At 34.3% G+C, this 69,180-nt stretch overlaps 7 protein-coding genes and 1 pseudogene across 17 annotated transcripts; 5 read left to right on the top strand and 3 right to left on the bottom strand.

Annotated features, from left to right (window-relative positions):
- The first annotated feature begins 191 nt into the window (after positions 1-191).
- Positions 192-4,575, top strand: LOC7496538 (uncharacterized). Of its 6 annotated transcripts, XM_024596784.2 has the most exons (15): positions 192-232; positions 376-472; positions 573-675; positions 741-860; positions 962-1,059; positions 1,452-1,535; positions 1,735-1,868; positions 2,036-2,108; positions 2,202-2,247; positions 2,404-2,513; positions 2,591-2,698; positions 2,773-2,832; positions 3,111-3,172; positions 3,508-3,823; positions 4,283-4,575. In XM_024596784.2, the coding sequence occupies exons 2-15, from the start codon at positions 413-415 to the stop codon at positions 4,511-4,513; spliced, it is 1,605 nt and encodes a 534-aa protein (XP_024452552.1). In that variant the 5' UTR covers positions 192-232; positions 376-412; the 3' UTR covers positions 4,514-4,575. The 6 variants fall into 6 exon arrangements, with proteins under 6 accessions (XP_024452552.1, XP_024452553.1, XP_052307741.1 ...); XM_024596785.2 differs by lacking the exon at positions 192-232 and having other exon boundaries at positions 271-472; positions 744-860; XM_052451780.1 differs by lacking the exons at positions 192-232; positions 962-1,059 and having other exon boundaries at positions 427-472; positions 744-860.
- Positions 4,576-12,100: 7,525 nt separating this feature from the next.
- Positions 12,101-18,815, top strand: LOC7478289 (RNA polymerase II C-terminal domain phosphatase-like 3). Its single transcript, XM_002304678.4, has 12 exons — positions 12,101-13,093; positions 13,214-13,352; positions 13,502-13,557; positions 13,650-13,710; positions 13,840-15,342; positions 15,745-16,332; positions 16,437-16,583; positions 16,665-16,933; positions 17,041-17,152; positions 17,235-17,492; positions 17,750-17,796; positions 17,903-18,815. Exons 1-12 carry the CDS (start codon positions 12,507-12,509, stop codon positions 17,964-17,966), a joined length of 3,831 nt encoding a protein of 1,276 aa, XP_002304714.3. The 5' UTR covers positions 12,101-12,506; the 3' UTR covers positions 17,967-18,815.
- A 1,368-nt stretch (positions 18,816-20,183) lies between these two features.
- Positions 20,184-21,898, top strand: LOC7496536 (protein NETWORKED 3C). Its single transcript, XM_002304611.4, has 2 exons — positions 20,184-20,465; positions 20,817-21,898. Exons 1-2 carry the CDS (start codon positions 20,363-20,365, stop codon positions 21,578-21,580), a joined length of 867 nt encoding a protein of 288 aa, XP_002304647.1. The 5' UTR covers positions 20,184-20,362; the 3' UTR covers positions 21,581-21,898.
- Positions 21,899-24,852: 2,954 nt separating this feature from the next.
- On the top strand, positions 24,853-30,983 carry LOC7496535 (coiled-coil domain-containing protein SCD2). Of its 2 annotated transcripts, none has more exons than XM_024596396.2 (17): positions 24,853-25,423; positions 25,788-25,966; positions 26,552-26,627; positions 26,767-26,808; positions 26,892-26,954; positions 27,562-27,611; positions 27,691-27,718; positions 27,992-28,063; positions 28,170-28,280; positions 28,355-28,415; positions 28,678-28,794; positions 28,938-29,059; positions 29,264-29,333; positions 29,453-29,494; positions 29,693-29,733; positions 30,267-30,393; positions 30,613-30,983. In XM_024596396.2, the coding sequence occupies exons 1-17, from the start codon at positions 25,034-25,036 to the stop codon at positions 30,699-30,701; spliced, it is 1,680 nt and encodes a 559-aa protein (XP_024452164.2). In that variant the 5' UTR covers positions 24,853-25,033; the 3' UTR covers positions 30,702-30,983. The 2 variants fall into 2 exon arrangements, with proteins under 2 accessions (XP_024452164.2, XP_052307611.1); XM_052451651.1 differs by lacking the exon at positions 24,853-25,423 and adding an exon at positions 25,561-25,664.
- Positions 30,984-40,627: 9,644 nt separating this feature from the next.
- Positions 40,628-43,484, top strand: LOC7481187 (serine carboxypeptidase-like 45). The gene is made up of 10 exons (XM_052451094.1): positions 40,628-40,985; positions 41,081-41,182; positions 41,290-41,385; positions 41,608-41,700; positions 41,803-41,882; positions 42,059-42,340; positions 42,431-42,558; positions 42,719-42,811; positions 42,924-43,041; positions 43,132-43,484. Exons 1-10 carry the CDS (start codon positions 40,736-40,738, stop codon positions 43,279-43,281), a joined length of 1,392 nt encoding a protein of 463 aa, XP_052307054.1. The 5' UTR covers positions 40,628-40,735; the 3' UTR covers positions 43,282-43,484.
- A 2,908-nt stretch (positions 43,485-46,392) lies between these two features.
- On the bottom strand, positions 46,393-53,371 carry LOC7481186 (protein NEOXANTHIN-DEFICIENT 1). 3 transcript variants are annotated; one of them, XM_024598336.2, is made up of 12 exons: positions 53,126-53,371; positions 52,489-52,612; positions 52,286-52,369; positions 52,121-52,184; positions 51,883-51,929; positions 51,308-51,362; positions 48,831-48,869; positions 48,217-48,385; positions 47,396-47,459; positions 47,252-47,308; positions 46,669-46,869; positions 46,393-46,547 (listed from the first exon to the last, which is right to left on the bottom strand). In XM_024598336.2, exons 2-12 carry the CDS (start codon positions 52,551-52,553, stop codon positions 46,544-46,546), a joined length of 849 nt encoding a protein of 282 aa, XP_024454104.2. In that variant the 5' UTR covers positions 52,554-52,612; positions 53,126-53,371; the 3' UTR covers positions 46,393-46,543. The 3 variants fall into 3 exon arrangements, with proteins under 3 accessions (XP_024454104.2, XP_024454102.2, XP_024454103.2); XM_024598334.2 differs by having other exon boundaries at positions 46,393-46,869; positions 53,126-53,370; XM_024598335.2 differs by having other exon boundaries at positions 46,393-46,869; positions 47,396-47,453; positions 53,126-53,370.
- Positions 53,372-54,062: 691 nt separating this feature from the next.
- LOC112327011 (pentatricopeptide repeat-containing protein At5g13270, chloroplastic-like) lies at positions 54,063-58,211 on the bottom strand (annotated as a pseudogene).
- Positions 58,212-59,254: 1,043 nt separating this feature from the next.
- On the bottom strand, positions 59,255-64,728 carry LOC7496534 (auxin response factor 2). Of its 3 annotated transcripts, none has more exons than XM_002303717.4 (16): positions 64,217-64,727; positions 64,010-64,122; positions 63,793-63,891; positions 63,661-63,717; positions 63,412-63,567; positions 63,242-63,326; positions 62,622-62,712; positions 62,269-62,433; positions 61,956-62,075; positions 61,745-61,820; positions 61,491-61,659; positions 61,293-61,406; positions 60,598-61,196; positions 60,294-60,484; positions 59,940-60,144; positions 59,255-59,642 (listed from the first exon to the last, which is right to left on the bottom strand). In XM_002303717.4, the coding sequence occupies exons 1-16, from the start codon at positions 64,296-64,298 to the stop codon at positions 59,622-59,624; spliced, it is 2,343 nt and encodes a 780-aa protein (XP_002303753.3). In that variant the 5' UTR covers positions 64,299-64,727; the 3' UTR covers positions 59,255-59,621. The 3 variants fall into 3 exon arrangements, with proteins under 3 accessions (XP_002303753.3, XP_024453973.1, XP_052307541.1); XM_024598205.2 differs by having other exon boundaries at positions 60,598-61,103; XM_052451581.1 differs by lacking the exon at positions 59,255-59,642 and having other exon boundaries at positions 59,649-60,144; positions 64,010-64,728.
- Between the last annotated feature and the right edge of the window lie 4,452 nt (positions 64,729-69,180).

Raw genomic sequence — 69,180 nt, 5'->3', positions numbered from 1 at the left:
CATGATTTTTTAAAAAAAAGTATTTTTTATTTTAAAATAATATTTTTTATTTTTAATATTTTTTTTAACATAATTATATCAAAAAATATAAAAATTTAAATAAAAAATTTAAATTTTTTTAAAATATTTTTTAAATACAAAAATAAACTTCATCGAAGCGATAGGAAGCCCCAAACTGCTATGGCCTGAACCAACGAGGGACCAAGAAGCAGAAAATCAAAAGATCGAGGATGTAGGTTTCGATTGTTCAGGGTGTTATACCGAGTAGCCTTAAATTTAACCAAGAGAACTTTATCAAGTACATGTACTTTTTTTATTTTGGTCATCATCTCTTCTCAAAATCCTAATTATCACATTCAATCTTCCTTGATTGAGGCTATCATTATCGAACAACTCTTGAAAATTCTGTGAAATGACAGTTGTAGTTGCATGGACGACCCATTTATGCTTTCACCATCCTCTCTTATACCATGTTTGAAATCTTTCTTTCACTCAAATAGTTATAATTATAATGAAAGATTCGATCTTGTATTTTTTTTCCTTTTATTTTCACTTCTTGAAATGTTTTGCAGATTCGGCATTGCAGCAACTCTGTTGTAGCAGTTGCATCAACCACTGAACATAAAGAAGAGGGTCATCTTCCAGTAATTAATTCTGCCTCCAAAAAAGAAAAGGGTGTGTTTTGTGCTTCTTTTTGTTGTTTTAAATATTGGGTTGTGTTTAATTTTTCGTTTTTGGAGTAGTAAATGGTGAAAGAAAGGCACCTGAATGGAAGAAGCTGGACGCTGAAGAACTTGGAATCAGTAATTCAATTATATCAAGACCTACAAGAGTCGTGCTTAATGGGCTCAAGAAGAAAGGTTGGATCATCTATATGTGCTATTATTCTTGTTTTTGTGGTTTTTATTTGAAATGCATTACTTGTATTGTTAGATATGAAAATGATCCTTGCTTGGTGTAGGATATGAGGTCTACCTTGTTGGAGGTTGTGTAAGGGATCTTATCTTAAAGAGAATCCCAAAAGACTTTGATGTTATAACTTCAGCTGAACTTAAGCAGGTTTTCTCTACCTAAATTCTTTGTTTTTTTTTTCCTTTTCCCAGTGTATTGACAATTGGTTTCGTTGGAAATTGGAAAGGCATCACATAATTAAACCATTACACTGTACCTTTTGCATACAAGCACATTACCCTCTACAACTTTAAATTCCCTCCAATCTCCTTTAATCTCTAACAAATATGTTATGGATACCTGTATGCATTGATCTCACTGATGAAATTCATCAATGTGAAATCGATCAGTATTCATAAATCTTATACGAAATCTATCTCAGATTACATTCTTCTGGCTTGATCAATATTCTTGCCAATTCTGGGCCTTCATGCTTACTTTCATTTCATTTTTTTTGTGGAGATGCTAATTATGCACATTAAACATTCTTGCCATCGCAGGTAAGAAAAGCCTTTCATCGATGTGAAATTGTTGGGAAACGGTTTCCTATATGCCACGTGCATGTGGATGATGCCATTGTGGAGGTTTGTCCATAACCTTCTATTCCATATTCAAATACTTGGCCAATAAAGTCCCCCCGCCCCAGTCAGTTTATTTCCTACGTTAAAAAAAAGTGATCATGGTCAGGTCTTATTCTGTGATATTTCCAGTCTACTTGTACATTTTTAATTTCCTTTAGTCTACCTACATGTTTAGGTTTAATGGAGTCCATTTATTTAATAGGTTTCAAGTTTTAGCACTTCTCAATTGAAGTCTGATGGGAAATTCAATGGTAATGTCAGAAAACCTCGAGGTTGCAGTGAGCGCGATTTTATTCGATGGAGGAACTGCTTGCAGCGGGACTTTACAATCAACGGGTACATCTTTGATACTTGCATTTTTTCAAGTTGGGATTAACTGATATCTGGCATTGGTTGTCTTCCTTTTAGCAAATTATGTTAGATAAGTTGTCTGAGAACTTTGCATAATTACTTGAAGGCAATTTTGTAACTTTGATTTTGTGATTACCGTATGCTTTTGGCAGGTTGATGCTTGATCCATATGCGAACATAGTGTATGACTATATGGGAGGAATTACAGACATTAAGAAAACCAAAGTATGCACGCATCTGATAAAATATCTGGTTCACTAGTTGATCGAGGCATGTTGAAATTGCCAATGACATTCATCTTTTAATGGTTATCTGTAGGTCCGTACAGTAATACCTGCAAATCTTTCTTTCGTGGAGGATAGTGGTGAGTTTCTACCTCCTTATTAAGTGGTTAGTTTTTCCAGTTTACTGTTTGATATACTGTGCTTTTGCCGAACATGATGCTCAATAGTACCATTTTAAAGTGCTTGTACTCATTTTTTAGATAAATCATCTAATCCTGCCACTAATTAATCCCCAGGTCGCATTTTACGTGCAATCAGAATTGCTGCCCGTTTACATTTTGGTTTTACTAGAGATCTTGCTCTTTCTCTAAAAGAGCTTTCTCATTCTGTGCTTAGGCTGGACAAGGTATTAATTTCCTCTACCGAGTCTGTTAATGTCATTGGTAATTTCACTTCAGTTTTTTTTCTTCCATGTGCTTGTAGGGTAGGATACTCTTGGAACTGAATTATATGTTCGCATATGGATCTGCAGAAGCTTCTTTGAGATTAATGTGGAGATTTGGACTTCTAGAGATCCTTCTACCCATCCAAGTATCATGTTTCCCTTCTTGATATACAATGTAAAATTGGTGTCCATGAAATATTTAACTAGCTTCATGATGCAGGCGTCTTATTTTGTTTCCCAAGGCTTTCGAAGACGGGATGAGAGATCAAATATGCTTCTGGTATGTGAAGATGCATGTTGTTATAATTGTGTTCTACTTACACCTGTCCTTGTTTTACTGCCACTGTTTGCTGTCAAATATGTTGCATCATAGATGTTGTAGGTTGATTTTTTGCACATGCTGCATTCCATCTGTCTTCTTCTAGCAAACAACACCATCATCTTATTCTTATCTCCTGCACTCTCATTGTCTTCAATAATACTGTTTTGTCCTTGTAAGACATCCCCCCTCTGTAGCATCTATACTAACATAATTGCCTCTTCTTTGTGCTTTTTCAGTCTTTGTTTTCCAATCTTGATAGACTAGTAGCACCTGATCGGCCATGCCACTCTAGCTTATGGTGAGATGTAGCTGGTACTGCTGCAATCATATGGTCAAGTTTTTTTTACAAGTTTTAATCGTTTATACGAAGATTCTGTTTTCTGGTTTGCATAATTAGTCACATTTAAAAAGGAGTCTGTTGTTTGATAATCAATATAGTGTCGTGCAATCTGCATCCTGAGCTGTGATAAGGATTGTACCGAGTTGAAGTAAAGAAGGTGGACTGTTTCATGATTATGGATTTATACTTCCAATCCTTCAGGATAACTGTTGCAGTGTGTATTCTAGTGATTGATATGTTATGCATGCATGTCTGGAATAGTTACAAGATAATTACTAGATGACATTGCACAGGTTAGGCATTTTCGCTTTCCATAAGGCTCTGGTTGATCAGCCTCAAGATCCATTGGTAGTTACTGCATTTAGCCTTGCTGTCCACAGTGGTGGATCTTTACTGGAATCCGTGGAAATTGCAAGGAGGATATCCCAGCCATATCAATCCAGTTTCCCCGAATTATTGGAAGCACAGAATCCAGATTCAAATAATGCATTGGTGCATAAAACCATCAATTTTGCTGCATTGGTCAAAACTGCGTTATGCAATATGACTGATGGATGTTATGTCTCTAAAGCAATGGCTAAATACCCCAAAGCACCGTCCTCAGATTTGGTGAGGATTTATTTCTACAATTCATCTCTCTTGTCTTATTACACCAGCTCTGCTTTTGTTTAGCAACATAAATGAATCAGTTATCTATGTCATACTAATGTGAATGAGACCTAAACATCTGTACATAATCAATGTACCTTTGTGCATCTATAAATAAACGAGAACAACCAAAACCATCAATATATTATCCATTTAACTACCATTTTGTTTATTTGATTTGATTTGGACTAGTCTTCAATGCACCAACTATATGTAGATGAAGCCTAAGCATAAATGAGATGAACTGTTCCTCGTCCTTGCAAGAAGTTTAATCAGATATGTAACATGCACTATATTGATTCATCATTCTGAACCGATGGACTGTTTTAAGGGTATTATTAATTTATTATTATTATTATTATTATTAGCCACTTGATGGTTTTATTTTAATGTATGCTGGTGCGGCGTCTTAATTTTCAGGTTTTTATCCCCATGGCCTTGTTTCTAAGAGTGAGCAAGATTTTTGAATGCGTTAGAAGAAGGGGCATGGAGACAAGATTTGTGCGCCGACAGGGGAGGAAGATTGACTATGAGTCTTTGGCAATGGGTAGCTTGGAGGAGGTTAGACATGTATTTGCAAGGATAGTTTTCGACACTGTTTACCCTCCAAACCAAAGCAATGAGAACAATGTTGCTAATCAAAGACCTTGACCGTACATTATTACCATTTGATTAATGACTTATTTTCCATCCAATCTATCAGAGTTTTTTTATGACCTCTGCATCATATACCATCTGGGGAGACGAGCTAGGTTTTATGCGATATTGAAGTTAACACAGGCACCTCGAGAAATGATAATTCGATCAAAAGTTTTTTAAATGCTATGATTGCTTGGTTTTTCCGTAGTGGTTTTTTAGTACACCATTCCTGATTCTGTCAGCTTTATAACCCTCTGTTTGAACTTTGAAGCAAGCTGCTTGGTTTTTCCCTAGTGGTTTTTTAGTACACCATTCCTGATTCTGTCAGCTTTATAACCCTCTGTTTGAACTTTGAAGCAAGCTCTCGACAGTGGTTTTTGTTCAAATCCAAGCTCCCAGTCACCTGAAACCAATCCAAAGGTAGTGCAATAGTCACCATAGGGTATGCGAAGGGCAGAGTTGCTTCTGTGAAGATGGTGGTTTGGAAAAATGTCCTTAAACCTTCTAAGGGTTCGGTTGATCCTGGTAACACTTTCCCTCTTATATTTAAAAAAATTATATTTACATATCGTGAAATAATTTTCCTCTTTTTTACTAAAAGGGTATGCGAAGGGCAGAGTTGCTAAAAGAATAAAATATTCCTAATCTGATTATATTTTTTTTTACTTTTTCTTTTTTTTTCCTCTCTCTCCTTTCTTCCTTTTCCGATGTCTCAAGACTGAATTATATTCTGTTTCACTGGTTATAGTTTAAAAAATAGAATAAATTTTATTTCGCTTAAAATTTTTATTGAGTTTTATAATTCATATCATATGTTTGAGAAGTTAATATAGCTGATTTAAGATTTTTTATTAATTTTTTTTTTTTAATTTTATCATTAAATATTTTTATTATTTGATTGATTATGAATTATGATTTATTGTTTATTTTAATTTGTTTTCTATAAAATTATTTTAATCTTATAATTTTGGTATATCTTAAATTATTTTGAGTCCAACTATATTTTTACCAGATATCCAAGTTTTTTTTGGACTCGTCAAGTTGATCGGGTAATATCAGGTCAACTTTTATATTTTTATTTGCATTTGAAATTTAAAATTTAAAATATATAATTTTAAGTAAATTTGTTTTTGAATTTGAATTGAATTTACATTGTGGAGTTAATATTTTAAATTATATATATAATGACGAGAGAGAGGAAGTGTTACGTTGCAGTGCTTTACGTTCCAAGAGAAGAGGGTGACTGGGCCTTTAAATTTGTGACATCTTGGTGTATTCATGGGGTTCATGAGTCATTGGCGTATTATCGGTGTTAAAAAAGCTCCAGTTATTGCATGCCATGTATGCATAGACCAAGTTTCAACCTACTCTACAACTTGTCGTGACTCGTGAAGGGAAGGAATAAGTAGAAAACTTCTTGTTGAGTAGTGAGGTGGGCCTATTGTGCTGGCCTGTTGCTCTTGAACAATTCAACAAAATTTTGTTTCTCAACTTTTTATATTTTATATTGTTTTTTAAAAGTAATTTTTAAAAAATATATATATTTAAATATATTTTTTGGATTTTATTTTTCTTTTTAATATTAATATATCAAAATCATGAAAAAATACTAAAAAACTTAATTTAATAATTTTTTCAAGTGAAACATGTTTTTTAAATACATTTAAAAACAAAAGATATCATTTTTCTAGACATTGGCTTTATAAAGAACAAAGCAAGATTGTGGACTTCCCATTGGAGTAACATCTCATTAACATATACAAAAAAACACCTTGTTATCTCACTGTAACAATAAACATTGAAATGTTAAGGGTTTTTTTACTTTGTTCCTCGAAAGTTTTAAGGATTTTTTTATTTAAAACTTAGTTTTTTTAATTTTATTTTTTAATATTAGATTTATTGGGTGTTGAACTTTATAATTTATTTTAATTTGTTTTCTATAGAGTTATCCTGATATCATGACCTGGATTATGAGTTTTGCGGATTAATTGTATTGACTCAAGTTATTTTTTCTCTCGACATCATCCTTCAACATTAGATTGATTGAGAATTAAGTTTCATGATTTTTTTTAGATTTATTTTTTATATGGTTAACATGATCCCGTGACCCGGGTCGTGAGTTTTGCAAGTTAACCAGGTTGAGTTGAGTTTTTTTTTTATTTTTTTAATTAAATAGTTTTTATTCAGTTTCATCCTTCAACATTGAGTTGATTTGGAATTGAACTTTATAATTTTGTTTGATTTGCTTTATATTGATTTATCTCAATTTTTTGATCTGTGTTTAACAAGTTAACTTGGGGTGACTCGGATCGTTTTTTTGTTTTTTTTTTTTAATTTAATCCTTCAACATTGTATTGACCGAGTTTTGGGTTTCATGTTTTTTTTTATTTGCTTTCTATTAGAATATCACAGTCTTATGAATTGGGTCGTGGGTTAGACCGATAACTTGAGTTCTTTAAACTTTTTCCGGTTGATTTTTTAAAAAAAATTCTTTAATATTAGGTTGATTGAGGGTTAGATTTCATAATCTATTTCAATTTATATTTTATGAGGTTATTGTGGTCTCATGATTTAGATTATAAGTTTAGTCGGTTGACTCGGTTTTTTTAAAAAAAATTTCATACTTTAACATTGGATTGATTGAGATCTGAGTTTTATAATTTGTTTTGATTTTTCTTTTATGGGGTTATCTCAGTTTTATAACCCATGTTCCCTGGTTGACTTGACTCATTTTTTAGTTAAATTTTATTTTTAATTTTTAATATTGGATTGATTGAGAATTGAGTTTAATATTTTTTTTTTGTTATTAGCTTTCTATGGGATTATAAGAGTCTAATGACCTGGGTAACGGATTTGGCAAGCCAACTTAAGTTGATTCGTGTCAATCTAATAAGTTGTCATTTTAATATTTTAAAAATAATATCATCTTAATTTTTTTAAGTCAAACTATATTTTTATAAGTTATCCGAGTTGTTTTTAGATTTGTCAAGCCAATCAAGTCATATCATATTAAATTTTATATAGTTTCTTTTTCTCTACTAAAACAATACATTAACAACACTTAAATATTTTTTTACATAAAAAACCAATCTAACCTATATTATAACTCCAGAAATGATCTAGGAAAATGTTGAACCTCTTGACTTCATCCAAAGTAGGTTCTATCTAATTAGAGCTTGTTTGCTAATCCATTTATCATGATAAAAATATGAATTTGATTTTTATTTTAGTATTTTGTGATAATTTTAATGTGTTTGTATTAAAAAAAAATAAAAAAATTATTTTATTATATTTTAAAATAAAAAAAATAAAAAAATACATTACTTCGTATTATCAAACATGCAAAAACACTAAAGCAATTAATTGAATTGACTTCGTGGGACTTCAATTGGATGCTTGCAATTTGCAAATCTAGTTGTGGTCGTGAAGACAAGTTCTCTAACAACTATTTTTTTTTCTTTCCTTTCCTGTTTAATTTTTGACAAATATATCATCTTGTCCCTTCCTTACGTGTACATATTAGAATAACTTGGCAATCTTCTTCTTTTATCATGGTCAGCGGAAGGGTAATTGGACTTGGAATGTCATCTTCTGCTCGACCCATGATCCACGAAAGAAAGAAACGAACCCTATGTTTAGGATTGTGTTTCAAATGGAATTTGGATAAATTTGATTTTTTTATTTAATTTTTTTATATTTTTAATAATGTGTTGATATTAAAAATAATAATTTAAAAAATAAAAAATATATTATTTTAATATATTTCTAAACAAAAAATATTTTAAAAAATAATAATTCTTATATTCTTATACGTTATTAAAAAGTCAATAATAAAAATAAGGGATAACTAATAAAGGCCATACACAGTACTAGTTTGAGATCCCTTTCTTCAAATGGAAACTCTTTCATGGAGAAGAAGAACGTGGTGTCTTCTTTTTATCAAAAGAGCTTCTAAATATCCTTGTACTGTCAGATATTGCTTTTATTTTTTAGATTAACGTGTTTACTTGCAACTCAATTAATTTTAAAATTTTTAAAATTAACGATCATATAAACCTCTATTAATTTTGAGATTTGTGAGACTTGAACTAGTGATTTTTAAGGAGCAAATTTAAAGTCTAACCAGTTAAACTAAACTCTCAAGATTAAAAACTTCTTACTCCATGTTATGGGTTTCTTTTATTGGTTACAATGTTGTCCATACATTTGTAATCATCTTAAATTCTTTTAATTTTCTATACATAATGTTCTTTTTGGGTTAAGTTCCTATATTTCCAAGCTTGGGTTAGAGTGTAACAAGCAGTTTTTTTTGTGATTTTTTAACTAAAAATGAAGGTCTGTCTTGATGAAAAAATTTACAGTGATGAAAAAATAAATATAAGAAGTTATTTTTAAAATTTATTCTGAAAAGAAATATATAAATAACGATAAAGAAAATCAAATATAGAATTCACTTAAAATAATAATAATATTTACATGTAATCTAATTTTTTTTTAATTATTTATTTTGTTTCTCTAAACACCATGAAATTCGTTTATATTAACTAAATTTAAAAAGCAAAATTACACATGCGAAAAAAATTTACGTAGTTGTACCAACCACTTTTCTGCTATTTTGCGTTATTAGCGCATAAAACTTAAAATTTTAGTATAACACAATAACAAAATATATTAGCCATTCATACTTGCCATAGTTTCAAAAAATAACATATAAAGAAATCATGAATAAAAAACACAACATTACAACACACGGATTCTTTCCATCTTATGTTTTGAAAACGCAACAACTACTAGCACAAAAACAACCCTTAAATTTAATTGCTTTATTTAAGGGAATTGCTTATTGTGTTTGTCTTGCTTTATTTCCAGTAAATTAGGGCAGTTGGGCTATTATTGTTAGGGCAATAAGGTGATTTATCCTAATACTATACCATGCATTTCTTATTTCAATGTTCTAAACATTAAACTTTCTTATCAAGTTTATTTTTAACTAAAAACTTTCATCTCCAAATAATGTTTAAACACTTACGAGATTTAAACCAAGTGAAAGTTATTCATGAGCTTCGTCCATTCTTGATTAATCTTTATAACAGTGGCATGATACTAACACCGTTTAGAATATTGTGCTTTTTTTCTTACAAAATTAAACATTTCATATTTGTTTTTCAATGTTTCTTTTCTTGTAATTTATGTGGTTTTAAATTAGGCTGTAGTCAAGATTTCTTTTGGATTTATGATGAATTACATGATAAGTACAGTTTTTGCTATGTTTTCATTTCTTGTAATTGTTTTTTTTATCAAGCATTTTATGATTAAGTTTTCATTTGAATTTAAGGTGAATTGCATAATAACTCCAATTCTTTGGTTAATGACACTTGTTTAACTATTATTTGGATTGCTAATCTTACAATTATTTGGTTAAATTAGGGGTGGGGCAAAACAAGAAAATAAGTTAAATTACATAATTTATCATTATTTTAAAAGTTGATATCTAATATATGTTGTGATTTGAAATCATAATAACTTAATATATTATAATTTAAAATTACGACACGTATAAACTATACTATTTCATTAATGTTTTTAATATATCATGCTATTTTTATTAAAAAAATCCTAATTTTCCTGTAGTTGAAATTACAATGAATCAATCCTACATGTATATCTCATCATCGAGGCGGCATTGACTAGTGCAAGGTTTCGCATTCAAACAAGGAAGCTACTTTTTTTTTTTTTTTTTTTTAGTTTAACGTGGGTGTCCGGGCCAGCTTGCGCGCACCTCGACTAATCCCACGGGCCCTGAAGTTAACGACCATGTAAGCCTCCAGTGGCCATCATATGAGCAACCACAGGGCTCGAACTTGAGACCACAGAGGGAGCAGACCTCTTGGTCCCAAACTCTTACCACTGGGCCACCACCTAGATGGTTAACAAGGAAGCTACTTTTGTTTGTGCTATAGCAGAAACCAAAAAAGAAGACAAAAATTCCTCATCTCTCTGATAATTTTTTCGGGCACTCGAGTTTTTGGAGTTTTTAATGTTGATATTTGGAATTTTGAATTTTTTTTTTCAAATTTCAGAATTTCTATCGCGTAGAAATTGAATATTCCTTTCTTTCACCGGTAAAAAGGTGGATTGGGCGTCTTAACTCTTTATCGAATAGGGATTTTAAAGGATCAATGCCATCCATCCATGTATGTTCTCATGATTAAAAATTGAACTCCATCCGCCACCACCGCCGACCACTGTTACTGGTCAGTGGCACCATCCATTACGCTCTAATTTTCTCACTTTATGTGTAATTAACTACAAATTAATCCCTCCTTGCAAATTAATTTTCTCACCGTGCATAGGTTTTTACTAATATAACCATTGACTACGTTAGTTAAGACTATAGTCAATGGTTAAATTAGTAAAAACCTTTGCAGGCATGAGTGAGTGAGAGCTAGTCACGAGTACAATAAATTTATTGGTATCTAAACTAGAGTGGTAACAAGAAATTTATTATCATCAATATATATCTAGAAGAGAGTGTTACATTCCATGTAACTGATATTTAGTAAGAAGAAAAATAATACACTTTGGTCCCTTGAGTTTTTTATTTTTACATATTTTGTTTCTGTAATTTTAATTGCTTACATGTCAGTTTTAAAACTTCACTTTTATCATGTGTTAGGCTATGCACGTCTAGAGATGAGAGAAAAAATTGTCTAAGAGAAAAGGAAGATTAAAAAATTTTAGTCGGCCACAAAAATGCTAATTTTACAGCAATAATTAACACTCCCATCAATTTTCATTAAATTTAGACTATCTAACATAAATATTCTACAACAATAATCAAGAAGTTTAAATTATTGCTGTAGAATATTTATGTTAGATAGGTTGAGAGTTTGATTTAATATACAAGGTATTAAGCTTAATTACCCATGTGTTGTTAAACTTTTATCTTATAGTTGAGTTCAAATGAGTTTTTATGGATGTATAGTTGAATTGATTTTTTTTTTATTAATAAGTTTGTTGAATATGATTTGTTATATATATATATAGTTGAATTGATCTTATCTTATTAAATAAGTTTATTAAATATGATTTGTTGAGTTGATTATTTTTTTAGTAGAGAGTTGAGAGGTTGAAAAAATTACCTTGGCTATATTTTTTTAAATAAGTCTTAAGTGATTTTCTAAATAAATTTTTTAATATGCTATTTCTCAAAAAAAAAAAAAAATGTATACTATGCCACTTTGAATTTTATTTATAGGAAAAAAACTTAATTAAAATTTTAGAGTCTAATTTGATATAAAATTAAGATCAAGAGGGGAGTTTTTAGAAATGTTACAGTGATTATATTTTAAAATATTTTTTACTTAAAAATATATTAAAATTATTTTTAAATTATTTTTGATATTAATATATAAATGTTTTTTTTTAATAAATTTAAAAAATAAAATTTTAATTTTAATAAAAAACAAGTTTAAACTTCATCCCGGACTTACTTTTGTACTTAAAAGATGACCTCCCTTTTCCAGATCGATGACGTGTAGGGTCCAGATCTAAAACCCATGATTCGCATTGCATTTCCTCCTTACAATAAACCCTCTCCTCGTTCATCTGTCTTCCAATATCGTCGTCACCTATTCTACATTAATCCAAGTCATTGTTTTCTCTCCCTCTCCCTCTGCCCTCCTCGCTCTCTAAAAATAAAAAAGAACAGAAAAAATAAAACTTTTAACTTCACATCTCTATTTTTATTTACAACAACAAACAGATCTGAAATCTAAGATAAGAATTTTGAAAAGTTAGAAAGTTTGAACTGAAATTTGTTGATCTGCAGATCTTTGAAAAAAAGAAAAGAAAACGAAATCGAACCATTCTGTTTGTCTTTGTATTCAAGATTCATGAAATCTGTTAGATTCATATCGATTATTTTTTCTTGATTGTGGAGTAGATGTTTAGATCCTGTTGAATTTTAGTATACTGAAAAGAAGAAAACCCTAGATAGGTAGCGATGGGTAAAAATGAGACCGCCTCCGCCGCCGCCAACGGCAGTGGTAAAATGGAAGACGTGGAAGAAGGGGAAATATCGGATACAGCATCAGTGGAAGAGATCAGTGAAGATGATTTTAATAAGCAAGAAGTTGTTGTAGTGAAAGAAACACCATCATCCACTACCAACAACAACAGCAGCAGCAAACAGAAAGTTTGGACGGTGAGAGATCTATACAAGTATCAAGTTGGAGGTGGATACATGTCTGGCTTGTATAATCTTGCTTGGGCACAAGCTGTTCAAAATAAGCCATTAAATGAGCTGTTTGTTGAGGTGGAAGTTGATGATAGTTCCCAGAAATCATCGGTGTCTTCTGTGAATAGCAGTAAAGAAGATAAGAGAACTGTTGTGATCGATGATAGTGGTGATGAGATGGACGTGGTTAAAGTTATTGATATCGAGAAAGAGGAAGGGGAGTTAGAGGAAGGGGAGATTGATTTGGATTCGGAGGGGAAGAGTGAGGGAGGAATGGTGAGTGTTGATACTGAGAAGAGGGTGAAGTCCATTCGTGAAGATTTGGAGAGTGTTAGTGTGATTAAAGATGACAAGTAAGTGTGTGATTTTGTGACTGAAAGTATGTGAATTTTTGTAGAAATGAAGACTGTGAAATACTTGGTGAATGTAATTGCTATAATGGGATTGATTGTTTTGTTGGGATCTTTTTGTAGGTCATTTGAGGCAGTTTGTTTGAAACTGCATAACGCATTGGAGAGCTTGAAGGAATTGGTTAGGGTAAATGAAAATGGTTTTCCCTCAAAAGATAGTCTTGTTCGGTTGCTGTTCACTGCAATTGGAGCTGTTAATTCGGTGAGGCACTTAAAGAATATTTTTTCTACTCAATTTCATTCTTTAAGGAGTATCTATCGTTATATACATTTTGGTAAAGCTGTTCTATTTAATGTTAATTTGTGATGCTGTTGGAAACTTTTTGGAAACTGAATTTTTGTTCATCGCAGTTTTTTAGCTCGATGAACCAAAAATTAAAGGAGCAGAATAAGGGCGTGTTCATGAGGTTTGGACTTTGTCATGTCCGTTATTTTGTTTCATCAGATTTTTCGTACGTCAATTTTTTAGATGTCTCATCATTGGATCTTCTGGTTACAGGTTTCTGTCCCTTGTAAATAGCCATGATCCTTCATTTTTCTCTCCTGAGCATACCAAAGAGGTGTGTGATTTCTGTAACTTCGACTTTAGGATTGTTAGTCTTTGTTTTCCTTCAAAGTGGCATGCTGCTAATTATGGGGGGATTGTTTGTATCTCCAAGGAAACATAAATAATATGTCTGTTTTCACAGATTGAGCTCATGGTTTCCTCACTGGATTCTCATGATATTTTGTCAAGTTCAAGAGCTGGTGAAGAGAGAGAAACACAGGTTTCTGGTAAAGTGAATGAGAGGGATAATGATTCCTTATCGAAAACTGCAGGTTACGATTTGACTACTATGAATAGATTACCTTCTGCTGCTGAATCTTTTGTTCATAATAAGCCCAACTTTTCAATAGAACCTCCTAAACCAGGTGTACCTAGTTTTAAGAGTAGAGGAGTTTTGCTTCCTTTGCTCGACCTCAAAAAATTTCATGATGAAGACAGTCTTCCTTCACCAACACGGGAAACAGCACCTTCTTTTCCTGTTCAAAGATTATTGCCTATTGGGGATGGAATGATTAGTTCTGGGTTGCCAGTGCCTAAGGTGGCCTCTATCACAGAAGAGCCTAGAGTGCATCCCTATGAAACTGATGCACTCAAAGCTGTTTCCAGCTATCAAAAAAAATTCAATCTTAATTCTTTTTTCACAAATGAACTTCCAAGCCCAACACCTTCGGAAGAATCTGGCAATGGGGATGGTGATACTGCTGGGGAAGTTTCTAGTTCATCAACTGTTAACTACAGAACTGTAAATCCACCTGTTTCAGATAGAAAAAGTGCTTCTCCTTCTCCTTCTCCACCACCACCACCTCCTCCTCCTCCTCCTCCTCCTCCCCACCTCAACAATTCGAGCATTCGTGTTGTTATCCCCACTAGGAATTCTGCACCAGTGAGTTCTGGGACTAGTTCAACCGTGAAAGCATCAGCAAAGAGCAGGGACCCTAGGCTTCGATATGTTAATACTGATGCCAGTGCTTTGGACCAGAACCAGCGCACCTTGCTGATGGTGAATAACCCACCTAGAGCGGAACCTTCTGGAGCAATAGCAGGTTCAAGGAAGCAGAAGATAGAGGAGGATGTTTTGGATGGTACTTCGTTGAAAAGGCAAAGAAATTCATTTGATAATTTTGGTGTTGTTAGGGATATTAGAAGTATGACTGGAACTGGTGGCTGGTTAGAGGACACTGATATGGCTGAACCTCAAACTGTGAACAAAAATCAGTGGGCAGAGAATGCAGAACCCGGTCAAAGAATAAATAATGGAGTTGTTTGTCCTAGTACTGGTAGTGTTATGTCCAGTGTGAGTTGTAGTGGCAATGTGCAGGTGCCAGTTATGGGAATTAACACCATTGCTGGAAGTGAACAGGCACCAGTGACAAGCACTACTACAGCATCCCTACCCGATTTATTGAAGGACATCACTGTGAATCCGACAATGTTGATAAATATACTTAAGATGGGACAACAACAGAGATTAGCATTAGATGGGCAGCAGAAACTTGCTGATCCTGCAAAAAGTACATCACATCCTCCAAGTTCAAACACGGTACTTGGAGCAATTCCTGAGGTGAATGCTGTTTCCTCACTGCCCTCAGGGATTTTGCCAAGATCTGCAGGAAAGGCCCAGGGTCCTTCTCAAATAGCTACAACGGTATGTACTTAATTGTATGCTTGAGCATCGTGAAATGATAATTATTTTTTCCAAGAATGTGCTTAGTTGGGAATGGAGCTAAGTTGAGTGGAACCACGTGCCTCTTTGGAGTGCCTATGCAGTTGGATTTTGTTTGATCTTGAAATTAGTTTCATATTATATATATATATATATATATATATATATTTTGTGTGTGTGTGCTGGAACAAGATCTTTACAAGTACAAAAAATTTGTTAAATTTTATTGACGTGGTCTTGATTGCTTTTCTTTCTCTGGTATAATACAATAAGTAAATAAAATAAAACCTGTTGTGATTAATATTAAACAGTTAAAAGATTTTCAAAATTACTTTCCTAGTATGTTGAAGACTTCTTAATGATATCTGGACTTGGACCCTGCAGGATGAGTCAGGAAAAATTCGAATGAAACCACGAGATCCTCGTCGTGTTCTCCATAATAATGCACTCCAGAGGGCTGGGAGCTTGGGATCCGAACAATTCAAAACAACAACCCTTACATCCACCACCCAAGGGACTAAAGATAATCAAAACTTGCAAAAACAAGAGGGGCTAGCAGAATTGAAGCCAGTTGTGCCACCTGATATTTCCTCGCCATTTACAAAGAGCTTGAAAAATATAGCTGATATTGTATCTGTTTCTCAAACATGTACAACTCCACCTTTTGTTTCTCAGAATGTTGCATCCCAACCTGTTCAAATTAAGTCAGACAGAGTGGATGGCAAAACTGGAATTTCAAATTCTGACCAGAAAATGGGACCTGCTTCATCTCCTGAAGTGGTTGCAGCAAGTTCTCTTTCACAGAACACTTGGGAAGATGTTGAGCATCTTTTTGAAGGGTATGATGACCAGCAAAAAGCTGCTATACAGAGAGAGAGAGCAAGAAGGATAGAAGAACAGAAGAAACTATTTGCTGCACGCAAGCTCTGCCTTGTTTTGGATCTGGATCATACACTTCTCAATTCAGCCAAGGCAATTCTCCTTTTGTTGTGTAAATATGGCCCCTTTTTCCCTTCAGGATAACAGCTGACAAACAAGTTCTTTTGTATTAATTCAGCAATTTTTCACCCTTTCAGTTTGTCGAAGTAGACCCTGTGCATGATGAGATTTTGAGGAAAAAAGAAGAACAAGATCGTGAAAAGCCATACAGACATCTCTTTCGCTTTCCTCATATGGGGATGTGGACGAAATTGCGTCCTGGGATCTGGAATTTCTTAGAAAAGGTAACTTCAGTCAGGTTCAAGAACTGATTTGGGGCTTGATGTATTTTATGCAAACTAATGCAATTCTTGTCCTGCAATTAGGCTAGTAAACTGTATGAGCTACATCTTTACACAATGGGAAACAAGTTATATGCTACAGAGATGGCTAAAGTGCTTGATCCAAAAGGGGTTTTGTTTGCTGGACGAGTTGTCTCCAGGGGTGATGATGGAGATCTGTTAGATGGTGATGAAAGGGTTCCCAAGAGCAAGGATCTTGAAGGGGTGTTGGGTATGGAGTCGGGTGTCGTTATCATAGATGATTCGTTGAGAGTGTGGCCCCATAACAAATTGAACTTGATAGTTGTAGAAAGGCAAGTATCATGAATCTCATTGGAGACCATCATTTCTATGAAAGCATTTATTTCTATTGGTTGCATCATTTTTTCTCCCTTTACCCATTTACCCATCGGTGCTGCAGGTATATTTATTTCCCTTGCAGTAGACGGCAGTTTGGGCTTCCTGGTCCTTCTCTTTTGGAGATTGACCATGACGAGAGACCAGAAGATGGAACTTTGGCATGCTCTTTAGCGGTGAGGCAAATCTTGTACTTGACCTGAGATTCTTGCTACTGAACTTACAAACCCTATATCTTTTGTTTTTTGTTTGAAATAGGTTATTGAGAGAATACATCAAAACTTTTTCACCCATCATTCATTAGATGAAGCAGATGTAAGAAATATCCTTGCCTCAGAGCAGAGAAAAATTTTGGCTGGCTGTCGTATAGTTTTTAGTAGGGTGTTTCCAGTTGGTGAAGTCAACCCCCACCTTCATCCACTGTGGCAGTCAGCTGAACAGTTTGGTGCTGTCTGCACGAACCAGATAGATGAACAGGTTACTCATGTAGTTGCCAATTCCCTTGGGACTGATAAGGTAACGCAACTGATTTTGCTCCGCTTTTCAGCAAGGATTGAAATCTAAATCAGAATTACTTCTAACCAGTTTAAAATTTTGAAAAATGCAAGATACTGCAGGCCCTTCTCAGGGAAAAAAAAAAGAAATGAAAATAAACTGGGTGATTTAAATCAGCCTTGTGCATTGTTTCTCCTTGACATGTGAAATGTCTTTTGGAAGGGTAAATGTTTAGTTGTGTTTTAAGTCAGAGGCATGATTTCTGTTGTTTTGAACAGGTGAATTGGGCTCTTTCCACGGGAAGATTCGTTGTCCATCCTGGCTGGTGAGAGTGTTCTCTATTGTTGAATTTGGTTATGCAGCTTTGTACTGTTTTTCACATTTGACCAATGCCTTCACTTTTTCACCCTCGACCCTCTTAATTATCACAGGGTGGAAGCATCAGCTTTGCTTTATCGAAGAGCAAATGAGCAAGATTTTGCCATTAAACCATAACAATCACCAACATGACCCCCCAATCTGTTAAAAACTAAACCTGATTAACATGAAATCAAGATTTCATTAAGTGGAGATGCATTATCGGGATGTGAAGGTGAAGTTTCGGGCCAGACAGTTTGACATAGTTTTGACTTTGGGAATCCGCCCATTTTGATGCCAATAATCTGAAGAGTTCAAATGGGAAATGACCGAGTGTCGTTGACCCTTGCGAACTGTGGTGGCGACGTTGAAGGAAATTTACCTCGGGGCAAGTCATGAAATTTGCCCTGGCAGGTGCTCATGATGGCTTAAAAGTCTTGTGCGGTAATGGGAAATTGCTGGCAAGCCATCAATATACTATGGGAGAGTGATTTAAGGTCAGGAGACCAAAATCTAAAATTAACAAAGAAAATGACAGCTAAAGAGCGAGAAGTCATTTACAGTGAGGAGTGGGGTGAGGGGGCGGGGGAAATGGAGCTGCGAGGGATAAATGATAAACGGGCTGGAAACGCACGCTGCTCGTGCTATGTATAGGAATGAGATTTTTTTTTTATTTTTTTTTTGAAGTTGCAGATACGAAATTCCGAGTGGGTAGTGGTTGTCACTTGTCAGTTCCATTTAGCGTATGTGGCCCGTATGCTTTCCGTATTTGGAGGTGGCAAAGTGTGTGAATCGCCTAAGCTTTACCTTGTGGCAGTAGCCTCTATACGTTATCCTTTTTGTTGCTTTAATTTCTTTTCAAATGCCTGGGGTAAAAATAAAAATAAAAATAGGTAAAGATAGTGGAGATTGATGTATCTTGAATTGTAAATGGTTGATGGTAGTTCGCTGATATCAATTTAAGGTAAAGGGTGTAAAATAGCTTCATCACGGTATTGTAAAACGAGTGCTACTGCCAACTGGTACTTTGCTTCTGGTGAAGCCATGGCCTTTCTTCCTTGTCTTCATGGCACAATCTATCAGGAGGTGCTGTAAATAGGTTGGTTGCCGAAACTGGCAAGAGGACCACGGGAACTTGAATCAGTCGATGTTCCATATCTGGCCGCTGTTACTGTAGATGTTGGTCTCCCAAGCATCCACGGGCTTCAATTTCCCTTGCTTCCTCTGATGGTGGAGATATTTAGAGCAAGCTGCCTGCAGTTTTTCGTTTTGTTGGGAGAATTGACTCCCTTCTCCTCCGAGGCATACGATCTGGTTCTGTAAGAACTTGCTTTTCATGGCAAATTGGAATCTGCTTGCAATGGCTTTCACATTGTCAATCAGCCAATTAGGCAGACTTTTTAACATTAAAAGGCTAGAAAATGAATTTTATGTTACAAAAACGATATAAATGCTCCAAGATATCGCAATCTGCATGCCGCCCTGCACACAATCTACCAGACATCTTACATGATATCAACTCCAGCTAGAGACTTTAAAATGAAAGCATGATAATTCTAAGAGAAATGTGGATTAAACATGGTATCAGGAAACTTTCATGGTCTCACGTACCTTGTGTTCTCCAAGGAAAGTATTATCTATGAGAATTGTGACGTTTGTTAGTAAGTAAATGCCATAAAAGTTGTCACTAATAAATCTTCAGTTCATGATAAATTTCTTTTTTAGATGACTAAAAAATCGATCCGAAAGGCTGTAAAATTCTCTCTTCTGTATTCTGTCTTGTAGGAGAGAAATATGACCATCCATCAGTGTGCCCTAAAATATTGCTTATACAATAGGTAAAAGGGATTGAAGTAGAAGAAGAGCCCCCGTCAATGGACCTACTCGTGAATGAAAAAGCAGTGTTCTATTGGGTTTTTTTTTAATCGAAGCTTTTCTTCTCCCAAACTATTTCACATATAAAAAAAAAACATCTGATATGGGCTAAACCCACACACAAGGCTTCCAGTCTAATCAAGCATAAGCAGGCTCCAACTCCAAGGCTTCAGAGTGAAAAAAAAACAGAGAGAAAATACTTCAAACATATTGGGCGAGGATTTTCGTATCCCTGCCACTTAGGAATTCTCTCTTAAGGCGTGTTTTCCGTGGTTCAAACGGAGTTTTCAAAAGATTTTGATTTTAAATTATTTTTTTAATATTTTAGATTGTTTTAATATACTAATATTAAAAATAAATTTTACAAAATAAAAAAAATTATATTATTTTAATACATTTTCAAATAAAAAAACACTTTAAAAAATTATTACTTTGCTATTTTCCAAAACATCCCAGGAGGGTTATTAGTCAAGTTGAAATTTAAAGAAATGGGGGTCCCTTGTTGTTGGAGTGTGAAAGAGTTCTAGAGGAGGTTGGTGTCCTTGAAGGTTTAACGCTCGTTATCAAATCTACCAATCTGCTTGCTTTGGTCTTATATCCAAGCTTTCACTTGACGAGGTTTCTTGGGACGGACCTTTCTCTGAGAAACAACTGTATCAATGGAGGAGCAGGACAAAGATGACAATTCTGCTTCTTTTTCATGGTGGTCTGATAGCCATAAGCGTCCTCAACAATCCCAATGGCTTCAAGCTACCCTCTCAGGTTTTTCTCCCTGTTTCTCTAGGCTTTCATTCCTGATTCTTGAATAAATGTTTTATTCATTATAATGGGTATTTTTCATGCTTTTTCTTTATGCAAATATTATTGCCATCTTCTCTCTGGATTACTAGCAATTCTTCACTTCTTTGCCAAGCTAAGATTAAAACAATTCCGCCTCTGCTTTTAATGACCCGTCTTGCTGCAAATTATATCCTTCAATGCACAAAAGCATTGCTATTAGCTAGGAGATACATCTCTTACCTCTCTGATGCTATCTTTATGGCTTCATTGGCTGGGATCACTTATTTTTAGGACAGTAGGCTAATCAATTGTGAAGTTTGTGACAAAATGCAGATTTGGATAACAAGACTAAAACGATCCTAAATATTATACAAGACGATGGGGATTCATTTGCAAAGAGAGCTGAGATGTTTTATCAGAGAAGACCGGAGCTTATAAACCTGGTGCACGACTTGCACAAATCCTACCGTTCTTTAGCAGAAAAGTACGATCAAATTAGATCTGAATGCGTTTATGTTTCCCATTTGAGATCAATATCATCCTCTTCGTCATTAAACTCCTCCAAACAAGTTCAACTCTTCCAGGCACGCAACGAAGAAAATGCTGGAAGCACCAAATCGGAAGCACCAACTTCCCTTCCTGACTCGGTTGCAGAAGAAAAATATAGCATTAGACGGGAAAATGAGTCCATGTCAAGTGAACAATACAAGATCCTGAAGACCGATCGTGATGATGACAGGAACGTTAATGGAAGTGGGCTGGAAAAGATCATTAATGGTATTGGATTGAATGGAAACATTGATGGCGGTGATTTCCAAATGAAGAGCCTCGAAAAGGAGAAACTGCGGAATGAATTAAGGCTACAGGTCTCAGAACTTATAGATGATAGTTTGCAGCAGCAGAGTGAGCTAATAAAGAGAAATGACGAGAAGAGAGAAGTGATCAAGCATCTTCGTGCCCAAATCAGCAGGCTAATGGAAGAGAACAGGGTCCTGAAGAGTTATCTACCAAGCTACAAGGCGGATATGAAGCGGAACACCAAATCTCATGTATCAAAGCTGAAGGGGCTAAATTGCATTGGCAATTTTAAGGGCTAAATGGCATTTCGCACGAGTTTCGGTTCATAACCTAATAATGCAATCAAATATCAGTTTAAAACGCCACCATTTCCTTAAGCTGTTTCGAACTGGCAGCCCTTCATTGCATTTCATTCCATTCCATTATAAAATGCCGAACTTCCTCTTCATCTTTTGTCTCTTGTTTTCCTATTTTGTTGCAAAGTGATGCAACTTCCATGGTGTTCATTGGCTTTCATTTTTTTTTTTTTGAGATAACAATAATAGTTGTATGCAAGAAAGGATGTGCAAATAATTTCTTATCAATCATTTATCAATTGGAATGGAGCTTTTATGCTATATATTGATCCGAATTTCTTGCTGGTTGCAAGTCTAGTTTGCGAGATGCACATTAACACAGCTGACACCAATAGATAATAGGGTTTGTTAAATTTCAAAATCCTTAATATTTAAAGGTAGACTCTAAAAATATTTCATTTTATTCGTCCATCTCTTCGTAAGATAATTACAATCTTTTATATATAAAAAAACTAGAAAATTCTAATAATATTGAATAAAAAAATAAATTAGACAATCTATTCCCTCTAAATAAAAAAAGAAATTGAAATGCATAATAATATAAAAAAATAAAAAATATATAAAATTAACTAAGAAAAATATTTATTTTTTCTAAAAAGCTTTTTTATTAATCTTTATAAGTTGGAAGGAACTCGTATATAAGTTCAGATGTCAAGCAAATGTTATCCACTATGAACATTTGTTTATATATGATCTATTTTATTGTGGGTCTTTAATAGTTTTGTGTAGGTCACTTTATCATGGATCCCTAATACAATATATTTGTACGGCCCGTTCCATCGTGAATTCCTTAACACAACATGATCTCATCACTAAAATTTTCAATAACATTAAACAACATCAAACAACGCAAACAAAAATAATACAATTAGCTTTTGGATGTTTTTTTTTTCGAGAAGGAACCTCATCATCCCCTTCTACCCAAGCACATCTTTTTAAGTGTTTTTTTCAGCCACGACTATTCAACATCACACACTAACTAATCACCAGGAATCAATGTGCTCTGATACACGTCTTCCAACCAAAACCACCATGAATTTTTGGGCTTTAATACCAACTGATGTAGCTGAGAGTGAGGGATAATAAAGTTTGTTACAGGTCTAACACCCTTAAACATCATAATTACAAGGAGACTTTCAAAATATTTAATTTTATTCACTCATGTCTCTATTTGCCAAAAGACAGTTACAATCATTTATACTAAATAAGAAAAATAAACTAGAAAAAATATTCCCTTTAAATAATTAAATAAAATATGCATAATAATATTAAATTAAATTTTTTTAAAACCATAAAATTAACTAAACAAATATTTATTTTCTAAAAAAAATCTTACATTAAAAATAGAAATAAAAAAATGAAGGTCAAATATGATAGGGAAAAAAACTTAAAGATGATGAAATTGTAAACAAAAATCAATTTTAAAAATTATCTCAAGTGAAATAAATAATAATAAAAAAATAGACCACAATTGAAAGATAAAAAAATTAAAGAGGGATGAAATAATTTTTTTCTTCTAATTTTATAAATTATTTTAAATAAAATAAATAGTAATCAAAATAACATGGATCAAATTTAAAGAAAAAATAAATTGAAGGGTTGTTTTAAAATTTTAAAGGTTTAAACATGAAAATCAAAGAGTAAGAAAAGAAAAAAAAAAGAAACTATTGGTGCTAAATCAGAGAGCTATTGGCCACACACGCCGCACACGTATTGAAGGGGTTGGCAAAACAATTTAAATGTTGACATGTAATGAGATGTTTGGTTACAAAACAGTGACAACAAGTTTTTAAATAATATTTATTTTTTTATTAAAATATCCTGAGTCAACTTAATAATAATAAAAAAACCATGATAAAGATGAAAAATCACATGAAATATCATTGAATAGATTTTGCTTTTAATGTTAATTAACTCATTTTACCAGGTAAAAAAATATTGAAAAGACTAAAAAATCTTGTTTGTAAGTTTAAATTTTGTGATTTAAAAGATAATTAAATTACTTTATTGGATAAAAAAACAAAAAAACTAATCTATCCTCGTGTAATTTGAAAATAACAATTATATCATAGTAAAAATAAGAATTATGAACAAATTTATCATTACAAATCTGTCATCCATGAGTAGATGCAGAATAATTTAATGTTACGACAGCGGTCACGACCAGACTATACAGCTTAAAATATCAACCTAATGAAAAAAAATCTTTTTTTTTTTCTGATAAAATTTAAATAAATGTTGCCGAACACTGATTGTGGGCAGGCACCCCCTCTCTGAAAATGATATGTTTCGGAAGTCTAAATGTATTTGTAGAATGTATTGCCGGCATTAACCCGCTGTTCTTTACGTTCAACCACTTCCACCTCTTGTATTTTATGGCATAGCATTTGCTGCTTGTATCTCAATTGATTGCACTATAGATATAATTAACCATTTTGCGTGTCGTTAATTTTTTTATTTTTTTTAATATTTTGAATATTTTAATATGTCAATGTTAAAAATAAATAAATAAAATATTATTTTAAACAAAAATCATTTTAAAAAATAACATTTATCCATGCCCCAACCAACCAACCAACCAACTATTTAGCTTAACCTACCTTGATTAAATAAATCATATATATTAAGCATAAAAATCACTTAGAATGATCATAAAAACATTCTAACATGGGATGGAGATTCATCCCAATAGATCATCTGAATATATATAAATGTGAAAAATACAATATTTTGTGTTTTTGTACTTGAGATATATTTTGAATAGACAACACTAATCTTATGCCAACGTAATGGACCGACACATAGGACTCACCTTTTTTTCCAGACCCTTTGAAGTTCAAATCCGAGGGAGCTCCACCATCCTTAAAAAAAACAAAAAGAATGAAATCATTAGAGAATTTTAAATCACAGCCAAGCTTCAAGTATTTTCTTTAACCCCCAAAATACATCAATTTTTTTAAAAAAGAAATTTATGAAATAATAAAACACTTAGGCCGACAAATACCTCATTAATGTGTTTCCTTGTTTTTGCTTTTTAAAGTTTGTTTTTATTTAAAAAATTATTAAATTAATATTTTAATAAATTAATATTAAAAATAAAAATAATTTTTTTAAAAATATTATTTTAATTAAAAAATATTTTTAAAAACGTTTTTACAACACTAAAAAAAAAACACGTTGCTATAAACAGTATTAAAGTTAGCAGTTGAGACAAAGCTTACAACATCCAACATACCACCTCCACTTCTCTCTCCACAAACAGTGCAGCATTGCATTTCTCCACCAAGATCTAGGCAGCAAGCCAGCCCCTAGAAAAGAGTGTGTGTGTGTGTGTATTTATATTTAACAAAGATCCTTTTATTTTTCTCACTCCAACTTCTACTACTCTGTTTATTCATGGACCGGCAAAGAACTGAAAGTCCGCTCTACACGCGCCAATGGACCAGCGACTCAGGCGCTTCTCCGACGGCGGCAATGCTGCCAAATGCGCGTCACGGTCACCACGCGCGATCCTCTTCCGCTTCCGGATTCTCCACCATCAAGCGAAACCAGAATGTAGCGGCTAAAGCTGCGGCTCAGCGGCTAGCTCAAGTCATGGCTTCTCAAACGGCTGACGACGACGACGACGACGACGACGAAGGCGATGATCTAGGGTTTCGTTACAGTGCTCCTCCGCCTCTGTCTCTCTCGAGGAATGCTAATAGTAACAGTAATAATGTTGTTACTACTAGTAAAGCTTCGGTTACCACTGCGTCTTCAAGGATCAATAGATCTCCTTCACCTGCGGTAACTTCCTTTTCTTACCTTTTGTTTTTTTGGTTCATTTCTTTTTCATTGCAGCGAATATGTTTCGATTCTGATTGAAAGAAAATGAAGTGTTGATTTTAAACGAATTGAGGAATGATTTAATTGTTTGCTATTAGTAAAGGTGGCATTTAGCGGCGGGAGTTAAGTCGAGAATTATGGATGTTAGATTTGTATTAACTTCAACTTTCTGTAATTAGAGCTCTATAACTTGGAAATTAAGGTGATACTTAATTCTTTTTTGATATTGTGGTTCTTTCTTATACAAGAATGCATGATGTGTAAAAATGTGTAGGAAAAGTATATGCTAATTGGAATTTTTTTTTATGGTGGGTTCTGAATTTAGTTTGCTAGGAATTTTGAAGAGACTGCGGCGGGTCGGTCGACATCAGCTGGAAGGCCAGCAATGTCCCTTAGAACTGCAGCAGCAGTACCACCAGTGCCATTGAGCAAAGGATCATTGGGGACTGCGGTTTCTTTACCTCCGATAGATCCTCCGAGAAATGGGCATAGAGATGGTAAAAGGTAAAATGAGAGAACTAAAACATTTATTCTGCTTTAACAGTGGATGTTCAAATTCTATCAGAATGACCTTTTTCTTTTTTGGAAAAGAATTATGGAATTCATTGTATCAATTATCAACTGTGTGATGCTAGTAAGCTTTTTTCCATGTTTTTTTACCTAACCTGTAACTTAAGTTGTGGGAGTTTCTCGTAATTATGAAAACATGATGCCATTAATGGAAATGCAACACTTTTGTATGGGTTAAGGTAGAGATATAAGGTGTGGTTTTATGTAGTCTAGTCATGCAGCTTCCTGATCTGGCTCTGAATTAAAGGAATATCTTGGTCTTGAGGTGTAGCTAAGGAACTGGACTCGTTTAGTCTCTGCAAGGCCTAGCTTCGAAGAGGGGTTGCCAAAAAAAAGACAATGTCTTTTTTTCCCCCTAACAACCAAGCTCTATCTAGCTTGAGTAATGCCCTCCTTGGTTCTGAAACATGCATCACCTAGCAGGACCAATATTTAGATAAACTAGTCTTTGGCTTTTCACTAAAGGATGCATGATTTTATGATATGAAAATTTGGAGGTGTGAATTGTCATGATTGCAGATTCTTGTCAGAAGTGGTAAATTTTAACTCAAAAGACACAGGAGATCAACACGAGGCTTCTGCACTCCGTGATGAAGTATGTACTTACACCAGATTCTTGTTATTTATTATTTTCCCCTTTATGTGCAACAATCAATAAGTATTCTCTTAGAGACATAAAATGGATTTTGTTTACTATAGTGAAGATTCCATGATAAGATTGATTCATTTTGCAGCTTGATATGCTACAAGAAGAGAATGGAAACATCCTCGAGAAGGTACAGTTATTTTGATTTTTTTCTTTTTCCAAACTAGTAATGAAGCCACATATGGTACAATTAAACCTGTATTTATTGTACAGCTCAGGCTTGAGGAAGAGAGATGCAAGGAAGCAGATGCCAGAGTCAAGGAGCTTGAGAAACAGGTGCTAATTAGTTTCCATATTTTTAAGCACGTCTTAAAGCCTCAGCATATTGGCATCTTGTTGCTTGACTTGCATATAGCCTAAGTGTGCATTTCTTACAAGTTTTAAAGATAAAAATATACTGTTGTGTTAATAATTATAAGAGTTTTCCCAATGTGTGCTTGAGGGCACACACATTGAAGGTTTTAAATTTCATTCCTGGTAAAAATGTCAATAAACAATGTGTTGTCGTTGATTATGACAATTTTTCATTACAGAGAAAGAGTGACCTATAACTTCTAAGCCCGTTGAAGATAGAAAAAGAAAGAAGACGACCTTCTCTCCTCTGCAACCAATTCACCACTGCCCATTTTCAACCAAAAAAGTTTAAATAACCAACCGCCAATAAAAAAATACCCTTTTTTACCCATATGAAACCCACCCTTAAAGCAGCACTCCTCATTCTAAACTTCATGCTGAACAGTGTTTTTCTTCCCTTGCTCTTTTACTTGATATTGGGTTTTTCAGGTGTTGCTTTGAATTTGAAAGCCTCACAGGTAATTCTTCTAGGTTCCCAACCTCCAATTTCATTAACACATGCACTTTGCTGCTTGTCCTGGGTCCGCAGGTTGCTGCTCTTGGAGAAGGAGTATCTTTAGAAGCTAAGTTGCTGAGCAGGTTAGTTGTTCTGACAACTCTGGTGGTTCTTTATCCTTGTTAATATTCATGTAATGACATCTTGTGCTGTCATCTGCAGAAAGGAAGCTGCATTGCGGCAAAGAGAGGTAAGGGGGACGTATCCTTATGCTAGACTTGTCAATTTAGGTCACTGTCGCTATTTTAGCTTACTGAGTAGGACAGACTAAGACTTTTATTTGGACAATTAAATCACTGGAACTCCTATGTTTAGACTTTTGATTCTGAGGTTCGAATGGTAGTAGGGAGGGGTATTTTGTCCGTTTGTTTTAGGACCATGATGGTTTTCTTGTATTAGCTTTAACAATGTTAAAGGCCCAAAGATCATACTCATTTTCTTTAAATTTTGTTCTGTTCTTCAGGCTGCACTTAAGGATGCAAAACAAAATAATATGGTGGATAAGGAAATTGCATCTATTCGATCTGAAATAGAGGTAAGTATGTCATAATGTGGTCCTTTAATGCCTCATAGATATTTTTCTGTGTTGGTAGGTTCCTAACTCATCATAACTTTATGTGAACATTTCTTGCTTAAATCAGAATGCAAAAGATGAGGCAACAGTCATTGTGCGACAGCTGCGGGGAGCTGAATCTGAAGTAAAGGCCCTTCGTTCAATGACACAAAGAATGATATTGACCCAGAAAGAAATGGTTTGTATTGTAATAGATTCAAATGGCTCCTAAATAATATATTAGAAACCATTAATTGTGTATCTGCATTTTAGGAAGAGGTTGTCCTTAAGAGGTGTTGGCTTGCTCGATACTGGGGCTTAGCTGCAAAATATGGTAATCTACTGGTCAATGTTTTGTTTTCTTATGTCATATTGGAAATGACCTTTTGTTTTTAAATTTTTATTGGTCTTTTTTTTTCTGCATGAATTATGAGGCAATATTGTAGTTTAACGAACTTTTCCCACAGTTTTCTGATGTGCTATGACTTATTTTAATTTACTATATACAATGGCTTGTTTAATATACTTTGTGCCTGACACTGAGCAGTTCATCCATCACATCTACCCAATTCATGTAATTCTTTTCATATTTATAGGTATCTGTGGGGATGTTGCTGTGTCAAAGCATGAATACTGGTCATCCTTAGCACCGCTTCCATTTGAGGTTGTTGTCTCTGCTGGACAAAAGGCTAAGGAGGAATGTTGGGAAAAAGGCTAGTACTTGCTATTTGGCTTTTGCAGTTGCTACTGTGTTTTCACTGGATAACAGTTTTAATGGGATCAATGTGTTGGCTTGAACTGCTCTATTGTTTGTATCAAACTTTCTTTGGTATCTAATACTAGTAACTTTGAGTAGGTGACGAGGACAGTGAGAAGAGAAGCACACTTGCTCATGACTTGAGTGATCTAACTGGTGAAGGAAATATTGAGAGTATGCTTTCAGTTGAAATGGGTTTGAAGGAGCTTGTTTCCTTGAAGGTTTATGTTATTCATTACTTGTCTTTCAACCATATGCTTCCATCTTATGTTTATTTTTGAGTTTCAATATGATGCACAACAAGCATTGTTTTTCATTCAGCCCCCTTCCATCTTTATTAACTGTTATCTTTGAACTATTTAAGGTTTCTGGTTTTGCAAAGTGTTTTTGTGTTCTGATATTATATGTATTGTGTCACTTTCAAGGTTGAGGTTGCTATTGTGCTTGCACTGGCCCAACAGCGGCGAGCAAACGCTCTTAGACTGTCCATCTTAGGTATGAGTTGGCCTGTTGACATGCTGCTGATGCTGGTTTAAATTGTTAGATTTTATTCCTTATCACAGTGTTGTTTATGCTATTGTATCTTGCTGACATGCCTTTTCTGTTTCTTTCAGATGTCAAATCATCTGGTGATCAGAAGTATATGGAAGCATTCGGTGAGTAGTATTTGGGCTACTTCTTGCATTTACCTTATAATCTACTTGGTTGAAATAAGTAGTGCTATTGCCACACTTAAAGTTGACGAGCACTACCTTTCATTTGCTTTTTTTTCTCTTTCTCTTTTGGTCAGACCTATCATTTGCTGTTTCGTGATCACAGTTGTATATAATTCAAATCCATCATTTTTCTTGCAGAATTGAGTCCAGAGGAGTCTGAAGACGTTCTTTTCAAGGAGGTCTGGCTTTATTATCATTTAACCACTGTTGTAATTTATTTTCTAGAATTATATACTTTATTTGGTTGATGGAACTGCATGGTGAAATATGCAAGTTTCCAATATTTCTGTGATTGATTCAGTTTCCTGATGTTGCGATTAAATCTTTTGGTGTATTGCTGTTGTTACTGGCCTATTAGTCTAAACAGTGTTAAATTATAGAGTTTGGTGTCTGGTTGACAATCTCAATTGGTGATTGACATTCTTCAGGTGCAGATCTGTAGAGAGAATTGATTAGTATCCGTGTGCCCTTTTGGAATCTTAACAAATAAGCTGGTGTATTTCTTTATTCTTTCTTATCTGTTCTGTTTTTTCCTGTGAAAAACCTACCTGTGAATGGCCCATGGTATCGAATCATTGACAGCTTCAAAAATTGTTAGTTTCTGCACAGTAATGTCCATGCATTTTCTGTCCTGATTTAACACCAACACAGATAAGGGAGGAGCAAATCTGTGTCATGCTGAATCTGATTAAGTTACAATATTCTTGCACAGGCATGGCTGACATATTTTTGGAGAAGAGCCAAAGCCCATGGTATAGAGGAAGACACTGCAAAAGAACGACTTCAGTTTTGGATTAGCCGCAGCGCACACTCGCCAAGTTCACATGATGCTGTTGATGGTAAGCTTCCCCTGTCCTTGATAGTTTGATGCTCGCATGTAGTTGCTGTACAGTTCTATAATAAGCACGCAGAGAAGATTGTATAACCGTGGCACTTTTACTGGACTCACTAGAAGGCATTGTAAAATTACCAGCTGCCAAATTCTTTCATTTTACCATATCATTGACTCAGTGCTTTGATCTCGCGTATAATAACTTATCTTGAGTATTCCATCTCAGTGGAGCAAGGCCTAACGGAGCTCAGGAAGTTGGGAATAGAGCATCGACTGTGGGAAGCATCTCGTAAAGAAATAGATCAGGGCTCTTAACACAGAAATCTTCCGGGTAACTGAAGGGCTCTGGTTGATGATGGCAAAACCTCACGCCATCAATTTTCTTCTCGATTTGTTTTACTGAGTTTTTCTTCTGTTTGTTGAAGCATCTACACATGTTGCAAAGAATTTACATATGATGCGTGGCTCTGGTCCTCACCTGCTAAATGCTATATAAAGTGGTTCATCTGTTTAGATGTTGTATATATACACGCATACATCTACATACAGAGATGATATTTACATGAAAAAGTTAAATACAGTTTGGTTCAAATTGTAGAGAGCTTGCCATGGAAGCTTTGGAATTTTCAATCTTGTTTGTGTACCTAATAATGCACACGGCTTAATTAGAGCTGAAAGGAACTAGCTATGCTCATTTTGATCAAATCATCTTCTTATCACAGGACTAACAGAAATAACAAGAGTTGGAATTTTCTTTTTGCTTTGCCTTTCCTCGTCAGCAACCAAAAGGAGAACCTTCATGAAATAGAATTGGTAAGGTTTGGACGAATATTTGTCTGCACTGCAGTGGGGTCTCAAAAAGTTTTGCTGGGTTCTGGCGCAAAATCTGACAATTTAAGAGACAAGTTTAAATTTCGGAGGAAACTTGTGTAGGAGAGGGGAGGAGTTAAACTAGAAGGGAGCTGCGCTGTTTGGTTTGAGGACAGCTGAAACAATGGGGTTTTTAACGGAGGGTTGAGTCCCCGGTTATAGTTCCAAAGTATCAGATGAGTGGGTCGGGATTCTATTGCTAAGAAGGGGCGGAGTTATTTGCATTGAATCATTCTGAGATCTAAAAACGGCAAGAAAATAACTCATCTTATTTGCTCTTCCTGGTCAAAATTTGTTGACATCGTGAAGATAAAAAAGAAGAAGAGAGAAATGCGAAGCTGATATGACGCTTGGGTGATGAACAAGCTGATGCACGTAAATTGCTTTGTGACAAAATGGTGGTGGTGATTGTGACTTGAAAAAATAAAAATAAAAAACTAGAAAGTGAATAGCAGGATGAGTCTCCTTTATGAAGTGGCTGAGCATGAATAAGAAATTCTAGATCATTGGCAGCCATATGCTGCAGATTGGATCAATTTTAATAGTGAATGGATATATATATATATATATATATGTTTTTTAAAGTATTGATATGGTCATATACCGAATGAGGTTTTTTTTTTAAAAAATAATAATATTGAGATGATGATATATTGAATTGATTTAGGTTAATTTGTTAATTTTTTACCTGAATTATAAGACTGTGATAACTATATAGAAAACAAATCAAAATAAATTACGAAAATAATTTTTTAATCAACTCAATATTGAAGAATAAAATTAAAAAATAAAATAAAAAAAGACAAGAAGAACTACTTGATTCAACTCAGGATAACCTGCCAAACCTATAACTCGGGTTATAAGATCGAGATAATTCCATAGAAAAAAAATAAAAAAAATTACAAAGTCAATTTCTAACCAATCCAACGTTGAAGGATGAAATTGAAAAAAAAATCGATTAAAAAATTGATAAAAAAACAACTTAGGTCAATCCAGATTAATATGTTAAATCCACCATCTAAATCATGAGACCAAGATAAATTCATAAAAATATATATATATATATAGAGCTCCATTTCTAACATATCCAATGTTAAAGATTGAAATTGAGAAAACAAACCTAATCCATGAGATCAGGATAACTTCATATAAAACAAATTGAAAAAACATTATGAAGTGCAATTCCCAAAACAACCTAATATTGAAAGTTAAAATTGAAAAAAAATATTAAATAAAAAAAACATTGAGTCATTGGAGGGTGAAATTAAAAAAAAAATATTAAGTTAAAAAAACCAAAAAAATGAACAGAGTTAACCCGTAAATTGTAAAACCCATGATTAGAGTCAGCTTAATTAAGAATACCCACATGGAAATAAAATGAAAAAAACTATTAAGCCCAATTAAAAATATATTTAATTAAAAAAAACAAAACAAAATGAATAGATTCAATGCTGGTTAATCTACCAAACCCATAATCTAAGTCATGAGATTGTGATAACGTCATAAAAAAATATAAAAAAATTATAAAACTCAATTTCCAACCAGCTCAATATTGAAAGATAAAATAAAAAAATCAATTAGAAAAATAATAAAAAAAAGTATAAATCTATCAAAGTTAACCTGTTAAATCTGTGACCTAAATCATGAGATTACGAAGTCTTATCTTTAACATATTTATTGTTGCTGGTTGAAATAATAAAAAAATAGTAAAGTATAATTACCAAAACAGTATAATATGGAAGAAAAACATTAAAAGAAAAAAAAATCCTTTTAGTAAACAATGTTTGGTGAGTACAGTGATGTTTTGTTAATAGACGGCCTTGATCCTTTTGACGATACACTTCAGTTGTTGGTTATATAAACAGGTTTTAAACTAACCTGTTGATATAGATAAGAACAGAGAAAGAGCATAATGATCATGTTCTCCATCGAGAGCTCCTTTTGTAGCCCCAGATGTGAATATTTTGTAGTCAATTAAAATATCAACTTAGATTAAATCCCAAAAAGCAAGTTTATGTGGAGCCACTTGGGTTTTGTCACTTCTCTTGTGTACCGTTATAAAATGGCAGTCTGGGTGGCCTGGAATCGTTTCGATTTGGAATTCGATAATGAGCCTTTTTTTATTTTTTATTATATTTTATAATAAACATTTTAATATAATTTCTCACGCTCTATATTTCTCTCGTGTGAGTCTCTCCCCACTTCTTCTCTGCCCCTGTAGCTAAAGTATAAAGCAAGCTCACACCATACCCTAACCTTATACTAAAAAGTGTAGAGGCAGATTGATGTTTCGAGATGGTCATGTGCGCCTCAATATAATATAGGCATTACCTTCTTGATGGACACTTTAGGCAGAGAAAAATAAGCTTTTTTTGGTTAAAAGGTGCGCATGGGGAAAGAAGCGAGAAAGACTAAAAATTCTAAAAAAGGTTATTTTGACCTAATCCTCTCCTATCTACCATTTCTTCACTTTCTACCGAGTGACATGGTTAATCCCTTTTGTTTCCATTAAAATCTTTTTCCATTGGCCGAAGTTTACCGACTCCATGTTCAATTTGATGCGAGGCAAATCAGCTAGAAACATCCCACTAAGTTGTTTTCCCCCACATTTCTTAGAGTGAAATGATTGCAAGAGATTATTCTAAATGCACTTTAACGTCGAGAAAGTTTGTATGGAATTTAGTTCAGGCGGAGATGGGCCATCATGATGGACAAATGGAGCTTGGTTGAGGAGGTTCCAAGAGATGAATGTGAGGTCTGTGCCATACCTTCCCTTCCGAGGGTTTTGCCTTTTGTCTCTATAAATGGCTGGTCTCTGGCTAGGTGGAAAATTGTCATATACTATAAGCATGCGTGGCATGGATGGAAACATCTTCTCCAACAAGCTCAAGTGGAAATCACCCTGACCTCATCATCACCTCAGGCATAGAGAGGCAAGGTGAATTTTATATATATATATATATATATATATATATATATATATATATATATATAAAAAAATTCACCTTGCCTCTCTATGTCTGAGGTGATGATGAGGTCAAGGTGTGTGTCTATATATATATATATATATATATATATATATATATATATGAATTCAGTGTATCCTGGACATATTTATTGAAGTTATCGTCTTGTCCTTCCAGACAAAATATTGCATAGACTAATAAGGGTGATATAGTCTTTTTATTAAATTATATTAGTTATTATCAGATTAATTTAAGATAATTTTTTTAAAGCACAATAAAATAATTAAATTATCATTAAAAACATAATTTATTAAACTAGAATCTAGGGTCTTTTTTGAATTTTTACTTTTTTAAGCACAATAAAATGACTCAATTACCCTTAAAATAAAAAAATTTAACTTGCATCCAATTGTTTTTTTTGTATTTTTATCATTTTTTTAGTTATAATCAAGTTTACTTAAGGGCAAGTAGGTCTTTTAATAAATATATAATATAAATAAAAAAGGTAGCCAGCCTTTGGGATGCCTCCGCGCTCTTCGAGCAGCGTGTGAGGAGGCTTCGGATAGCCAAACGCCGTCTTTTGTGGTGGCATTTGAATAGTCTTGGCAACCCTTCATTGCCCAGGTGAGCGTGTGGTCAACGCATCTCTAATTTGACATCGATGATCTTTTTTTTTTTTTCTCTCTTCTCCTTAATTTCCATGCATGACCTTTTAAATTCTCAAAGAAACTCTTCAATTTGTTTTTTCTTTGAATGTGATCCATGTTCTTTGGCTTGCTATTTTTTTATTTAAAATAATTCATAAAATTAGATCTTTTTTTAACTTTACCATCCTTTAATTTTTTTATCTATCAGATTTAGTTCATATTTTTTATTACTATTTATTTTGTTTTGAATTCTTTTCTTAATTGAATTTGTTATTCATTTCCATCCCTCAAAACTTGATTTCAATTTATTTTTATGTCAAATATTGTTCTTACTTTTTTTATTGATAATTGTTTTGTTTTAAATCCTTTTTATCAAAACTTTTTTTTTTCAATTTCATCCCTTAATATTTTTCTAATCATAATTTTATTGATCGCAAATTTGGCTTCATAATTTTTTCAAGTTTGCCTTGTATGGGGTAATTTTGACTTGAAAACCTGGGCCACGAGTTTGAAAAGTAGCCCATGTTGACTTAGGACTTTTTTTATGTTTTTTTTTGCAATTGTTTTTTTTTTTCAATTCAATCCTTCAATATTGGATTTGTTGAAGATTAGGTTTCGTTATTTTCTCTCTCTTTCATTTCTATGTTATGGGTTTGATAGATTAACCCATATTAACTTGATGTATTTTTTTGTTTGATTTATCTATTATTTTTTTATTATATTATTAAATTAATCGAGTTTATTGGATTTAGTCAAAGTCAATGACCTAACTCTCATATTTTTCTTGTTTTTTTTTTATAAAAAACCCCTACTATTTTCTGAGTATTTTTTTAACATTAGAAAAAATTTGATCCGGCCCGCAATGCAGCGTGGGTCACCAATCTAATTACCTATAGTTCACCTTGTAAAATTAATTTCAATAAAAATCTGTTATTTGCATTATCCTCCCCAAGATTTTGAGGAGTTTTTAGCTTCAAAAAATACTCAAAAGAAAGAAGTAAGTGGAGGTGCAAATTTTAGAATTCTCAGAAGGCTGAGAGTTTTCTCAACTTTTAGAGAAAAATACCTTTCTTCGTACTCACAACCACGATGAAACTTATGGGACATTACAAACTTATGATTTTGAATTGATGCCACGATATTCTATGCTCGCAAACAAATGTCTGATGCGTGATAAACTTCGAATATTTTTCACTTTTGACCAGATGGGCAAATTATAAATGATAGTTACATTGATTTTTGGCTCATTTCTGAAACTTTTATAACTTTTACGTACTAATCATGTCTGTGGAGCTACATTTAATTGCATTCTGGAGGAATTTATAGACTTGACTTCGTGCATCGTCCCTTTGAAAAGCAGAGGCATGTGTTTGTCATCTGCGGTTTTAGATAGAAAAGAGTAGAAGAAAAGGTATGGCATATCAGCCATAATTATGATCCGAAGATTGAAGTCTCAGATATCTTTGTTGCAGCACTACAAGTATGCCTGTACGAGGGAAAAAGAAATATAGGAAAGGAGAGTTACAATATTCATTAAGAAAGTAACTCGGCTTTCTCCCTGTATGAAATTACAATAGAATCATCGAAAGGCCATGCATCGCCATGAGGAAAATATAAAAAAGTTGGAAAAAATAAATAAAAGTGAAACTATGCTTATATTACAAGCCTCTCAAAAGCTTACTCGAAGCACATTTCCCAACCATGCCTGCCAGCCGACCACTTCTCATTCCTCCCTTTATTTTTCTCATTTTCTTTTTAAAAAAGTTAAAACGGCCACCAAAAACAAGTTACTAGGTACAAGAACACCTACGCCCCATAAGAGAAAGGGGATAGAATTCATGTGTATGCACGTTGACAACTTTTCTTTTCCTCTTCAATTTCCTCGATGTATTTTTTAGATTTGGGAAAAAAAATTGTTTAATTGCCTTGAGAAGACTCACTCATCTTACATTCACACGGGAATTCAGTAAAGAGATCTTAGCTCGCATTGCTTTTTGTATACGAGTAAGAAGATCAAATTAATTATTTTAGAGGGAGAAGTGTTAAAAAATAATATAAATTATATTCTGGAACTTTATCTAACAGCTTAAACTTTTGGGTTGCGATGGTTTTTTGACATGGTATCAAAGACTTGATGACCAAGCGGTCACGAGTTCGAATCTCACCATCCCCATTTATTTGATAAAAATTAAGCACAAGGTAAAGTTGACCTGTGCAAGTTTCAAGCCCAAAGAACTTTCACTTGAGAGAGTGTGTTAGAAAATAATATCATGTGATCTTATCTAACAGCTTCAGTTTTTAAAGAAAGCACTTAACAACTGCTTTGAAATAATTGATTTTGTTTTTTAATTGGCTGTAAACAATAGCTTGGTGAAAGCAAGCAACCAAAACAGGCAGTCAATAGAAAGAAAAAAAAAAGAGGGGGGGGGGTTTCTAGCTCAATGTGGTGAGCATAATATTTATTTAATTAATTATTGTAATCTTTTTTATTTGAAAAAAACCATATATATAAGATTTATAACTAGACTTCGCAGAGAACATTATATAGTAGCTATACCAAACAATTCCGATAGAGTACTCGTTTTATCCTTAAGTATGGTTAATTATAGTGATTAGTATAAGGTTATACAATTTGGATGATTTTATCTCACTTGTCAAGATCTTTACTTGGACTGTAAGGTCGGCTTTTCGTATTAAATATTCAATCTACCAGGCTTTATACCATATCTAATGAAATCCTTTTTTCTCTCTCTCATTGATTGATTTAATTTAATTTTTAAATTTAATTAAAAATTACAAAAAAAACTAAATGAGAATGACCATTCACTATGCTGGGGTAAGTGGATTACACTGTTCATCTATAATGCAATTTTTACCTTTCCTAAAGCACATAAATGTACACTTGGGCCCTATACTCTTTTTTTTTTTTTTCTCTCATCTATGGCTCTTGTGGTTTTTATGTTTATATTTTGGTCATCAAACATTATTTTCCTCATTTTCAGTCTTTAACAATTAAAAAAAAATATATAAAAAATGAAGAGAATATAGAAAGTTTTTTACTAAGTCACATTCCAACCATAGAAAAGATAGATTTTGGTGTCCTTGAATTTTATCCGAAGAAAAAGTGTTCAACATAGGTGTTTTTGAGCCTTTATTCATAATAAGAAAAGATAGATGAACATTTAGAAAGTTTGTTTTGATTTGATTTGATTAAGAATTTTTATACTCATTAAAGCATGTAATGGGGTTATTTAGATTTTTAATTTATTTTTTTGTATGTTTTCGGATTAAAACAAGTTAAAATTTGAGTTTTAGGATCTTAAAACTTATATATCTAATTTTTCAATTATCTCTTAATATTGAAAAAAAAACATTTCCAATTAAAATAACTATGATAAAATTTTAAAATTAATAGGATGATACCATATATTTCAAATAAGATTAGAGGTTTTTAATAGTAATGATAACAATTATTTTATGAACAATTATATATGAACTTGATATGCACATTTTAAAAAAATCATGAAATATTCAACGAGAATAAAATATTTAATTTTTTATTACAATATTAATGTTTTTATTAAAGTTTTACAAATTAATTATTCCTTTATTTTCACATACCACATAAAAATTATCAATGCATAATTTGTCTGTTTTTTTATTAAAAAAATCATGGTATGAACAAAAATATATTTTTATATATGTAAAAAAATAAATATATAAACAAAAAAAGCTATTTGCTCGACACAGTTGTGTCTCAAAAAGTTTGTTGAAAATCTTTTTCATGTCAAAGATGCATTGAATTCCCTGTGTTGGTATGAAAATAATTTTATCTTCATATATCATAACGAATGTTCTATACAAATCAAGTAAAATGCCTAAAACACATTCACTCAAGTTTTTTAACGAATGTTCTATTCAATCAAGTAAAATCTAATTTATTTTCCAAAAGAAAAAGAAATGATTGTTAATTTCTTCTGCCACGTAATGAATAAAAGATCGAGATGAACCCTTCTGATCGGCAACCCGGGTCTTTTTCAGGTAGGGTTTTATATCCATTCTTATAACAAGGTGACGTAGCTGAAGTAGCTCCAGGGAGGAATAAAGATATATAGGGGCAAAAAAAAAAAAGAGGTTTGTCATAATGCTATCTGCTAGCAATCTACTACTCCTCCACTTTTCCTCCTCAGGGAAGCAATGCTTTATGTTTCGATGGCCCATGTACAGGTCCCATTAATGCCAGAAGCAGAGAGAAAGAAGTCTGGTGAATGAATTGGGTTTGTTGAGTGCCAAGAAAAGACTCTTTTACCTGTACAGAGATCAGACAAAATGAAAGGTTTTAAGACAGGTCAAACAAAGTAAAACACCCCCAAAAGATTCTTCTTTACTATGCAGAGAAAATATAAAGTTAGAATATTATTATAGCTTCAATTGCTTGTCCAGTACTATAGATGCGGTTTAGCTTTCGTTGGATTTTATGTCTCCAGAAAAGGCTCGGACTCACCAACAGTATCAGAGAAATATATATGTAGAGATCTGGGCTTGTACTTTGTTTGCATATGATGCAGGCTTGATGACTGAAGCCATTGTTTCTGGGAAAACCAAACTCATGAATAATGATTCTGTCCATCTCTGTTTTTGAATTTTCAAACCATTCTCTCGAGATCGAGCAGATTTGGTTGTATATGAGATATAATCACAGGTGCTGTCATGTTCATCAAAAAATGGTTGCCTGATCTGAAAAAAGAAAAAGAAAAAGATGGTGTGCCAGTGCCAGAAAAAGCTCCTTTATGTTGGAAGCATACTGTATGGTACCAAAACTGATACTATAATTTATGGTGTTTTACATTGTAATTACTGGATATTTAAATGAGATAGACACAAATAACATTTTAAATGAGATGGACAGAGAAATTGATGGTTTTTTTTTATAAAATAATAATAAAAAAGAGTGGGAATACATATAATTTTTATTTTTCTATTTGTGTTTATTTCTCTCCTATGCTGTAAATATTAAGTAATTATAGCTTGAGCATCAAAACTGTTTTGGTAAGGTTTTTTGGGGTCATTTCTTCGTTTATAAACCCTAAAAAGAAATATAGTTCTGGTTATAGTTATGATTCATGATTTGGGTTTTGGTGGGGTGATATGATGAATTCAAATTTTGATTTTTTTTTAAATTTCTAAAACAGTTGTTTCAACCTCTTTTTGTTAGGATGATTGATCCAAATAATATTATTTTTATAAAAAAACATTACTTATTTTTTTTGTTAATTTTATTCAAGTTTGAGTTGGTGAATTTTAGGTTTGATCCATCGTGTTAATTTAGATTTATGATAATGTTTTTGATAACTGTAGCTTCTGTGATTAAATTCAGGATTTAAATGAGTTATTTGAGAATGTATTTGAAGGAGGTTTTTTTTTTTAAAATTAATTAATTTTTTATTATTATTTTGATGTGATAATATTAAAAATGTATTTTTTAAAAAATATTATTTTAATATATTTTTAAATAATTTTTTTATAAAAAAACAGCACTGTTATATCCTCTGTCTTCCAGAGCGCATTCTCTCTTTTCATTTTCACTTGACAGTCACACATCATTTGCTGACTGAAACATCAAGTCAGCACACATCTGTTTCTGCTCCAGCCCTCTCCTCTCAAAGGGACAAAACTTAATGAGTACATCTTAAAATTAAAAATAAGAAGAAAAAAAACCCCCAAAAGCACACACTCCCTCTCTCAGTTCTCCCCTCTTCTCTTTTTATATAATGCCCCCCACTGAGCAATGTCTTAGCTGCCTCTCTCTCTTCTCTTTTTGCACACTCTCTCTCCTTCAAGGTTCTTTGCAATCAAGTGTGAAGCCATGCCTTATGTGTCCAGAGAAATAATGGCATTGCCTCTAGCTTTACTTGTATGCTTTTTCATAGGAGTAGAGTCTAGTTTTTCACAGTTTGACAGAATCACCCAGTTACCTGGTCAACCTCCAGTCTGGTTCCAGCAGTATTCAGGTTATGTGACCGTTGATGAGAAAAAAGAAAAAGCTCTCTTTTACTACTTTGCTGAAGCTGAACTAGACTGTGTTTCTAAGCCTCTTGTTCTCTGGCTAAATGGAGGTAAAAAATTCCAGCTTCTATCCCACTAATACATGCAAAAGATAAGAGTTTTCTGTTGGGCTTTGGTTCTCAATTTGTTTCATTGTTGTTTGCAGGGCCAGGTTGCTCTTCCTTGGGAGTTGGGGCATTTTCTGAGAATGGACCGTTTAGGCCTAGTGGGGAGGTGTTGGTCAAGAACCAGTATAGCTGGAATAGAGGTAAACAAAGTGCAAATGTTTATATTACAATATGATATTGATTTTGTTCTTTGCATTAAACAATACACAACGTGCTGATCTTTGAGTAAATAATCATTTTATCGCAGAAGCCAATATGTTGTATTTGGAGACACCAATTGGAGTTGGGTTCTCTTACTCTACTAATGCTTCTTCATATGAAGGTGTCAATGACAAGATCACTGGTATGTTTCCACCAAGTTCTTGATTCTTCTTTTTTTGTCTGTTAAGTGTAATGTAAGAATTTTATTCTCATCTCACTATGCCATAGCACTGTATAATTTCTTTTTTTGTTTTACAGATATGCTTATTTTTTAGTCGTTTACATTCTGAGTTGACAAAGGGTCACCTTTATAGACATTTTACCTCTCATTTTGAAGCTATTTTTGTTTTTGTTACCTATATAGCTAGGGACAATCTGGTGTTCCTGCAGAAATGGTTTGTCAATTTTCCACATTACAGAAACAGAAGTTTGTTCATTACAGGAGAAAGCTATGCTGGTATTATTTTCATGCTCAAGGCAAACTTTTTTTTTTTTCCAGTCAAAACAGGTTAGAAATAAATGGGGTTTAATCTTATACTTCAATCCTGTTCATGATTAGGTCACTATGTGCCCCAGCTGGCAGATCTCATGCTTCAATTCAACAGAAAGGAGAAACTGTTCAATTTGAAAGGAATTGCTGTGAGTAGTAATAAGAAAAATTTCTCCCTCCATTCTGTCAGTAATTCTGTTTTTTTTTTTTTTCGTTTGTATTTGTCAAACCAAATCTCCTTTTCTGTTAAAAGAGTTATTTTTTGTTTTTGATAATTCTATTTTTCTTTTTTATTTTCAATTAATCAAGACCTATAAAATTGCAGATGGGGAATCCAGTTTTAGAGTACTCCACAGACTTCAATTCGAGGGCCGAGTTCTTCTGGTCTCATGGATTGATATCAGATACAACATACAAAATGTTCACTACAGTTTGTAACTACTCGCGATATGTAAGCGAATACTACAGAGGTTCAGTTTCTCCTCAATGTTCAAGAGTGATGAGTCAAGTGACAAGAGAAACCAGTAGATTTGTTGACAAGTATGATGTTACCCTCGATGTCTGTATATCATCAGCTCTCTCACAGTCAAAAATCCTTAGCCCCCAGGTCAGCAAAATCCAACATTTTTCAACTGCAAAAATTGTTTGAGTTGACTCGCTAACTGTTCAATTTGTTCAATTTGTTCAATCTGATCAGCAACAACTTGGAGACAATATAGATGTATGTGTGGAAGATGAAACAGTTAATTATCTCAACAGGCCAGATGTGCAGATGGCTCTCCATGCACGTCTTGTTGGAGTCCGTCGATGGGCTGTCTGCAGCAAGTAATTCTCTATCACAGAAATGAATTTCAGCATGTTGTGTGAAAGCAGCCAACAAGAAACTTCCAATTTTAGAATTTCATGGAAAAATCAATGAGATATGACAGAAGCATTTCTCGTTTATTTTTCTAAGGTGTTTGATAATTTTGCTCTCACTGTTCAGCATTCTTGATTACGAGCTCCTTGACTTGGAGATACCAACAATCACTATTGTAGGCAGACTCATTAAGGCAGGAATCCCGGTCTTGGTTTATAGGTAACTCACCTATTACCTTGTCAGTCTGCTATATTCTGCTTGTGAAGTTGGAGAATGGAATTTAGTCAAGGTTGATCATAGAAATCATGAGACATTTGTTCCTAAAATACAGTGGAGACCAAGATTCTGTCATCCCACTGACTGGAAGCCGAACACTAGTTCACGGACTGGCAGAGGAATTGGGACTGCAAACCACAGTGCCTTACCGAGTTTGGTTTGAAGGGCAGCAGGTAACTGTCACGTTTGAAGATTACAATTTAAGAATTTGCTAGGTTATTTGTTTTAACTGGATAGTATTTGATTGGTTTTCTTACCTTCAGGTTGGTGGGTGGACTCAAGTTTATGGTAATATCCTATCCTTCGCCACCATCAGAGGAGCATCCCATGAAGCTCCATTTTCACAGCCTGAAAGATCGCTGGTTCTGTTCAAGGCATTCTTGGGAGGCCAGCCTCTACCAGAAGCTTTCTGATCTGCAGATCACTTCATTACAGGAAATACATATTCAATTGTAAGTAGACAAGGGATTGCCGTTGCAAAAGGCAGTTCTCAATTGCCCGAGAATGAGAATTGCACTGGACTGTTTGTTTCTTTGGTTTTTTCCATGCTTTGGAAAGTGAGATTTTTGTAAAGAACTCTAGTAAAGAAAGAACCTGCCTTGTTTTGTGTTTTGAACTTGACTCGGCTAGCTTGTCAACCCAAAAATTAATCGAAGTTACTCTGAAACAATGGTTTACTTGCACATAAAAATGCTTCCCTGCAGAATGAATATCTACAGAATTTACATTGAACGGCATGATAAAGCAGTACACAATCCACAGATCAGGACCATACTACATGAAACTAGTCCTAAATGTTGACCATGGAGGCTGTTTGATATTTTATTCAACATGACAACAAAAATATCTGTATTGTTTTCAACGGGAAATAGTACACGCATGGTCAAGAGGAAACTCCAAGAGGTTTTGCAAGGGAGTCTTTAGACTGCTGGGGATCATCTACAGCAGGGGGGCGTCGAGCTGCATTTTCATACAAGCTGCAATGCAAAGCTAGTAACTTCCTTTGAGCATTTTAATTAATAATTAACCGCACTTCATTGATGTTCCTTTTATAAATGACTTTACTACGAGGTATGGACTCTCTGTTCAGACTTCAGAGAGAGGCCCCATGCATTTAATTATGAAAAACAAGGATTTCTTTCAAATAATTGAAACATGCCCTACAATCTGGTGGCTGCTATAATAGCTTCAATTTCTTACGAAAAAGCAAATAAAATATTTTTATATACATAATTCAGTGAAAGATAATATAAATTTGATCCAATAAAGTTACGTAAAGAACAAATCTTACAGCTAGCATGTAAGAAAAGATTAAAAACAAGTTGCGGATGTAGAAACATGGTAATCTAAACACTGATTTTATCCATGAGAAGGGCGGTGATTCTGCTACATATATAAATTACATGCTTCAAGTCTGGATGGGATCTTGAATTTAAGAATCTGGACCGTTGGATCATGGGCGAGTAGGTTGATGATCAATTATGCTAATAATTATATATGTATATTACTAAAACTTAATGCTTTCATGTGCGTATTGATCTTGGTATGCTCACAAAAATATTTTAGTTAATAAAATAATATAAATGTTTGAATCCCATTATTTCTAAACAATTTTTTTTTGTTAAAGTTAACCTTTAATTTAACTTAGATTTGATAAGTTAATTGAATTTTAACAAATTAACTTTTATTCGGTTCAACTTCAATTCTAAACATGCGAAGGAAGTCGTTGCTCGATGCCTTTATAGCGGCGAATACATATGTCACGCTGCGAAAACTCATTGTCAGCAAGCAAGCATTCATTCAATTCGGGAGCTGCTCCTCGATTCAAGGTGTATCGAGACCCCGTAACTCGACGCTTAAAAAACTAGCTATACTTTTAGGGGAAAACTCATTCTCAGCAAGCATTCATACTTTTAGCTATACTTTTTAGATACAAACTAGCCATCTGAAGTTCTGAACCGTGGGTAGTTTTTTTTTCAATAAAAAAAATTAGATATGTAGGTTTCTCGATATCTTTTTTTTTCATAAAAAAACTATATTATAAATAAATTTTTTTATACAAATATCTAATTAAATAAATTGATAAATATATATAAAAATAAATGAAAGTCATGATAACTAAAAATAAAACTGAAAAAAAATCAAGAGATCGATGTAAATTAAGATATTTGATCTTGTAATATGAGACATTTACTTGTTGTGTTTAATGAATTTATTTATTAAAATTAATTTTTTATTCAATCAAATAATAATAAAAATAGACATATACATGAAATTGATTGAATAAAATAAAAAAGAAACAAAAAAATATCATGCAAGACTGCATATATTATAAATATTATCTAAAAATAAATATTTTTTGAAACCACCATCAACACAGGTCGCACCAAGAGGAAGAGGATACGAAGGCTCTTTCAAAGGCACAACGAAATGGTAGGTTTGGTCATCGAAAGGCGTCGCACGTGCCATCCAAAAAACGCAAGTGCTGGCATGTGAAGAGCACGCGCCAACAACTTTTTGAATATTTATATTAATTATTCAAAATAAAAAGACCAAAATTTCATCCATTAGTATGAAATTATATATATAAAAAACCCACTATGAAAGGTTGAAAAAGCTCTTAAACACTCGACTTATTTTTTCTTGAATCCAAGAGCAAAAATATCTTTTTACTATTTTAAAAAAATAAAAAGATAGAAACATCCTTAGTCAATAGTTTTAGATTTTTTTCTTACTTGGATGACCATTTAGTTATTTTACTATTTTTAAAAAATTAAAAGGATATATATATCCCTAAGCAATTCCTTAATGATCGATGGGCCATTTGAAAAGGCTAAATTACCCTAACACCAAAGAGTTCTTAATTTTTCTTCAAAGAACAAAAATATAATTTCACTATACCAATAAATAGTTTTGTGTGCGATGATTTCTCTGGATGTTTAGAGTTTTGGTAATGCAATATCAAACATTTAATATAATTATTGTGGAAAATCTAATTAGTAGTATTTTGATCAATCTAAACAACAAAACTAGATTATATATAGAATAGAATTGACAATTTATGGAATAAGAATAACATTATTGAATTATATCACTTTTATTGCATGATGCACGTTGATAGTTCGTCCAAGATTTTGCTATCTCATTTCTTTCTAGAAAAAGCATTTCGAGGCAATGCCTCTAGAGAAAGCAAAGCACTTGGATAGTTTGGCCAAGTGCAGTCGTACGTGGGGCATCACCTTTTTTTTCTTCCTACTCTTTGGTCTCACTTTCAAACTCCCATTTGAGAGGGAAAAAAGGGTCCCAAGTAACTACTGCGTGAAGAGTTAGAATCGGCACAATTTACCATTTCTTTGCTCTTCCTTTTATTTCTTTATTTTCTTTTCTCATTAACTCATAGCTTGATTCCTTAAATAGGGCAAATAACTCTCCTAGTAAAGATATAGTCTATCAAGAAGAGAATATTGCAAAAGCATCCTCATTTAGCTTGCATTGTGCATCCTTCACTAATGAGAATTCCAATCTACTTGTGATCTTCTTTTTTATTATACCATCACACTAAGATAGTTCTTCGGAAAAGCAATCATGGATTTGCTTGGCCTCATAAGTAAACATCCTAGCTCTGCCAGACTCCCATTGTTTACAGTAATGACTATTTGCCACTTCCACTACTGATCATCTACCAACAACAACAACAACAAAAAAGAGTAAAAACCAATACAAAATTGACATTGATTACAAATATCAACGAATTTTTCGAACAATAATAATGCCCTTAATCCGTGACTGTAGTTGCAAACCTGCTTGTAGAATGCTGGGAAACTACAACTGGGGCTTCAACCTGCATTTTTAAGCAACTGAACTCTAAAGCTAGTATTGGTTTTGACAACATCACAGATATGGTCAAGTTCTGCCTCTCATGCTCACTCAATGACTCTTCAGCGTCTTGCTTTGATGTTAGAGATGGCCTTGATACTTTTGCTGCCCGCACTGCTCGTACTCTATCAGAAAAATAGTGCAATCAAAATGTGTCCATTCGAAATCAAAAACACTGGTGTCATCTTCACAGATTTTTTGCCGTGAACTTTTTCTACAGATGATGTGATCGTTTTTTTTATACCCAAAGGAGCTGTGTGAGAAAATCTCGTATTCAACAGAGGCCAATCAATGTATGGAACAAGATGCTCTGGAGTTCTCCATTCTTTTAAAGCAAACATGAGTGATTACTTTTTGGGATGATCAGAGCAACTGGAATCCAGTTGTGTTCGATTACAAGTATGCTTTTGTTGTTACTAGACGAGGACCTACTCAGCCAAATTCTGTTCTCTCTCCAAAGCATATCCAATATATAAGTTTAACAAGTGCAAGAGTATAAAGGTATACCTGCATTCAATATTGCAAGAATATTTCAAAAGGCTTGGGTTATACTCTGTACGTCCACTGCAATTTCACAGCATATAGAGGCTATCAGATGACATGCTCATAGCGTATGGAGATTTTTAAACGCCAATTCAGATGAATATTTACCTGAAACTTGGTAGCGACATTTTTATTGCTGGCCCCTTCCATTTGTCGAATTTCATCCCTGGAACTACCATCAACAAGTCCATCAAGACAAGAAATAATCAATCACAAAAATCATAGTAAAAACTAAAATATAAGAAAACCAAAGAACGGGGATATCAGTTATGCGAGGACAGTGAATCCCCTTTCGTATTGGGTCAAGTTCTGGGAGCAAGTAAGCTTCCAAGAGGACATACAAGCTCTTATACATAGAACTCCACAGCCAACCAGAGAGAAATGATGTTATTTATGAGCTTTCCTAGGAGGAACTCAAAAACTTGTGATGAGAATAATGTTGCCTGACAAGAAGTGGTTAATATCCTAGTTGTGTCATTGTCTACATTGATGCTTCTATAAGCCAGGGCCATTTTCCTGAACCTCTTAATGTGAGCAGAAGCTATCCTCTTAATGGATAGGGTCAAACTAACAAGTTAGCAAAACGACTGAACAGAGAAAACCAGCCTATGCCAAGATTACATCACTTAGAAGAAGCCTCCAAGCTTACAACAGGCACCAGATTCAATCTACGTAGGTCAGAAACAGTCACTTGTATGATACATCCACGTGAACACAACTGAAAGATAAACAATCCTTCACGCTACAGCAAAGATCGAGCAAGTGCCTCCAACTTGACAAGAAAAATTGAGAAGGTTTTAAAAACTTATGGCATTGACAGGAACTTCGAGCAAAAAGGGTTGTTTATGGAAAAATACCTACTTGTACTAACAACAGCCAATTATAATTTTGGCTGTAGCTAGAAATAATTATTACTGTAGCATACTCACCAACAGCCGTAAGGTTGATGTTGCAGATATCAGTTGTGGAACGATCATTAGTTTCAGTTACTAGAACATCCATGCAGCTCTTTGTACTAGAACTTGCCGTGCCCAAACCAATCTTGTCAAGAAAGCCAGTAAATTTGCTCTTTCTTTGCCTTGGAATTGCTGTGATTTTCTGTTTCAAAAGAGCAAATTATAAACATAAAACAAGTTTCGCATTTGCTGAAACATTGATGTAAACTTCTCATGGAATTTGCAGTGGTTCTTGCATTACTTTGATTAAAGTGAAGGTATAACCATGATCCATCGTAGAAGATAATGTATGGCACAACTGAATGCTTTCCTACATTGGGGGATAGCACCATCCTAAGCAATATGATCTAACGAGGCATTATTTCAAGTATAATTCACTGTCATCAACTAGCATACACACCGGATGATTAGCACAGAGCTATCAACTGTACAAAATTATGAAATTTTCTGCATACTAAGAAGGATTTTTTAAAATTAAATAAAATTCACTAGAGCAAGGAGCAATTTTTTTTTTTCTAATTTTCTTTATTCTTTTACATTGAAAATGAAAGTATAACTGCAGAAAATATGTACACAACAAGAATCACCTTGGAAAATTTGGCAACTTGACTGGGAAGCCCTACCTCCTGCAAGAGAACGTGAAAGAAAGATTAGAGATATGACAAAACTTTCTTTCAATTGCCAGCAGCTAGTGGCAAAGAAGCACCATGATCGTGCATAATGTCCCAACATCAACTCACCAGGGCTGCGTCAGTTATAGCTTTAGGGAATATGCAAGCAGCCGAGTTTTATCTTCTACTTGCTCACAAAAACTTAAGACATTTTTTTTTTCAAAAACCATGCAAATCAAACAATAACACAAAATAAAAGGGATACAAAAACTTGAAGCGGTTCGGCAAATCTTCTTCTATATAAACTTTGCTAGCAAATATTGGAGATTATATCCACTAATCCAGCACACACAAATATCTCACTATACAAAACTCGGTTACACCCAAGAAAATTCTCACAAAAAATATGCCATTCTTATTGATTTCTTCACAGCCTACACAAAAACAACACCGCTAGGACTACATAAATAATCTCGTGACTTCCTCATTTTCAGCATATATATATATATATATATATATATATATATACACACACACACACACACACACACATACATACATACATAGAGAGAGAGAGAAGGGGTAGGTTGCTACAAATCAATAATAACTAGAAAAAGTTTTACTTTCCAAATTAGAACAATTGTTTATTTCCTCTTTCTACAAAGATTCCATTGTTCAGTTTAAGCCATATTTTAACAAATCGACACCTTCGCTTGTATCTTGCAAGTTTCTTCACGTGAAAATCTTCTCTAGTACCATTAACCATCAAAGCAAAACTAACTCTCTTCTTGGATGCAATTGAACATAAGCACCTATAACCACGAGAATCAAGTTGTTTAATTGGAATTTAACTCTTTTAAGTTTTGGTACGTGCAAGCATCTTCATTGTACCATCATGCATCTTAATTTTAACACTGCCAATCCCAGTAACTTCACTTTCATTACCATCTACTAGTGCTACAGAATCTCCATCATATTCTTTAATTATAGATATCAAACCATTCTTTATTCGAACAAATATGAACGATGCATGCAGAATCTAAAATTCATGAATTTTTCAAAACTTCCGCACCTTTATGAACCATGACAACATCATCATCGATCATTGCTCTCATCTTTCATGGCAATCGCAGCATCTCTTACTTCTTGTGACCTAGCTTCAATTCTCATAGGTCGGCTTTCATCTTCTCACCGTGATACTGAATATATTCATGACAATAAAGGAATTCCTACGATCTATTATTGATCTTGACCTCAATCTAAGTTTCCTCTATTAAAATTGTTCCTTCGAGATGTATCTCTACTATGATCAGAATGTGCTACAAGAGCACCACCTTCATTGTCACCACCACCATTAGTATGCTTGTCAGTTTTTTGTTTGAACGACAAAGCTACTTTAACTTCCTCGACTGAAAAGATATCTCAACCAAATAAAAAAAGCGTCTCTAAGATACTTGTTTGAATCTGGCGGGGAACACAACAATACAAGGACTTCATCTTCCCTTTCAACCGTAACATCAATTGACCTCAAATCCACAACAATTGAATTAAATTCATCAAGATGAGTCTTAATTGATGCACCTTCTTCCATTCATAACATAAACAAACAGTGTTTCAAATACAGATTATTTGTAAGGGATTTCATCATGCATAAAGACTCCAACTTAAGCCATAAACTAGCAGCAATCTTTTCACCAAGCATCAGATAAACAAATATGGATAGATGGCTAGGCTCTTTCGTCCATATCTATCCTTTGGTCATCCATCATCTTTGTAGGCATTTTCTCCATACCTAGCAATGACTTTTGCAACCTTTGTTGTGTCACACGCATCTACATTTGTCATAATTCAAAAGTTTTCCTTCCTTAATTAGGACACTTGTTTTTTTTCCCTTTTCAACAAGAATCTCATCATTCAATTTGAACTGTATTTTTACTAAAAGAAAGAGCAATTTGCATCCAAATGTCTATCTTACATTTAATTATTTTTGGTTCCTTTTGGCCTCAAAGATGTGTCAATGCTCTTAATGCATTGACAAGAATCGCATCATTCAATTTGAACTGTATTTTTACTAAAAGAAAGAGCAATTTGCATCCAAATGTCTATCTTGCATTTAATTATTTTTGGTTCCTTTTGGCCTCAAAGACGTGTCAATGCTCTTAATGCATTGGCAAGAATCTCATCATTCAATTTGAACTGTATTTTTACTAAAAGAAAGAGCAATTTGCATCCAAATGTCTATCTTGCATTTAATTATTTTTGGTTCCTTTTGGCCTTAAAGATGTGTCAATGCTCTTAATGCAATTTCTTTCAAATTACATATCATCTCACCCTAGCAAATAGAGACCAGCATCTTTCAATCTATTCAAACAGTAAGGCCATAAGTTAACGGAATTCATTTATATTAAAATATTAAAATTCATAATTCCACAAGAAATTTGTTGACCTCCCACCTTTCGTCCATGATCACAAGCATCACCACTGTTTACAAGCACCCTGGCTGCCCATCTGTCGAGACAAGGAAAAAAAGGGCTTCTAAAATAGTTTAAATTGCGTTGATAGCTTCTAATATATGATGTCAAAGACTTGAAACAATCTTAGAAATGTGAAAAAGCAAACTGCTAATATCTTGAATCGTCTTTAGGCCCACTGTATCGAAAACCAGGTGCTTCGGTTCAGCTTGAAAAACATGTCTTTGGGATGCTATCTGAACAGAGTACAGCAACTTGACCAGTTGCTCAGGCCACTTGACGAAAAAATATACAACAATTATGATGCCTTTAGTTGATTCCTCTAATAATAATATTGTTAAGACACTACAGGGGACATGCATGTTTCAAAGTTGACCGGCCCAATATAGCTCAAAAGGTTGTTATGATTGCCTTTATGGAACTGAGATGGAAAAACCAAAATCAAGATTCATCTGCTCTGGGCCTTGCTACTTTTTTACAAGCACAAAAAGATTCCTTGTCCACAATCACTTACAGTATATTATTAAGAACAAGAAGGGATGGGATGCTAAACTTACGCACAAGATGTTGGGGGGTTCCACACTGTTCCTGCAATCACCACAAGCTGCAGAAAGGGGGGAAACCAAAAGAAAAGAAAATTAAAACTTTCTTTCATTTCTGCCGGTGCTCAATGAATCAACCAAGTGCCTACAACTTTTCCCTTCTAGCTCATTGAGTCATGCCCTAGAAGAAATGTATGACCATAAAACGGAATCAGTAAGTTTCTTAAGCAAACAATTGTGAAGATCATAGAACCTCATCAAAAACCCCAGCTGGACTGTCTTCATAGCTAGCAAGAAAAAAACCTCCAAGAGTGTATCTGCAGTGCAGAAATGTGAATTAACAGTGAAAATTGGAAATCTTGAAACCCAACACTTTCCCTTTAAAGTTCAAACAACATTTACAACAAACAAACATTACCCAAATGCTTCAACTAATCTGAACTCTTTCGGAATGAATGCTCGAGCAGTTTCGGATTTAACAAGATGAAGCTGGTATAAGGCACTGAAATGGGAATCAGACCTTTCATTAAACAATATTTATAAATGGGAATGATGTAAATCATACCAGTCACAGAAATATACCAAAAAAAAAAACTAAATTAAGACTTGCTGGATACGTGCCTGCCTTTAAATATCCAAGGAGGCTTGCCATAGCCTGAGGAACATTTTGTTTCTGCAACTTCCATGATTCAGATAGGCTCAAAACAAACAGCCAAGATTTGGAGATGCCAATAGTCTAATTGAACTGCATGAAAAATACGGGTAATGAAATTTAACGAAGTTGTATTGTTTAATTTTATTGAAATGAAATTCTAAAAACCGTAAAAAATCTGAATTGGAATTGGACTACATTTCCCTGAGTATCATAGCATACAATGATTGAAGACAAGTCATTAGAAACATGGAAGACACAGACATGCAAACTGTCGAAATGTTAAACAGAAAATACACTTGTTTCCTTAGTCTACTTTGCTTTTTGGACAAAACAGGTCTCAGTGAGCATACTAAAGCAGCTAAATCTTTCCACCACCTTTAAATGGCATTTGTTTTTTTATATTCATTTTTTATCAACCTCCATATTACATGAAAATTCACGGAACTATTCGAATTTGAGAGATACCTGATGTTTCATAGCAATTCAGTAAAAGAACATGCATACATGCTAAAAAAGAAAACTGAAATCACCCAAAACAAATAAGCATACTAAATAAATAAAGGGAAGAAAAAAATGAAGAGACGCAGAGTAAGTAAAACCCACCTTCCCTGTACTTGATGAAGTGTCAAGAGTGGAGAAGAGAGACAGCGAGTCTAGCTTAGTGCTTACAGGCAGCTAGCTAGGATTTCAGTGCAAATAGCGTGCGAGAGTGTGAGAAGGACAGGGTATGGGGTAAGCAATCAGCAGTAGGAGCAGAGGTGGATAGGATTTTATCCATTCATTAATAATGAGCTTTAAAGCGCCAACTGAATTTAACAATACCATGCCATCATCTGTCTCTGTTTTAAGTTTTAACTCGACCACTACTTTCTTTTGTTTGTTTCTTTCGTTAAATTTATGGTGTATTCTTCTTCTTCTTTTCTTCATCCAATAACTGTTTCTTCGATTGCTTTCACGGTATAATAATGACGCCACGCAGCCATGTGGGTTCATGTCTTTTATGCATAAAAAGGCTGCTTAAACATCTACCTACAAAACATCTTGCAACTCTGGATATCTTCACGAATTGAGATTAATTGTACCGAAGATATTGGACGTGCGTATATTGTGTTGACAGAATATCTCGACTAAATGAATAATCTATCATGTTTAACTCAACGAAACACTCCTATGATGCCGCATAATCTCGGCAACAGCCTATTAATTTTATTGACATGTGAATTTTGGTGAATGGATCGTTTCCGAAGTGAATGAGCTACTTGGGACTCGATTGCAAAAAAACAAAAAATAGCCTTCCTGTGTTGCAAAAGTTGGTTAATTTTTCTCAGGTGAATTCCTATTGTATCATCCAACCATAAAAAGAGGAGGAAAAAACCTACCTGCAATACATGTGATGATATTAAAGTGGAAAAATATGTTTTTTTTTAATAAATAAATACATAAAATAAAGCCCTTTTGATTATGTATTTGAGAACTCTATATCTAAAGTTTCATTATCGAAAAACATTCAAAAATATATTAATCTTAACTTAAATATGTTGTAGAAGTATAAATAATTTAGTAGAAAGAATAAATAATTGTACCACTTATCGCGTTTTATCCAATATTGAATAAATAACCAATCAAGTTGCCAAAGCAACCATACGGAAGTTTCCTATGAACAGCAGCATCACACGGTGCCATGGACCCCCAAAAAAGCATAATCACACATTAATATAATCCAATCTATCGCAGTCATGCACAGAAAATCCCTAAGATTTGCAGCTTGCTTGTATTTGATACCCTCAAAACGTGGCAGCTCACAAAGCCTCACCTTTACACTGTACATTCGTACTTTATAGCCCCACCAAAAAATAATAGCATAGTATAGGTAATTTCGTATCATCATTTGCAAGGGCACCAATCTGTCACTGATGACCTTGTATAAACTATTCTCATACCATGATTGGTTCATAATGCACTTGCGAGGAATGACGGGGCTGCAATAGCAAAACCCATGTGGTAACAGATCTTGTCAAGCAAGTCATGCGTGCACTCGTGTCAACAGTGGAGAGCACACAACTCTGTTCCACTTTCCTACTCTCCATGCATTATACTCTCAGATATTCAGTATCTATAATCCATATTGTTCCAAGGGCACCATATTTAGGAACTGTTACCAGTCAAGATTGATTTATGAGACGAATGAATCTGTTGTGATGCAACGTTGTGTAGGATCACCAGTAGTCATTGCAAGAACAGTCCCCTAACTTGAAGTGATGGAAACTGAAAGAATCTCTAACGATGATTTCACGTCCTGTGATCAACGACACTTGTTTACCAAAATCATGGCGGTCCTTGCAAGCCCTGAGGTTCTTGAAAAGAACAACAGGAGCATTACTTGGTGTAGATATGAGACCAAATGCTATTGCAAATCTCTCACTATGGACTAGAGGCTGTTCTTTCCTCCCAGGCAAACTCTCAAAAGGTCAGTTTCATCTTTTATAACAGAATCATTCAATGCTTCCGGCTTCCAATTTTGAATAGGTATCTTCCGTCTGAGGGTGGTGCTTATCGCCCACTATAAACTGGTGCACTTTACCCTTGACAGTAATCCAGCTGCAGCTAACCTCCTTCCTCAAACTTCTTTGTGTCATCATCTTCCTAACACCAGCTGCTTCTTTCCATTTCCTAAATGAAGCATACAGGTTAAACACAAGAATATATAACCTGAAGTATCCTCTAGTTACAGTTGAAAGAGGTTTTCAGCTGCAAGTTCCCCAATCTCAAGATTCCTATTGGTTCAGCACCCACCCAACAAACATTTCCAACTCTCAAGATTCCAACCCAATTTTAAGAATATGACCATGAATTTGCCTCCCAAAAACTCAACTCCCTAGGCCAGCACACGCTTTTAGAACAATCGAGAACACATGCTCCTCCAATTCAACACCTTGATTGACCATCTTAGCAAACAAAACCAAAGCATCCATTTGCCTCTCAGCTTGAGTGTACCCCACCATTAACCCAGTCCAAGTTAATGCATTCTTTTCACTCATTTTGTTGAAAACAAGCTCAGCTCCCTCTGACCAACCACATTTCACGTGCGCATCACCGCATAACCTACTTCTTATAGCATGAGAATGTATCATCTATTTACCAATCTCCAAATTGAAAGGATTTAGCAAAGACCGTAAAAGCCCATTATAAGTGGACCCATTCGGTTAGCTTTAGCTTTATCAAAAACATCGTTTTCAGCATAAGCTGATATAATGGTATTCCAAGAAACCAGATTCCTTTCACTCATTTCATCAAACACCTTTTGTGCGTCAACTAAGCTTCCACACTCAGAAACATTGACAGCGCTGGATTCTCGGCTAACCCAAATGGGACTTTCACTGTTCTTTGTATTACTTCATGAATCAATCTCCCATCCAATAAAGATTTAAACTTTCCACACGCTTCCAACAAGCATCGATAAGAACGAGGGCTGACAGAATTACCAGCCTCCTCCATTTGTTTGAGAAATTCACGAGCTTCCTTGATCTTTCCCTCTTTAGATAGAGAAATCAAATGGACACTCTCAATTTGGGCTTTGTTATTATTTTCATGGGTTTTAAGTGAAGGAGGAATTGATTTTAGAGACATGAAGGCATTTGAGTAAATTTTGCTGCAGCTTTTATTTTTAGTGGAATCTTGTCATGAGCTATGATTAGTGGCTATGGATTGAGAAATGGCGCTGCGAAACAGTAGTGGACAATCATTGAATACAGGAATGTTCAGAAACTTTGATTTTTTGGACAATAAAAATATGTGAAGAACTCTTGTTAAAATAAGTTGTTATCGCTATACAGGAGCTGAAGAAAAGTGTTGACGAAAAAAGGACAAAACAGCCGTAGCTTGTGTAATAACAATGCGATGAACGACAAGTTGCTCGTACGGGGATTTTTCTTTTTCTTTTTTCTTAATGGCCGTTTAATTTCATACCAGTTTCTATTTTTTATTGTTTTTTTTTAATATTTTGAACTAGAAATAGAAATATAAAGTTTTTTTAAGAAAGGAATATGCAATCACAATCTGTATCCACTATAACAACTTTTGAAAATCATTCTGCTCTGGCATGAATCAAGAGGGCTAGGCTTGGGTGCCCTAGCCCCAAGGTTACAAATTTCTGCCCCTCCCTGTTCTTGATTATAGCATATTTCGTCCAATTTTTCCCAAAAAATTTATTTAACCCCTAAAAAATAAAAAATCGATTCTTTTGTTTCAGAATACTTTTACTTTTATTGAGATTTTCTCTTGTTAGTTCAAAAAAAGAAGAGGAAGAAGACATTTTTTTTCTTAATAAGTTTAACATATAAAAACTTAGCTCTCCTCTTGATTGACTACCAATTAAGTCCTTTTTTTTCTAGCAAAAAAATGTTTGATCCTTCAAAAAGTAAAAATAACATTTATTTATGTCAGTGCATCAAAAAATAACTTCATATATATATATATATATATATATATATATATATATATATATATATATAAACATATTTTTTCTACTTCCTAGCAAGAAAAGAATTTTTAGGTACAACAACAATCCTATTTGTGTTTCTAGACACTCATTGGAAGAAAAATATAGCTTTGTATATATTTTTTTGCAATACGATGCGTTTGATACTGGTTTCATTACATCAAATAACTTCACAGTTTCATAGCTCAATATAAGTAAAACTATGTCTACTTATTAAAGAATTCATTTGATAGCTTGAAGCAGTCACTAAGGTAATGATATAAAAGGTTTGATATTTTATGCTTGAACATGGTTACTTTAAAAATGACTTTGATAGATGTGTGTATTTGAGAAAGCTCTTAAATGGTTCATTTGTGTATTTGTTGTATATTGATGACATGTTAATTACTTCCAAAAACATGTTTGAGATCAACGATTTGAAGGAACGATTGAGTGGTGAGTTTGAGATAAAGGATTTGAGCGCAACAAAGAAGATTTTAGTTATAAATATACACATCTAACAAAGTATTGAAAAGTTATACTTGTCACAAAAAAATATCTTGAGAAGATATTTGAGTATTTTGGTATGCAAGACTGCAAGTTAGTGGGTACTCTACTTGCAGCCCATTTCAAGTTATCTTTAGCTTTATCACAAAAAAAATAAAAAGGAGAAGGAGCACATGCCTAGTGTTCCATATGCTAATATAATCAGGATTATTATGTATGCTATGATGTGCACTCATCCAAATATTTTGACATGTTGTTAGTTGTTCGACAAGTTTATAGAAAATCTTTATAAAGTTCACTAGCAAGCCATTAAATGGATACTCTATTATTTTAGAGGCGCTATAGATGTTGATTTGGTATATGAAAAGAGTAGTAGCACTAGAAATGGTGTTGAGGGCTTTGTAAATTCATATTATGCTGGTGATTTGGATAAGAGAAAGTCATTTATAGGTTATGTCTCACTCTTTCAGGGTGTGCCATCAGTTGAAAAGCAAGTTTTCAATCCATTGTTTCCTTGTCTACAATAGAGGTTGGGTATATGGCATTGACAAATGCGATGAAAGAAACTTTATGCCATTAGAAATAGTGTTAAGGGCATTGTAAATTTATATTATGCTGGTGATTTGTATAAGAGAAGGTTACTGACAGGTGATGTTTCACTCTTTCAAGGTATGTCATTAGCTTGAAAGCAATCTTGCAATCCATTGTTGCCTTGTCTACAATATAGGCTAAGCATATATCATTGATATAGGTAATGAAATAAACTTTATGGTTGAGAGGTTTAGTTTGTAGTTTTGATTTGTCATATGAGTTGACTATTTATTATACATTGTGATAACTAGATTGTTATTCATCTTGTCAAAAACATAAAGTATCATAAAAGGACCAAACATATTGATATCATGTATCACCATCTAGATATCATGTCATATGGTATTGTATTAGTGAAAAAGATCGGTACATTTGAGAACTTTATAGATATATTGACACAAGTTTTCTATGCATGTAGATAGTCGATGACCACTTAATTTAGTTAGTTGCTATAAGAATTATAATGTCTTATTGGCTGTTTTGATTATGTTAAAATGCCTTTATTTGGATGTTGCAACTGAGCATGGCCATTGAATCCTGCTCCTCTCAGGAATGCTTCTATTCGATCATGTTCCCCGAATTTATCTGAAATGGAAAGATTCCTTGCCCTGATTAATTGTTTTACACCTGTAATCTCTTTATTACAATTTCTCCTGTGTCCTTGCTTGTCTGTGAAAAAGATTTAAAGATAAAAACGAACCTCCTCTTTCAGAGAGAAGTGCTGCCGCCTATCAGATAAACTATGCTCTGGCTATATCAAATTTATTCCCTGTAAGTTCTGGCAGGGTGCCGACTTAATAATCACCTCTACAACTTTGCTCGTTCTAATCTACAAGCAATTGTCTCTTTTCTTTCTCAATGACTGAAGCAAGCAAGGCCATCAAACCATCAACAGCGATCTCCACTCATGCACTTTGTTTTTTTTATCGTGGAGATCAATTTGAGCACTGGTTAAACAACACCGAGCTTAGATTGTGGCTTGCCTAATCTAACAGAAGCAGAATTACACAAATACAACAGAAGCAGAAAGGAAAGAAAAAAGCCCAGCCATTGTTGGTTGTTGCTTGAAGCAAGGAAGGTGGCCAATAAGAGGTAAGAGAAGGGCAACGATAATTAGTGAAATAATACAAACTGGTATAGGAAAAATATTTAAAAAAAAAAAACAGACAGTGATAGGGCATTGCCACCACCACAATCCAAGAACTGACGGGTACAGACAGACGAGAGCTTGTATCTAGCAATTCTTTTTCCGGGCATATATAACAGAGGAAGGGGTGGACAGCGTGCCCTGGTCTGCCCCTAGTATACATACATATCCAAGCATTCTAAGCGGATAGAAACAACTGGTGCTGTTTTTCCACACCTCCCCCAAAAGTGACAATAAAAAAAATGAACATTACATAGGCAGCGTTATCTATCTACCAAACAGACCAAGCAGCTGCATAAGATGAAAAGCCTAGAAGAGGGGCATCGCAACTGCCTCAAAACTGACATCTTGGCCATGATGCAACCACTTCGCTTGTATCACCTTTCCGGCCTCATTACCTGAAAAAACATTAGGGAATAAAAAGATTTCCTAGCCTGCTTGCTCTTTCCAGAAAGGAAAAAATGAGGATGCCGCTGAAGTTGGAAAAGGTGTGGGAAAATCATTTGACCACAAAATGCAAAACGAAATTAGAAGTTTAAATCTAAAAGAAAATAGTAATACTTTTGAGTTTAAGGTGGTTCAACAAGATCTTGGTCGTTGATTAGCCATTAAAAATGTACATGCCATTCCCTGCACCAAATTTTCAGATGTTTCTCAAATTATGGTTTGGGTATCCAAGTAGATGCATCTCTAACCTTGCTGCCAGTCATGTAGCACAAGCCTTGACACTCCGAGGGACTCACAGCTGGAAGATGCTTCGAAATTCGATTTTCCAAATCAACCATTTGGTCTGTACTTCGTGAATTTCCCTCGGCTTCACGATTCAGGGAACGTGGCTCCATCCTGTTTATCTCCTCTTTAGTATAGATAAAGATCCTGCGGGCCATGCTACAGAATTCCCTACATCATACAGAAAAGGGCGACTTGGTTCAAGTTGCGAAAGTCTGGCAGGCTACATAGCATGATCATAAGATTAACACCGTGAAGAAGTGATTTGCTGATCAATTCATGTTCAAACAGAAAATTAGGACCCAGGTTTGAGTTCTTACTGCCAGGGATCATCTCCTACAAGCATCATATCATCCTCATCATCAGTAAAAACAATCAGCCAATCTTTGTTAGGAGCAACTAATTCACCATTGAATTCAAAAATCTGATCCAGTTCTGCTGTCAATTCATTGTAGCCGTTAAACTTTGCCAGGTCCAGAGACCTCCCTACAGCAGTCCCCTGCTTGTGAACCTAAACCAATAAAGGCCACACATACAGATTGCAGTTTCTTATCCAAAGTAAAGAAGAAAATATTCTCAATAAAAGGAGTTTTACTCGATCACTGCATTAAAATAGGTAACAACCTTTACACATCTTCTTGCTGAACCACCCTCAGGCTTGCCCTGGACATCTTTTGAATATAAAGAAGAGGCTTGAAAAATGTTCTCTTGTTCCTCACATCTAGCATGCTTTGGATGCTTTAATTGCTCCAAATATCTATCAGAACCCAACAATTGTAGATGATCTGATGCAACATTGATTTGATGTTGTGGTTTATCCGCGGAGTGCCTGTGAATAGTGGCTGGTTCCAGTGCCTTAGAATTCCTAAAAAGGGAGACACCAAAAAGTTTGTAATTATCATCTTTAGCTGTTCTCTCATTACATTGTTGAAAAGGAAGATGCTGTGGTTTAGATCTCGATGGATGAGGAGAACTGTCCGCATATGGAAAAGGCAAGAACCGGCTTCCATGCTGTTGTTGTGTATCTTTATCTTTTGCCACCTGAACTTCCATGCTAGATGCCAACATGTTAAATGGGTGGCCTGTGTACATCATGGGAGCTGAATGCCAGTTGAACATGCTTTTTTCATCTGAAGTAAGCTTACTGGGTTGGTCAACATCATCAGAGAACAGCCCAAAGAAAGGGCGACTGGATTCATAAGATTTAAGCAGGGTTCCAGTTCCTGTTGTTGGGTTCATGAGTTTTGCACCATGCATTAATTAAGGAATCCTGTCATCTGGTTCAAATCTCCTATTATCAAAAGTGCTCTGGTCCTTACCTTGAGATAGAACCCATGGAGGATTGTGATTATTGTCCGAGTAATTCTTCCCAGTAGGTGTGTTTCTCAAGGTCAAGATTTCTTGATGTTGCATGTGTCTTGAAGGACCGTTATCTAGTTGACATTAGTATAACCAGAGATATTCATAACCAGAAAATGACAAATGAAGTGTACAGACTTGTAGATTGCTAGTTATACCTTTCTTGGTAAGAGCAGAGGAGTCTGCAGATGATGTCACCGTGTTTGGACGGTGCCTTTTCAATCGGCACCCAGAAACGGGATCCATAGAAGGAGCCAAAGCAGGTTCTACTTTCCAAGGGGAAACCCTGTCTGGACGGTGAACAGGAGAAGTTTCATCCCAATGAACCTAAAGCAAGTGTGAGGAGGTTTTAGCAAACACAAAGCAAAAGAAAAATAATCAACATTCCAATAAGCTATAGATATGCCACCACCTTGAGGCATCTCCAATTTGAGCGAGGCCACTTCTTTGGATCTGCCTCTTCGACTCCAATCACAGTGCCAGAGAACCTGGCCACAGATGATGAAAAGACATATTAATGCCTCCCCATCCCCCTTCTACAACTGACATTTTTTTTTCTTTCCTTTTGCAGGTGGAAGTTCAAGTCCAAGTCATTTAAAAATGGGAAGGTTTCAAAATCATACCTTTGTTCGGGAGCATCGTCTGCTTCAAATCTCATTTTGAATCTCATCCCTATAGCGTAGTTGATCTTGACAGACTCCATATATTTGTCAACTGGAATAATAAACTCAGCAGGACTAGTCCTGAAACAAATCGAATGCACGAAGTAAACCATCGACACAGGTCGAGCAAAATGCATACTACAAACCATGCATATCATCCAGAACCCTACTCAATTTTAAAATATGTAACAATCTCACCAGTTTATATAAAGGGATACAAGGAAACATCTTTTGCCGATGTCGATAAATTGCAAATAAAGAACAAGTCACAAACCTTGGTTTATAATAGACAGTGAACATTGATCCTGTTGAAACAGCATGCCATGCAGTTGCAAGGATACCAATATGCATGCTGTGACTAGATATTAAAGAAGAAGGGATTTTGCTTGGCTGTCTCAGGGCACGTCTTACCCCTACACGAAGCTCTTCAGTTTCACCCCTGGAAATAAAAACCCAGAAATCAATGATGCTATATTGATTTGCCATAGAATCAACTTTGACAGGTAAACCTACTAAAATTGTTTCAAAAAGGTGCCAAAACTATTCCTGGGTTGCAATGTGAAAATACTTGAGGCAAGCTAGGGCTAGCAAGCTTCAAAGAGATTGGAAATGAAGATGATAGCAAACCTAAGAAAAATAAAAGCATCTCCTGCCACGAGCTTTTTGGCACTGACAAAGAGACTCCAACCACTTTGAAGAAGGTGCCTTCGTGGTTGACCTGCAATTTGGAATTCACAATAATGCATTACCAACTCAATTACATCAGATGAGAACTATTCCACATGGCAACTATAGCATGTAAATAAGCATGTATATTACCAAGGAATAGGTAATATCTTATCTAATAAATCAGGATCAACAAGCTGTAAAAATGAGACAATCAACTAGAACTCGACAGAAGATCAAAGCGAAAGACTTCTTGAATCACTTCTCAAGAGAAAATCTACTCATTTATTAAAAAGGAAAGTCGACAATTGACTAATTTTAGAGGAGCAGAGCAGAGCCAAACTGTTAGAGGTTAGAACCAAGAGTCCTAGATAACCAATCATTGATCCAAGGTTTTGAAAACATGCACAGAAGGGGATAATCAATCCTTAAATTGACAGTACTCAACACAAATGAAGATAGAGCAAGCAAACTTCAACATGTACAACGATGGTTGCTTAACTAGAGAAACCGGTAACAAGATGATCCGTAAAAGCACAAATCATATTCAAAGAAATCAATTCCAACCTGATAACAATTACCTCGAAATATATGGCGGAAACGCCACTCATTTCCATGCAAATCTTTGGCTACCAACTCCTGCACTGGAGGTTGTAGGGACATGTCCTGTTAGAGAAACAATAAAGCCATTAATAACATTAACCCAAAAGAGACGAAACATCCGACATTGGAGTAGGAAAAAGAACCGGACCAATGGAGGTAGGCATTCATCAGCATGCCGTTTCAATACTGAAAATCCACCATGAGTGCTTGTATCCGACGCTGTAAGCATCTTACAGAAGGAATGCACCCGAGGACGTGCAGGCAGAGGCGGCAAATCCTCCTCCTCCACCAACTCCACATCTTGCTGGCAAGTTTGCATAATTTTAACAGCATTTAGTTATTTTCAATTAACATCAGAAGATTTTAAATATCTAAGTAATACAAGAACAAATCATACTTGAGTTTCAGGAAGCAAAATGACTTGAGCAAACACTTCATCTGTATCCAGTTCAGCCTGCAATTAAAAAACGAGCGCATAAAATCCTAACTCAGTGAACCCTAATTCTACAGATAGTATCATTTATATTACCTTCAATTGAACATTAACCACACGACAGAGGATTTTCGGAGAGAGATTATAAGCTGGCATTTGCTGATCATCAGCAACCTGATTCGTCGATGCTTCAACCTACGATACACACCACAAAAAATAACATAAGAAATATGCAAAAAAAAAAACACACACACACACACAGAGAGAATTATGGGTGTAAAATGACAGGTGAAGGAAGCAAATGAAAGCGAACCTGCTCAATATGACCTTGAGGAAAGTAGTAAACAAGCTCTCCTTGGCGAGGCACTGTCACTAACGGACCTGCACACGCGTGCCATAGCTCCTTGTACAGTGCATCTTCTGATCCTACTCGTGCCAAAACAACAACAGCAATAATCCAGTAAAACCTAAAAAAATCAAAAGAAAACGAAAGGAAATCATTGTGAATTATCATAGGTACCTTCACAAGCCACCGGAAAACTCCAGCTCCTGCTCGCAATTCCATTGCGGTTAATATCCACAGAATTACTTCCGTTAATCATTATTTTAACCAAAACTAATAGTATTCGTCTGTTTTTGAACTAGAAACTAATAATTAATTATTCCAGGGAATGATTCTACGGAAAGTGTAACGGCTACAGCAGCAGCAATCAAAATGAACTTCCGCTTCACTTGAAGCAACAACAAGAGCCAGAACTTTAACGATCCGTTTGGCTTCACTAGAAGAAAAGGAAAAGAAATAGTAGTAAAAATCTGATCTAATAATAATAATAGTGTCCTTTCTTTGCTTCTCTGCTTCACTTTCTCTCTCTTCTGCAACCGTCTCAGCAATAGTCGCTGCCATTACCACTCGTACACTGTTTCTGTGTCTCTCTTTCTCTGTAAGCCTCACAAATAGTACTGCGCTTTTATTTTCGAAAAAATGAAATGAAATTTCTCTCTCTACGTCTGTGCCTTCAGTGAAGTCAGATTCTGCAATTATTTCAAACCTAGTGGAATTATTGTCCGTTTCTAGGCTACCGGTACCTCAGGTTATCGCACCCTTCTTTGCGTGTATTATGGTACAGTATTTTTAATTAAAAATCTATTAAAACAATATTTTTATTTTTACAGCATCCCATAAAAACATTTAAAAATGTTTTTTTAAGAATAAATTTAATTTTCTCAGATAAAAAATATTTTAAAAAACATATTATAACAAAAAAACACAAAAGCTAACGAATCACTGTAATCAGTACTGTCCTCTGCTTAACAGGCAATGTAATTAACAACCGGGGGAATCACCGCTTACGTTAGCGGCGTTGTTGATTACGCTTTGCGTGTCTATGTTTGATTGGTTGACACCGGACGACGTTTGTCCTTGGAAACGGAAAGTTGTTCTGATTTTGGGGAGAGATTTTGTCTCGTTATTAACATGCAGATAATCGGATTTAAATAAGGGAAAAAATGTAGATGTCAGTGTACAGTGAATCACCTGCCACTGCTGAAAAAAACATGCAAGACTGAAGACACGTTTCAGGAAATTAGATGGAGACGACGACATTACAGTGGTGGGGATGGCACAAACGTGAAAAATGTAAGAGTAGAATTCATGCGACGAGATTAGATCAGACGTTATAATCATCATGAACCTCCAGGTTTTCTTTCGCCTGTTTTTTTTGTCAAATGCAAGCAACCAAAGAAATGGGCTATGGCTTTTACTTGTGGTCCACTATTCATGTAGTGCATTGTGATGGAGAATTGAAGAGTTTTTTTGTTTTAAAATATCTTAAAATAAATTTTTTATATTTTTATTTTAATATTAATATATTAAAATTATCAAAAACAAATACTAAAAAAATACTAATTTAAAATTTTTTTATATCAAAAAAACTTTTAAAATACATTTATTGACACTGCAATTGCACCATGATTTTTGTAAGTTTTGAATTTTTTTAAATTAATATTTTTAATGTTTTTTTATCTTTTTTATGTTATAATGTTAAAAATAAATTTTTTAAATAAAAAAGTATTATTTTAATATATTTTTAAATATAAAACATTTTGAAAAACAGTTATTTCCACACTATCAAATACTACCACTATCTGTTTGGAATTGCAATCTAGTCATGTTTTTGAAATTTTTTAAAAAAAAATTAGATTTAAATTTTTTTTAATATATTGATATTAAAAATAAATTTTAAAAAATAAAAAATATTATTTTAATATATTTTCAAATAAAAATTACTTTAAAAATCAACATTTATCAAACACGTTTGGGTACAAGAAGCTTCACGCTTGCAACTTTTCATTTCAATGCTGCAGGATGAGCCGGTTCATCACAAACAATAGAGAATGAAAAGAATTCGTTAATCGAATAGAGATCACCTCATATATAGCCTCTTTTTTTTTTTTTTGCCCTTCTTTTTGCATGCAGAACAACAATAGGATTGAGGGTGGTGTGTGGAAATCACTAATTTTTTTTATTTTTCGGAAGAATATGACATAAACTCATAGAGAACTATATTTTGATGGGCATGAAAAATGAGGATCAGTCTCTTGGATGATTCATAGGGTTGAGGGATTCAATTAACCTTTTTTGAGATTATTTTTCAAATCCCATCTTCCCCAAGATACAAAATTCCTTCTCTTCCATTTTTGTAGCTCACCAATTAGGATCAGAAAGTTTTGATAGCCATCAAGAACAATATTGCCGGATACAGATAAAAATAAAGTAATGTTACGTAATATAATAAGAATGTTAAAAGTTGAGGCTATAAAAAAGTCTGCATTTCATATTTCTTTTCTCTTCTTTTCCTTGCCAGATAATCGGTTCTTGCGACTTGCCAGAGCATAGAAAAAGTTCATTGCATTGGCCAGGGAAAAGCTCTGCACAAAAGTTTAGTATGTCCACTTGATTTGTCTTGTAGTAGCAGTGTTGAGTCATATCAACCCAACCAGGAATCTGGTTTAATAAGAAAAGAAAAGGGGAAAAAATCAGGGAGGAGGAGGAGGAAATAACGTTTGAGTTTGTTTGTCGAGCCAAAGTCGAGCACCGATGATCAAGCTAACCTGTCAGTCATTTATTGCTTTGATATGCCAAATTTATATCTTGATTTTGCTGCTGCTTTATTTTGCTGCAGTCTTGAATATATGATTCTTTGAATAAGATGCTCAAATTATTTACTTAGTATATTCTTGTCCAAAGATATATAGTTGCCGCGTAGCAGTTGAAGTATGATCCATCCCTGAGTCATTTCATTTTCTCAGATGTGATACGGAAAGCATCGACTACTTTTCTGCCTTCGGACAATAATTTTCTCTCCTTCACTTCCTTTCTTCTTGTTTTCGTTCTTTTTTGTCCTTTTACTCTTTACCAAAAAGCATCAAGTTCATTTTACAATGCAAGTGCATTCAAAATTTGGTCAAGTCTTTTCCACAGATGATAATTGAAAATAACTGTAAATTTTGCTGTGAAGAAGACCTTTTACTGGGTGAACTTGAAGCCTCTCACACTGCATTTTACTGAAGCTAAGCTAACTCTTTTCACTCATCACTGCCAATCAATATACGACACCCAGAATTGAAGGTCGTTTGCACGCGCGGTGCAATGGGCACGAAGGGTTTTATGATCATAAAAGATATGGCAGTACCCCATACAAGGAGACCATGAAATGCATGGTGTACAATAATTTATATGATCAAAGATATATAGTTGCCGCGTAGCAGTTGAAGTATGATCCATCCCAGAGTCATTTCATTTTCTCAGATGTGATGCGGAAAGCATCGACTACTTTTCTGCCTTCGGACAATAATTTTCGCTCCTTCACTTCCTTTCTTCTTGTTTTCGTTCTTTTTTGTCCTTTTACTCTTTACCAAAAAGCATCAAGTTCATTTTACAATGCAAGTGCATTCAAAATTTGGTCAAGTCTTTTCCACAGATGATAATTGAAAATAACTGTAAATTTTGCTGTGAAGAAGACCTTTTAACTGGGTGAACTTGAAGCCTCTCACACTGCATTTTACTGAAGCTAAGCTAACTCTTTTCACTCATCACTGCCAATCAATATACGACACCCAGAATTGAAGGTCGTTTGCACGCGCGGTGCAATGGGCACGAAGGGTTTTATGATCATAAAAGATATGGCAGTACCCCATACAAGGAGACCATGAAATGCATGGTGTACAATAATTTATATGACGTAAATAAATGGCTCTGTCCCTGCCCTGCTGGTGGTTTCAGATGGGGTTTCCCACAACGTTAGAGCTGATCGAGATAACCCACACGAGCTCATCAAGGTCCTTCGTGTATATGGAGAGCAGCTTAAACTTATTGTTGGCGGGTGGTTTAGAAATAAGCTTCAACCTTACCCAACAATTGGATTTTCAGCTTGACTCATTAATTTTGTCTACGTTTCCTTTTCTCATGTTCATTGTTATGTTTTTTTTTTTTTTTTAAGTGCTATTTGATCTCGACGACAATGACTATTCCATATAAAGTCACCATGATCTGGGTACGGACTTCCTCCAGCTTCAAAAGCTAAGCTGAAAAAACAGTATTCGACGGAGTTTCAAACACTGTCATTATCTTCCCGTGATTCAGGCGTGCGCGCGTGCGTGTAACAGCTATGTATAATAGAAAAGCCATCTAAAACACGTACAGATTGATTCCAATCATTGATAATTAGCTTGTTTTGGTGAGATACCATCCCATTTTCAATTTATCTTTTGCTTTTTCAATAAATATTAGTCATTGTTAACATTTCAACACAAACATGCTTTTATGGATTCTTGTTTTTTTAAAACAAAAGCTGCTTTATGTCTTAAAAAAAATAAAGGAAATGAAACTTCTTATAAAATTAGAAAATAAAAGTAGACTAAACACCTATCTAAGTTTACCTTTTCCCATTTTTTTTCATGTTAAGTAAAAATCCTGGATACTTCTTTTTCATCAAATCCCAGGCATTCCTGGACATTAATTTTTTTTGCATATATATTATTATTGATTCCAATGGTAGTTCAATTATATTTATTATTGAGAATCAATGTGCAAAAACTCTTTAATTAGACCTTACAAAAGTATCCATTAACATGCTATAATGATTATAATGTCCATCAAATTAAGAAATGACTGGTTGAACATGATTATATATCGGAAGCCATGTTTTTTTTTTTTTGTTTTTTTTTCATGAAATGGAGCTAAAGTTGCTACTACCATGGAAGGAGAATATACTGGCCTGGATGTTGACTATCTAAGGAGTTTTGGTTCAGTTCTCGATATAATTCCCCTTGCTGATTTTATAACTAAGTTAAGCCCACGATGTGAAATTTATGGAAAACGTGCTTTGCTCACCAGTGATGAGACACGGATAAAACTGCCTGTCGGGGCTGATGTTTAAGCTTGGAGTGGAAGTTATTTGTTGCGTTTATATTTTTCTATGCAAG

The sequence above is a fragment of the Populus trichocarpa genome, chromosome 3 (assembly GCF_000002775.5).
Source record: "Populus trichocarpa isolate Nisqually-1 chromosome 3, P.trichocarpa_v4.1, whole genome shotgun sequence".
Classification (NCBI taxonomy): Eukaryota; Viridiplantae; Streptophyta; class Magnoliopsida; order Malpighiales; family Salicaceae; genus Populus; species Populus trichocarpa.
The sequence above is the reverse complement of the archived record's forward strand: the minus strand, read 5'-3'. Positions and strand labels throughout refer to the sequence as shown.

What these genes read in the sequence shown, in the direction of transcription:
- LOC7481186 (XM_024598334.2), bottom strand. Translation starts at nt 52,553, where the DNA reads ATGGAAGTTGCAGAAACAAAATGTTCCTCAGGCTATGGCAAGCCTCCT. An exon ending in ATGTCGCTACCAAGTTTCAG is followed by an intron (nt 47,309 to 47,395) that starts GTAAATATTCAT and finishes GTGAAATTGCAG; the next exon opens with TGGACGTACAGAGTATAACC. An exon ending in TCTTGCAATATTGAATGCAG is followed by an intron (nt 46,870 to 47,251) that starts GTATACCTTTAT and finishes TTTTTCTGATAG; the next exon opens with AGTACGAGCAGTGCGGGCAG.
- LOC7496538 (XM_024596784.2), top strand. Translation starts at nt 413, where the DNA reads ATGACAGTTGTAGTTGCATGGACGACCCATTTATGCTTTCACCATCCT. An exon ending in AGATCCTTCTACCCATCCAA is followed by an intron (nt 2,699 to 2,772) that starts GTATCATGTTTC and finishes TTCATGATGCAG; the next exon opens with GCGTCTTATTTTGTTTCCCA. An exon ending in CCATGCCACTCTAGCTTATG is followed by an intron (nt 3,173 to 3,507) that starts GTGAGATGTAGC and finishes GACATTGCACAG; the next exon opens with GTTAGGCATTTTCGCTTTCC.
- LOC7496534 (XM_052451581.1), bottom strand. Translation starts at nt 64,261, where the DNA reads ATGGAATTGCGAGCAGGAGCTGGAGTTTTCCGGTGGCTTGTGAAGGTA. An exon ending in TTTTGCTTCCTGAAACTCAA is followed by an intron (nt 63,568 to 63,660) that starts GTATGATTTGTT and finishes CAAACTTGCCAG; the next exon opens with CAAGATGTGGAGTTGGTGGA. An exon ending in ACTGTCTATTATAAACCAAG is followed by an intron (nt 62,076 to 62,268) that starts GTTTGTGACTTG and finishes GATTTGTTTCAG; the next exon opens with GACTAGTCCTGCTGAGTTTA.
- LOC7496535 (XM_024596396.2), top strand. Translation starts at nt 25,034, where the DNA reads ATGGACCGGCAAAGAACTGAAAGTCCGCTCTACACGCGCCAATGGACC. An exon ending in TATTGACCCAGAAAGAAATG is followed by an intron (nt 28,281 to 28,354) that starts GTTTGTATTGTA and finishes TCTGCATTTTAG; the next exon opens with GAAGAGGTTGTCCTTAAGAG. An exon ending in TTCACATGATGCTGTTGATG is followed by an intron (nt 30,394 to 30,612) that starts GTAAGCTTCCCC and finishes ATTCCATCTCAG; the next exon opens with TGGAGCAAGGCCTAACGGAG.
- LOC7481187 (XM_052451094.1), top strand. Translation starts at nt 40,736, where the DNA reads ATGCCTTATGTGTCCAGAGAAATAATGGCATTGCCTCTAGCTTTACTT. An exon ending in CGATGGGCTGTCTGCAGCAA is followed by an intron (nt 42,559 to 42,718) that starts GTAATTCTCTAT and finishes CTCACTGTTCAG; the next exon opens with CATTCTTGATTACGAGCTCC. An exon ending in TTTGGTTTGAAGGGCAGCAG is followed by an intron (nt 43,042 to 43,131) that starts GTAACTGTCACG and finishes TCTTACCTTCAG; the next exon opens with GTTGGTGGGTGGACTCAAGT.
- LOC7478289 (XM_002304678.4), top strand. Translation starts at nt 12,507, where the DNA reads ATGGGTAAAAATGAGACCGCCTCCGCCGCCGCCAACGGCAGTGGTAAA. An exon ending in AGTGTGATTAAAGATGACAA is followed by an intron (nt 13,094 to 13,213) that starts GTAAGTGTGTGA and finishes ATCTTTTTGTAG; the next exon opens with GTCATTTGAGGCAGTTTGTT. An exon ending in CTTTGGCATGCTCTTTAGCG is followed by an intron (nt 17,153 to 17,234) that starts GTGAGGCAAATC and finishes TGTTTGAAATAG; the next exon opens with GTTATTGAGAGAATACATCA.
- LOC7496536 (XM_002304611.4), top strand. Translation starts at nt 20,363, where the DNA reads ATGGAGGAGCAGGACAAAGATGACAATTCTGCTTCTTTTTCATGGTGG. An exon ending in GCTTCAAGCTACCCTCTCAG is followed by an intron (nt 20,466 to 20,816) that starts GTTTTTCTCCCT and finishes GACAAAATGCAG; the next exon opens with ATTTGGATAACAAGACTAAA.